The sequence below is a fragment of the Sycon ciliatum genome, chromosome 2 (genome assembly GCF_964019385.1).
Source record: "Sycon ciliatum chromosome 2, ocSycCili1.1, whole genome shotgun sequence".
NCBI lineage: Eukaryota > Metazoa > Porifera > Calcarea > Leucosolenida > Sycettidae > Sycon > Sycon ciliatum.
In genome coordinates this window covers 4,433,066-4,505,154 of record NC_088644.1, presented here as the reverse complement: position 1 = coordinate 4,505,154, position 72,089 = coordinate 4,433,066, and the positions used below count along the sequence as shown (strand labels likewise).

The 72,089-nt window shown below is 48.2% G+C and overlaps 3 long non-coding RNA genes across 3 annotated transcripts; 1 reads left to right on the top strand and 2 right to left on the bottom strand.

Moving 5' to 3' along the window:
- Positions 1–42,502: 42,502 nt before the first annotated feature.
- On the bottom strand, positions 42,503–45,300 carry LOC135810712 (uncharacterized). The gene is made up of 2 exons (XR_010552339.1): positions 45,010–45,300; positions 42,503–43,200 (listed from the first exon to the last, which is right to left on the bottom strand). It is a non-coding gene; the product is annotated as an uncharacterized LOC135810712 (long non-coding RNA).
- An 18,050-nt stretch (positions 45,301–63,350) lies between these two features.
- LOC135808338 (uncharacterized) lies at positions 63,351–66,179 on the bottom strand. The gene is made up of 2 exons (XR_010552076.1): positions 65,032–66,179; positions 63,351–64,341 (listed from the first exon to the last, which is right to left on the bottom strand). It is a non-coding gene; the product is annotated as an uncharacterized LOC135808338 (long non-coding RNA).
- Positions 66,180–68,806: 2,627 nt separating this feature from the next.
- LOC135808337 (uncharacterized) lies at positions 68,807–71,557 on the top strand. The gene is made up of 2 exons (XR_010552075.1): positions 68,807–69,135; positions 70,854–71,557. It is a non-coding gene; the product is annotated as an uncharacterized LOC135808337 (long non-coding RNA).
- Positions 71,558–72,089: the final 532 nt, after the last annotated feature.

Sequence of the window (72,089 nt, the reverse complement as noted above, 5' to 3'; positions counted from 1 at the left end):
TGGCTGGATTACGACGGTGTGTCGGACACCTGTGCTGTACCTGCTGGGTGGGTGAAGAAGGAATTAGCCCAAATCCGCAAAATGAAGGGTCCTAAAGGTGATCCAGGATTTGGTTGGTATAGCGGAGCAGACCCTCCGTCGCCACCCATCGGCAGACAGGGTGACTTCTATTTGGATGCTACCACCCTCGTTGTATATAAAAAACTCATTGCGGGTTGGACTGCATTCGGATCACTTAAAGGACATCGAGGAAGACCAGGGGTTCCTGGACCACAAGGAAGTCTTGGGCCGACTGGGGAATCTGGATTGCAAGGTTTAAGGGGCCACACAGGACTGCAAGGACCCCAAGGGCCATCAGGACACATAGGTGCTACAGGGCCGCAAGGACCCCCAGGAAACATAGGACCCCAAGGACCTGAAGGATCGCCAGGCCCTCAGGGTGACGTGGGACCGCCGGGGCCCAGAGGTCCTCGGGGCCACAGTGCAAAGAGTCTTCCGATACTTCTTCCATAATACGAAAACCAGAGTGAGATTATAGAAATGTTTCCTTTCTTTTCAATTCAACGAATTCATGCAATGGATGGTTTGATTACGGTTGAAATTGACTGTATGATTCATAAAGAACAATATTCTCCAAGCAAGTGATGACACGTGCACCTTAAATCAGTTTAGAATGCCTGCACAATGGTGGATAGTATATAGATCAATGCATCTGGATAGCCATCATAAGCCAGTGAGGCAGCAAGTGGTAGCTTCGGTTCAACTCCATAATGTTGGATGAGTTCAATCATTAGCTGTTCTTCTTGCTCTGTCATATCCACCGTCCTCTCAATAAACCGTTCAAAGTGAGCCTTGCGTAGTTTCTTTGGGGTTATGACCTTCATCCACATTTTGAAGAACACTGGGGAAGTCTTGAATAGGGAAGCATTTCTCATCCATGCATCTTTGCTTCTGGGGAGATGAGGACTGAGTATCTGCACCATCTCTTCATCTTCATAGTAAATGCATGACAGGGCGATGGCATAATTCAGAGCTCTATACTCACTGCCCTTCTTCATAGCGTAGAGGAGTTGCCGAGTTTCAAAAAGCGATGGGTATAGCGGCTTACACACTCCCACCTTCTCGATAAAAGCCCCCAGACTTTTATCCACTGATTCCAGTCGCTGCACATCTGTGTAAGGCTTACTGGGCAGCATTACACGCTCTGCTACATTTGCCTCTGGCGCAAACAAAGAGCCCAAGACTAGACCACATTTTATGCAAACGACAGCTTCTTCCGTTTCTATTTCTTCATGGTTACACCCATCACAAAATTCAACTTCCTCCTGAAACTCCATGGTGCCAAATGCAACTGTAATGATCCTGACACATTACTTTATCCCTTCCACTAATTGTTATCGACCAATCAGCATACTCTCACCACCTCACATCCAATCAGCATACTCCACGTTACACTAACGTTACATACACTTGTGTCATATAATTATGCGAAAAAATGGTACTGGATCATAGCAAAATCCTCCTGGATAATGAACAAAATAACGACAACAACCGACAACAACACCCAACAACAACCGACAACAACCGACAACAACAACCAACAACAACCAACAACAGCCAACAACAACCAACAACAACCAACAACAACCAACAACAACCAACAACAACCAACAACCAACAACAACAACAGCAGCATATAATGCATGGATAGTGCATGCAGGGTCAGGGACTGAAAGTCGCACCCTATGTATGGGCAACTTGTCAATCACTGCACATCTACGATGTCCGAATAAAACGAATGCAAGGAACGTGAACTTGTTGCTGCACATCTACGAAGTGCAAATCAGGGAGTAGTATAATGACACGTGTACTAGTCCACCTTGTGTTGCACTGCGTCTTTTCCGCAGGGCCACTGAAGGTCGCACGCTCCGCGTACTTATGCGCGCATGCGCAATATGTCACTGCACATCTACGATGTGCAAATCAGGGAGTAGTACGTATTTTACTACTCCCCAGTGCGAATGCACCGAACGTGCACAAGTGCACGTTCGCCACGGAAAAGAACATGATGACATTTATGGCATGACAGGGTAAAAGGTCAAACCCTGGGGGAGTCACGGGGCCAGACCAAACGCGCCCGATACAGTGTGCCTTATTTAACCCAAAGGTCAAAGGTCAAACCCTGGGGGAGTCCCGGGGCCAGACCCAGCACGACCGACACAGTGTGCCTTATTTGGCCCAAAGGTCAAAGGTCAAAAAGTGTGCCAGAACCTGCCCCGCACTTACTACTCCTGGCATCCAGGAATGCTGGGTGGAACTGGGCAATCTGACCGTTCCTCTTACTCCAATGATGGTATGGATGGGGAGTTCTTGAACGTCCTCAGTCTTGTTAGAGTGAACTGTGCAAATCAGCAATCGATGCCAACATTTCACACTCACTTTGCGCACTTTCTCTCGCATCCATAACTATGTTACTAGTACATACACAAATAGGAGATCCCCCAGATAGGCGTTAGCCTTTGGGTAATCCTGAAATAAAGATTATTATGATAGCAGAGGACCAATGCCGATGGCGATGCTCCTTCCTTTTTCTCTGTCACAGACTGCGTTATTTCTGCATTCCAAGAAGGACGGCACAATGGTGAGTGGAACTTCGTGGGTGTGCAGCCTTGCTAGTTGAGTTGTAAATCAACCATTCTTCCCGTCTCTGACTTCTTCAATGCCCTCCTCAGTGTCGGACTGTCCGCGTCGCATTGAGCTGGTCCGATGAGGCTGCTATTGCACACACAGTGAGGGAACTCCCATACGGAAACTCGGAAGTACTGCTACAGTACAGGTAAGGTGGCCGTTGCTTATGTGCGTGCGCCGTTGGTGTCAACTTTTAAGCCAGATGTACTCCGACCTACATGGAGTCTGAAAGTAGTCAGCTGGCGAACTACAATTAAAGTTTAGACGTTAGATGCGCTTGGTCAGTTTCACAATGCATTGCACCAAGAGTACATAACCCCGGGGGTTATGTACTCTTGATTGCACTCAGCACCGCTTCTCGGAATATCTTGTCAGGATAGCTGTGGAACGCATCCTCCCCAGTGGAGGAACGGCAAATGTGCTGTTCATTTTAGGCTTGCTTTTATGGTACGTACAAATCCCCATTGAAAAGACATAGTGGAGACGAGAAACTGCATAATGTTGGGAACCGCGAAGACCACCCTTGCCAAGTTCCCTGAGGGTGTGGAGGGGGGGGGGGGGGGGGGGGGAGAGTGGAGGAGGGACATTTAAAGCAGGATTCACAGGAGCATTTTCAGAAATTGCTTGTACATTTGTACCAGTTGTAACCGACAAACGCATTCTCATTGAGATTTGACTTGGAGGCATGTCAGCAAGGCGCTGTTGCATCGCTTACGTCTTGTCGTGATTCTGTGAATGGTATTTTGTGCGAGTTTGCATCGCACGCAGAATCGCAGGTCATGCCGCATTGCGCAGCACACTGCCAAATTGCTTCTGTGACTCCCACGTGAATGGGAATTCCAATGGGAATGTAATCCATTGCCAACAGGTGTATTCCCGAGCTGCGCATCATACTGCAAAATTGCTCCTGTGTGTGTGTGTGTGTGTGTGTACACCAGCCCTGAACATACATGTAGGTGACCCATTTGTGGTGTCTCATAGCCTACCTCACGACCTTATGCTTTCTTTCTGCATCACTTATATCTTGCAGGTATATCATCCCGTGACGACCACATCGAAGTCTGAATTTGAAGTGTGAAGATGCTTCAGCAACCCCTTCATTTTTTCCATTGCTTTTATTGTGCTGCTACTGTGCATGTGTGTAACTTGTGGGGTATGCATGTGATGACAATGTATGCCGGTGACACGGTCAGATTTTGTCCATGCGTGTAACGTACACCTGCATGCTATCGTTGAAAAGGATCTGCCACTTACGATCTTCGGACGAGTATCAGGTCAGCTTATTATTATTATATTATTATTTATTCTTCTTTTACTAGGGAATTCCCAACAGGCGTCAGCGCCTTTTTACAGGGAACCCTAGGTATAATTTGATGGATGAGCGAAATTCAGCTGGTGAACTAGACATGCGGCAAGCCGGTGGAAGTGTATTCCACCTGGCAGCGCCCGAATAAGAAATTGCACTAAAGCCATATCGGGTGTTAGCGGGGGGGGGGGGGGGGGGGGGGGGGGCAGAACAAGAGCAGCAGAGACTTGGCCACGGGTGGTGGCTGCAGTGCGAGCACCATGGGCGCGCAAGGTAAAGCGGTCTCGCAGAAGAGGACTAGCAAGTCCATTCAGGCAGCGGTAAACAAATACATAGGTTTTGAAGTTGAGGCGTTTCTCAAGGGCGTACAAGTTAGTATGACTGTATAGAAGAGTGGTGGGAGTCATTCTATCCAACGAAAATATTCTCTTTAAGGGGGCAGCCTACCCATAAATTTCATATGGCATTCAATTGACCGTAACTTTGGTGTTTCTCAATGGATTTGAGTGAAATTTTGACCACACACTCCAGCCACTATGCTGGCCCTCAGGACATGATTTACAAGTTCTTGCGCCTCACTGACAGGCTTTCCAGGCCGGAAAAACTCAATTTTCCGGCATAGTGCCACGGTGTGCGAGCCACCCAGGAGCCAAACAAATGCATTTACAATTTTTTCACATTTTCGTGCTCATTCTGTTCGTGCGCGGGACTCAAACCTAGAACAAGTCCAGAAGCAGCCATGGGTGATGGGGTAGGGCCCCTCAACGAGGCCCTGGAATCTGTCACAACGGAACGAGTGGGCGTTCTCTCACACACTCCCACAGACCCAAGTTAATTTTTGAATTTTTTTAGGTTTTAGCACGTGCTACGAGGTCGTACCTTTGATACAACATCCAGTGCTGGGACCTCCACAGCAAGCCATTTCCACAGCGCTGCACACCAAATCCAGGATACCCTCAGAAACCGGCAAAGACTACCACTCACGTTTCACTACTGCCTAGTACTGAATCCTACCGGTATACCTGACTTCTTGACACGTTCATCATATTGTGAGAGCCGTGGGCCAACAGCCCCGGTGAGAAGGCAGTCTTGCCTGTTCATATGGTGAAGTAAAATAAAGAAACAACAACAACAACACGACTCAAACTACTTGCCAAAGTCACTAAAATCAACGTCAACTACAATAATCAAGCCACATATCTGCAACGTCACGAGGGTGCTGGCAAAATAGTCCGTGAGCCAAAACTCAAAATCACAAGTGCCGTTGCACTCTCGGATGGACAAATCGCCGCTTACAGTGTTGGTCAAGGACATCACAAAGGATACGTTTTCGCTTGTTGGACGTTCCAGAACCGATCCAGAGACCTTCGCGAGGGCTTCTTTTCTCGACCAAATTCCACCGTGAGAACAAATATTTTTACGCGAGTGGTGAGGTGTGCGTCGTATGAGCAAGCGCAAAACACGAGTTCGCGTGGAGTGAGGAAAAATAATTTATTTTTTAGAAGATGACGACGTTGACGACAATATCGACTTGGGATATTGTGATCACTTTATTGAAGTTTATTCCTTTCGTGTACATTGATGTTGTTTTGACAACAATGGAAGAAGAGGAAGACGTTTCTAGTGGCAGCGAGGTGCTGGATGAGGCAGCTGACGGCAACGAAGTGGCAAATGACAGCCCAGCGGAGTAATATTGCTGGAATTTTGTGTCTGTGTCACAGCGCCCAATTTAGTAAAAACGAGAAGCCTGCAGTGAGTAATATCGAGACTACAAGTTGGTGTCGCATCGTCAGCGCTGCTGGAGAGAAGGACGACCATATCTGGGCTTTTCTCTGCCAGCACAAGAGCTCAGGGAGGAGTAAATGGTGTGGCTGGTATCATGGAAAGTGCTACACCAATTGCACCCATGTGATAGCAATTGCAAACCTGGAGAAGACCAGTGCCTCTGATTTTGCTTTGTCTATACTTGCTGACAGTGATGTGCATGTAGTAGTGAACCCAGAGCCACATCCTAAGGCCAGTAAGGGGCCACCTACCAGGAGCTTAGTGGTTGATACGAACAACGAATGCCATACCGGTAATTATGAAAGCAGAGCACGGTGTAAACACAACACGGAGAACTGGTCCACCCAGAGTTTCCGGAAGGGAATGTTTTGTTGCAGGCAGCACTGGAGAGGGCAAGACGACAAGTAGCGAGGGCGAAACCAGCGCTGCTGGAGGTCCAAGCCAGAGCACCTGGCTGCTTTGCGGGCAACATACTACTGTATACCATTAGCTGTGTATGTGTGTGTGCGCACGTGTGTGTGTGTGCACATTTCTGGGTGTGCGTGTGTGTGTGTGCGTGCGCGTGTTTGTGTGTGCGCGCGCGCGCGCGTGCATGTGTGCGAGCGTGCATGTGTGTGTGGGCGCGTTCATGTGTGTGTGCGCGCGTGTGCATGTGCGTGCTAGGCGTTTTCCTTTGTTGGTGACACCACCCCAGGCTACTACTGGTGTTGGGACACGGTATTGCCACAGCCACTGCGGCCAGTGTGATCCGTGTTTCAGGTCGTTGGTGGGTTTTAGATTCCGCAATTGTCGACAAGGTGTGCGCCGTGTGTGTGTGTGTGTGTGTGTGTGAAACCCGACAGCATTGGTGTGATGTTGTCCGAAGAGACATCCATCACTTACATCTTGAAGGACATTGGTTCGACACTGCACAGCAGCGAGGAGAGTGGCGCACAGCATTCAGAATTGCTTCACCACCACAGCCGGCCTCCCGTGATCGGATTCAGTGTAGTATTTGTAACATTTCCTTTTCGAAGAGCGGCCTGCCATGCCACAAGTGTACTCAAGAGCGTCGCAAACCTGTAGCAGACCAGTCTGGCAGCAGCCAATGCACCGTATGTCTTTGCTGGTTTCGCAGTCATGGCAGACTGACATAGTCGGATTCGGCAGCTGGTTCATGTGTGTGTGTGTGTGCGCACACGCGCGCGCGCGTGCCTGGGAGACTGCATAGTCGCATTCGGCAGCTGGTTCATGTGTGTGTGTGCGCACACGCGCGCGCATAAGCATGTTTGTGCGCGCGTGCCTGGGAGACTGCATAGTCGGATTCGGCAGCTGGTTCATGTGTGTGTGTGTGTGTGTGTGTGCGCACGCGCGCCCGTGTTTGTGTGGATTCGGCAGCTGGTTCATGTGTGTGTGCGTGCGAGCGTGCATGCCTGGGAGACTGTATAGTTGGATTCGGCAGCTGGTTTGTGTGTGTGCGCGTGCCTGGGAGACTGCATAGTCGGATTCTTCAGCTGCTTCATGTGTGTGTGTGTGTGTGTGTGTGTGTGTGTGTGCGCATGCGTGTGGGTGCGCGCATGCATGTATGTATGTATGTGACATCATCTTATATCGGTAGTTATCTGTGGATTACTATGTTCTGCGGTGGACTGCGACAGCACACATTATGTGCCAAGATGTGCACCTGGTGATTTGCAACTGTGTTATGTTGAGTTGAAAACTGATGAGCAATGACAGGTGGCTTTTGGTGCTGCATGAGTGTGTTAGGAAATCAATAGCCAATTCCAACCTCTTGCATTGGCCGTCAGGTTGGATAGGATCAGCGCGTGCATTTACAACAGTGGTGACGTACTTCATATTGTACTACTGTAATGTCACATTAGCTTCAGTGTTCATATCATTATAATACTGGAGTATTCTACGTATTCACTACTATTCAGTAATCGACTGGTTATTACTTTTGAAATATACTTCACTCACCAATTCATTGCTCGCTATTATCTACAAGTTCCAGTCCAGTATGATGAAGTCAAGAGGCGATTTATCCAGCCAAGTAGAGGAACTTGGGATACGAAATCCAAGAGAAATCATGAGGGTTTTCTCAGTTCGGCCATTCACGAATGTAATTGTTATTCTTCAACGCAAACTGAGTACGATATTTGACCTTGAACAGGATGAAAAGAAGTTCATGCTCGGGGCAGTCGTCATTTGCTCCAGAAGGTTACTCACTACAGGCTACTACGCCTATTGAGTATTGGCCTAGGAAGTGGTGAACAAATATGTCGAGAGATATTTAGGACATTCTTGGAAGTCAGTTCTGAACGATTGCATTGTGACTACAAACAGTAGTGACTTTGCTGTATGCAGTTTGCATCCCGATTCATAATTCTCAGCGGCAAAAAAATTCGAATCTAGTTTTGTGCACTGGTTTCCGCGTTATGTGCACTCGTGGTATCTGCTCATGGCTTCAAAAAATGAGAATCCGTGAACAAGCGCAAAAACATCAAGCGAAGAAGGCGAAAATGGCCGCTGCTGTCAGTGAGCAAAGTTGGATGTTTGGCGTCTTCTGTGACCTCCCTGGATCAGTTTCGAACTGTCCAACAAGTGGAAATCGCTTCAGGATACCATCGTGAAGCGGTGTGCTAAAGGACGATTTGTCCCTCTCTGGGTGCAACGGTCGATGCTAAAACGGCCGATTCTGAGATTTGGCTCACGGACTATCTCACCGCGGCACTGACAAGGGATTTTCCCTATTTTCCCAGCGCGCATGCAGCCTGAGCACTTTTTTACTGCCGGTAAAAGTCGCGCAGCAGCCGCGGCAGTAATATAAAACTTTCCCACCGGTAACGTGCCAGTAACGTCACGTGATCAAATCACCTTGGCGACTTTCCCAATCGGTCACTTTTTATCGGTAGTCTGAACGCGCCCTTACGGGAAGGAGTATTTGCAAGATGGAACCTGGGAACTGGAAGACGACGAAGAAGAAGCGTGGGAATCCGGCAGCAATGGCTGGGATGTAAGTCCAACATTGCTGGTGCTAGAGTTGCCACTGCTTGCTTATAAGGGAATCATGTGTGTTGCCCTTTTTTGCCTTTTCCGACGTCCTCCTCCGACTGTACTCCCAGGACTGAACTTACGGGAAGGAGTGCTTCCAAGATGGGAGACGAAGAAGAAGAAGCCGCTGAATCCGGCGGCAATGGCTGGGATGTAAGTCCAACAATAAACATTGCTGGTGCTAGAATTGCCACTGCTTGTTTATAAGGGATTCATGTGTGTTGCCCTTTTTTGCCTTCTCCCATGTTCTCTTCCGACTGTACTGGTGAACGCTGTCACATATGTTGCCCTTTCCAGGCACTACAAATGTAGAAGGGAGGGGCGGAGGGCAGCACATCTATCCTGGCAGTAGTAAGTGCGGGGCGGGTTCTGGTGCACTTTTTGACCTTTGACCTTTGGGCCAAATAAGGCACACTGTGTCGGGCTCGTTTGGTCTGGCTCGGGGACTCCCCCAGGGTTTGTTCGACCTTTGGCCCTGCCATGCCATAAATGTCATCATGTTCTTTTCCGTGGCGACCGTGCACTTGTGCACGTTCGTTGTATTCGCACCAGGGAGTAGTAAAATACGTACTACTCCCTGATTTGCACATCGTAGATGTGCAGTGAATGACATATTGCGCATGCGCGCATGAGCACGCGGAGCGTGCGACCTTCAGTGGCCCTGCGGAAAAGACGTATACACAAGGTGGACTAGTACACGTGTCATTGTAGGGTGATAGCCGACCTCATATACGCTGTACGGGGAGATTATTTCCTCAGTATGTTGTGGGCAGTGCTGGAGGTGACGTGACGATGGCGGAGCCAAGTGCAAAACGATCTACTAGTAGGCAGCCCAGATTGCCCACCTCGAGTGCCGTGCGTGGTTTTTTGAAAAAGTTTTCTTTGCCAGGTTCAGGCACTGATCCTCTCGTCTTTTTCAGCAGCCATCATGACGAGCTCCGACAGGTTCTGCTCGAGGAGCTTCAGTCTCACCCGTTCAAGGTGGTTTTAGTTTTGAGGCAGGAGATGACACGAGAGTCGGCCACGGGTAGTACGTCTGCCGTCCCGTTTTTTAGAAGTAGACCGGCTCGGATCCTCAGCGAAGGGGATATTGATAGTGCAGTCAAGATCATGGTGGCGAGGATCACTGGTCTTATTGATACGTGGGTGCAGAACGGATCCAACTGGACCGTTTCTCGAGTGAGACAGCTGGATGTATCGACAGCAAAGTACACTCCTCTTCGAGGTGAGTTTCTGTTCATCCGGCAGTGTTTGTTCGAAGCCTGTCGAATTTCTTGTGGAAAGTTTAGGGTTCACGGATTGGCATGCTAGCGTCGCCAGCTACATCATGCACGTGACAGGCGCGTGCATATACTGTCCCACACAATCGGTCAGTGCTCAAATCGCATTTTCCCATCAATATCACTCACTTTCAACTCTACGGGATTCATTACGGTTGGCTCAAACTGCCTGAATTTTTGAATCCACACGCACGAAAGACGTTCCAAGACTTCCACCGTTCGTATTTTTTCAAACGAGTTCCGGGTTTTCCAGTAACTTTGGCCAAAGTTCGGCTAAAAAAACAGGGGGAGCCGTTGCGTTTCCGTAAAATACTGAACGGTAGAAGGATAGCCAAGGTCGAGAGCAAAACAACAAGCCATTATTTGTCAAAATCGAACAAGAAACGGCTCAGCGCATCTATTTTCCGTGCACGCGCGCGCGTACTTTGGCCGACAAGGTGTGGAGAATTTCTGAAGAAGAAGAATAACAAGAGCAGCAGCGCTCGGAACAGCCGTGCTGGATACTTCCAATCCCGACGATGGAGCGTGTTGGCTGTCGTGAGCTGCTGAAACGACCATGACATTTCTTTTTCTTTGTATACCCTACATATCTTGACGTGCCCTAGCTCAGTTTCGGCCTCTTTACAGGAAGAATATTTTCTTCCATGGCATCAGCGGCCAAACAGCAACAGATCGAGATTTGCAGGGCAAACAAAGGATGCGTGCAGCTACATCTAGTCAGGTTCGATGCAGCTGCGCTTTGCCAGAACCTCAGCAGATAAGAAAAGACGACAGAGTGTCTCAGATGGAACTGGATCTTTCGCCAAGACCGCCACCGCCGCCATCATCAAGTCCAGGTCAGTCAGAAAAATGCAAAGCCCGAGTGAAGTGAAGCCACTGAACATGAAGCCAAGGAAAAATTCAAAAAGTACGCTCTCCGGCTAGACTTCGAGTCGATATTTTTTTACTTCGATAGGCGCTGTCGCGGCCTGTAGCGCGCGTCCATAATCCAAAATGGAGGCGCACGAGACGGGTGCCTTTAGTGGCAAGCCGTGAACCCTAAAGTTGTAGATGTTTTGTACTAGATGTACAGTTTTTCGTGATTGTCGAGAGGGTGTAGTTGTGATGTGGTGTTACTCTGAGCAAAGCCTTCGTTGTATTTTTGTGGTGTTCTGTAGGTGGTGCAGCTGATATCCCGCCCAAATTAGAAAAAAAGAAGGCCATCATTAACGTAAAGAACAACGATGACAGGTGTTTGATGTGGGCGTTGTTGTCAGCGCTGCACCCCGTCGAACAGAATGCTGAGCGTGCATCCAAGTACACCCAGTATGTGGAGGAGCTGCGGTTCGACGGTGTAATGTTCCCTGCAACGCTCCGTGATGTATCCAAAGTGGAGATACAGAATGGTCTTGCAATCAATGTGTTTGGGTACGAGGGGAATCTGTACCCACTCTATCTCAGCGAGCGACAGGAGACTCCCATCAACCTCCTTCTACATGACAACCACTTCACATGGATAAAAAACTTCAGTCGTGCATGTGAGAATAAGAACAAGCGGGCAACACACTACTGCTTGCGATGCCTCTCCGCACACAAAACAGCAGACTCCCTGCAGCATCACAGCGAGAAATGTCAGGTGATGAAGCCCGTGCCAGTAGTCATGCCCACAGCAAAGGACAGCATCCTCAAATATACAAATTTGAAGCACAGGATGGTGGCTCCGTATATCATTTACGCTGATACGGAAGCCATCATTGAGCCGATGGAGGAACAGCATGGCAGCAGCACTGTACGCACAGCACGTCATGTACCATGCAGCATCAGGTATGTTTTGTTGTTGGTGTTGTTTTTGACTAATGTTTGCTGTACTCATGCCTGCACAGTGCTTCCTGTTATTCTTTCTTGTCTTGTTCTCCCCTAATTGTGTTCGTGTTGTAGTATGTGCATTTTTTGTGATTCCTTTTTTCAAAATCACTCATTCTTACTTTCCTTCTTCTTTTATGCTCTTGTAGATATGTACTTCCTTTTGTACTACAGTAATGTCACATTAGCTTCAGTGTTCATATCATTATCTGGAGTATTCTACGTATTCACTACTATTCAGTAATCGAGTGGTTATTACTTTTGAAATATACTTCACTCACCAATTCATTGCTCGCTATTATCTACAAGTTCCAGTCCAGTATGATGAAATCAAGAGGCGATTTATCCAGCCAAGTAGAGGATCTTAGGGATACGAAATCCAAGAGAAATCATGAGGGTTTTCTCAGTTCGGCCATTCACGAATGTAATTGTTATTCTTCAACGCAAACTGAGTAATATTTGACCTTGAACAGGATGAAAAGAAGTTCATGCTCGGGGCAGTCGTCATTTGCTCCAGAAGGTTACTCACTACAGTCTACTACGCCCATTGGCCTAGGAAGTGGTGAACAAATATGTCGAGAGATATTTAGGACATTCTTGGAAGTCAGTTCTGAACGATTGCATTGTAACTACAAACAGTAGTGACTTAGTCTTTGCTGCATGCAGTTTGCATGCATGATCCCGATTCATAATTCTCAGCGGCAAAAAAATTCGAATCTAGTTTTGTGCACTGGTTTCTGCGTTATGTGCACTCGTGGTATCTGCTCATGGCTTCAAAAAATGAGAATCCGTGAACAAGCGCAAAAAAATCAAGCGAAGAAGGCGAAAATGGCCGCTGCTGTCAGTGAGCAAACTTGGATGTTTGGCGTCTTCTGTGACCTCCCTGGATCAGTTTCGAACTGTCCAACAAGTGGAAATCGCTTCAGGATACCATCGTGAAGCGGTGTGCTGAAGGACGATTTGTCCATCTCTGGGTGCAACGGTCGATGCTAAAACGGCCGATTCTGAGATTTGGCTCACGGACTAAAAGTCCTGCTGCAGCCCAATACGTGGCTCAAAAACCTGATTTTTTGGACAAATACAGTGCTGCCAACAAATGACAGCGTGCAACAAAAAAATCTTTCCTTGCAAGGGCACATTTTCGGCCATAACTCTTGAACGGCCGGTCAGATCGGGACACAATTTTCAGAGAATTTGCAGCTATTCATGCTCTTTCAACTGACGTAGCACTCCATATGAATTCGATTTTTCAGCGAATTTTTGGGTAGTCTGCCACCTTAATGCTACGCGGCTGGCAGTAAGAAGCTTGTCATATAGGGTTTGTGATAAGCAATGAATATATGCAGTGCTGCCAAACTCAAATGTGGACTGAATGATCGATAAATAGAAAAGTCGTTTGCCAAAAATGCTGATATTCTGCTTTGCATGGACAAATGCTCCGACCTTCCTATTGACAGTTGCACATACTGCATCCACTTGGGTTGAGAAAGACAGATGTTCGTCAACCAGTATTCCTAAGTACTGAGCGTAAGCAGATGGGGCTATGGCCCGGAAGTGCCCCGGCAGTTGACTGCGGTGCCAGGTGGCAGCTCCTTGCCAGGTCGCCTGAGCAGGACAAACTGAGTCTTGGACGGGTTTAACACCAGTCCCTTCTGATCTAGGTAGCGATCCAGAGCGGCAAGGTCAGCACTCAGCTGGGTTGTGATGATCTGGATGGACTTGTGCCTGATATAGAGTGTGATATCATCGGCATAAAGTTGATTCAATGCATGTTGGAAGCACTGTGGTGCATCACGGGTGTAAATGCAAAATAGCAGTGGGCCGAGCACGGAGCCTTGTGGGACGCCTCTTGTGCAAGGGCGGGCCCCACCTAGCTCTTGTCCTACTCTTACTCGCTGGACGCGTCTGGTCAGGTAGTTTGCAAACCAAGCAAGTGCAGTGTCAGCAATGCCAAGCATCTTCAACTCGTCAATGAGCTCTTGATGCTTAACTCGGTCAAAAGCTTTGCTCATATCTGCAAACACTATGCCGCAGTACTCGTTGTTATCAAGGGCTTGGAGCCATTCGTCGACCACTAGCGCTAGGCAGTCCTCACACGAGCTGTTGGTACGGTAGGCAAATTGATTGTCAGGCACGTACATGATGTTGTGTAACTTAATCACTTCTCTATTCTATCTGTTGGATATGTGACTTTCTGCAAGTTTCTGGTGTATGGTGGCCACTTCCTTGCTTGTCTTTGTATGACATTACAATCATTCTGCACTCACTGCTTCCATGGTGTGGTCTGCAAACTGCAATCCTTAGGCAAATATCATCACGGTTTGCAATGTTGTGCTTTGGCTGCCAGCTTACCTTTATTTTGCTTCACAACTGACTTCCTGGTTTGGAGGTGGGTGTAGTGTGGGTGATTGTGGTTCTGAACATTGACATTGAAATCACCGATGACTATCGTGTGCGATTTTGCTGCTGTGGATCCTGAGATGTTGTCCACTGTATCAGTCAGTTTCTGCCAGAATATGACAGGCGTGGACGGCGACCTGTATGCAGCAATAATGTTTAGTGTGATTTCTTGAAGACGTACATGTATCGACACTGCTTCTATATCATTCGTGATCTGTATTCTATTGTGCTGCAGTCCATCGCGGACATAAATGCATACACCTCCCCCAGTCTTGTCTTGCCGGTCTCGCCGGTAAATGCTATATCTACGGAGGTGTACAGAGTTGTTAGGCACAGTGTTGGTCAACCAAGTCTCCGTTATGGCTGATATGTCTACAGTTAGCAAGAAGACATTTATTATAAAACAAATCTGAAGAGAAGGAAAACACAACTGAAGAGGCAAAACACATGAAGCACGGAAGTATCTCCCAAGCCAAGCAAGCATGCCGTTATGGTGCGAGGTCATACAACTGTGGTACAGATATCTAGATCTACAGTTGTGGCAAGTGAAATCCGACACTTGGCATAAGGGACTGCACCACGCAGTCTGCAGCCCCTGCAGCCCTGCGTACATACAGTACATGTGTTACATACAACTTTATCTGTCTGATGACAAAACTCGTACTCATCACAGTCAAGGTTCAAAAGGTGCTGGCAAAAATGAATGGGGATTGCATACCAATACTCCTTATGTGTACTATGTTTGTGAACTGTGTGTATCTACGCTGTGACCTTTCGATCTGTTTGGGATGCATACGGCTCTATAGTACAAATTTGGTGCAGTGCATTACATCATTGATGTCCATTTGTGGCGCTGTCCCCTATAGAGGCAAGTGTACGAACGCTGTTCTACCAGATCTAGTAGTTTACACGATGCGTACGTGAAATGTTTCTTTTTTTTATGGAGTTGTGTACAAATCCTTGATCTTGCTGGAAATCCCGTAGCTCTACCAACTTCTACCGGATTCTACCAACTTTTTCCCGGTAGAGCCGGTAGAGGAAAGTAGAATCTACTGTAAATATACAAATTTTCGGCAGCTATTTAATTTCGGCTATATTCGGCACCGACCCAAAACGCCTAAATTAAAACACCGATGAAATTTTTCACAGCATCTGTCGCACTATACCATGCCCTCTACCCCACGCCGAAAATAAATCGCCGCCGAAATGTCAAAAATCGTGAAGTGCCGAAATTTTGCAGCGCCGAAATTTTGTATATTTACAGTACCCTTTTGAGTAGAATTTTTTTTCAAAAAACGAACACCTCTACCGAAAGAAGTAGTTTCTACCCAAACCTGTAGATCAAAAACGAACGCCCCCTTAGAAAAGCGATCCTGTCAGCTTTTCTATTATTGTGTTCACATGGCAAGAAAAACGACACCGCTATGCTACGTAAGTTTCTACGTAAGGTGCTCGGTATTTCACTTAGGCTACGTAAGTCTCTACGTAAGGTGCTCGGTATTAGATCTACCAACGGGTATCGGGTACGGGTGGTAGCCGCGTGCTGTGCACGTGCACGGCAGACATTGTGTTGCATGCAGTGCATGTCCGTGTTCGGATTTGCATGCGCGAGGAACTTCCTCCTTTGGAACTGCTTCTTGTATGAGCTGTTTCGGATATTTCGTCTCCTGGCCTGGCTTATTTCGTTTCGGCGCTGCTGAGACCTCCTTTCGCGGAATATTACTCAATGACAGGTGAGTTGACCAGTTCCCTTTGATTCATTTGCTTGTGTTGACTCTTTCATTTACGAAAAGTGTGCTGATTTTGGGCGGAATGCAATAAATAATGGAAAAGCTGACAGGATCTCTTTTCTAAATTTAGCTTTTTCCGCTGCCGAGGTCACCTTTTACGGAATACTCGATGACAGGTGATCTCTGAGTGAACCGATTTCCTTCGATTCATTAATTTTGCTTATGCTCACCCTTTCATTTACGGAAACGTGTGCTGATTTTATTCGGATTTAGATCCATTTTTATCTCTTTGCCCTTGTAATTGTCTACAGTGTGCGAAGAACGCGAGTTCACCTTCTTGATGGTAAGGCTTATGTTAGATGTGTTGTCGAAATACTCACATTCATTGTACATGTACATTGGTATGTTACAAGTAAGGCACTGGTCAGTGGCATACTATCGTTGGCAGTTCCCGATCTGGAGGGAAAGGTTCAAGGACCCATTGACCGAGTTTGCAAAATAAATTCGCATATCAGGGGAAATCTCCATTGTGGAGAGGTTCAGTAAACTTGTTTGTTTCATACGAAACAAGCCAATGGGTGCAGTCTCATCTCGTGAAGATATCGTACTGGTATGACTAAAAGGAAGGATGAAATTCTTCTCATTGATGAGGCAGATAGGAGTAGGATGCAAATTTTCTAGCTCCAACTTTGGCTGATTTTTTCTTGTTTTATACGGGTTCGCCATGCCCATGTCAACCAGGTCTAAAGAAAGCGGAGAAGATAGCTCTAGTACGACCCCGATTGCCCAAAGTGGTTCTCCGAGCACTGGTATGGACGGTTCTGTTGACGTCACGCCTTTATTTGGCGAAAACGACTCTTCTGGATTCCAAATTGATGTGGCCTCGTCTAACTTGCCTGCTAACCGTAAGTGCTCATGCATGTGTCATGACCATAGATGTTGCGGTGGCGAATCTTTCATGGGGATCATGAGTAGTTTGATCAAGGAATTGGCTGCCATGAAAGAAGCTGTTGTTGACAACAATTCCCTGAGAATCGAAGTGGCGGCACTCAGGGAGGAAGTTCAGAAATTGCGTACGAGTACATGTACCCCAACAGGCCAGTCCACGTCCTCCACGGCCACATCAGTGATCAACCCACGCACATCTGACTCAGGGCCGCCTGCTACTCACAATTCGTATTCAAATGCTTGCACCTCAGGGGTTACAACTGACACAAGTACACCACGCGAACCAACATGTGATCCCGTATCGGTCGAACCTGAGTGGGAGGACGTTGAACGGAGAAAACCGCGAAACCCTGCACGCACGTTGGCAAATAAGACTACCACTGCCAGCCGTGAAGTAGCACACAAGCCAGGCCAGTCCACTGTCACCTCGTATTATCAGCACAAACCTAAAGCTCCTGCAAGTTTTCGTGGAGCCCCTCGGATAAAATGCCGCGCAATTCACCTTGGCAATGTCCACATGGGATGTAGTGCTGATTCCATAGTAGGCTGGTGCGAGAAAAAAGACCTGCCAGTCATGAAGTGCAGTGTGTCAGAATCCCGGTACTTCGGACTGGCGTACGCACATGTCGTGATCCCAGCAGATCAAATCGACAAAGCCCTGCAGGAAGACTTCTGGCCAGCAGAGGTGCGTGCACGAGAGTGGAGATTCGCCTTGGACAAGATAGCTTCAGCTTCAGCCACATCATGAATGCCGACACCCCACTAAACCCTAATGCAATCCCATTCCATCCTAGACCACACACCCCTAATTTAGCCCCTTTATCAAACAGCAACAACGGCCTTAGTCTTAATCTTAGAGTAGGGTTCCTCAATGTGTGCCACCTTCTTAATAAAAAGCATGAAGTTGAGGATTTCATACGATCTCAAAACATTGACATCATGATACTGGCGGAAACCTTTCTATCTAGCTCTACCGCAGACAGCTTGCTCAGCATACCTAACCATGCACTTTTCCGGAGGGATCGTCCCAGTCATGGAGGTGGCCTAGCAGCCTATGTCCACAATCGCTTTCAAGCACAAGTGGTGGGAGACCACACCAACATAGAGCTTTTGCTACTGGAGATCAGAAGTCATCGAAACCGGATTCTCCTAGGAGGAGTGTATCGACCTCCAGGCACGCCAGTACAATTTTGGCAGGACTTGTCCAACGCAGTTGACACAGCAGCGGCGTCAATGCCATCGTCCCCGCTGATTTTAACGGGCGACTTCAATGTCGACGTAAGCCGGCGCCAAGCCCCTCAGCTCGACAATTTACATCGCTTCTGCGACCAGTTCAATATCAGCAACAAGGTGCAGGACACTACCCGCATTGCCCCCCACGGCAGCAGAACAACACTGGATCTCGCCCTAGCTGTGGATGGAGCGATAACCTCCTGCACGGTTCTCCCTTGTACCATAAGCGACCACTTTGCGGTCGTGATTGACCTACCTTTCAAGTGCACTGTGGAACCTCCTGCTGTCAAGTGCGGTCGTAACCTAGCAAGGATCGATATGAACCGATTCGCTCATGACTTGCATCATTGTGACCTGGAGAATTTTTCAACCGCTCAGACTGTGGATGCCATGTGGTGTTCTTGGACTGACAAGATTGTTTCCGTTTTGGACGAGCACGCTCCTGTCCGAACGTATCGGCCTAAATCTTCCTCCTGCACGCCCTGTCCTTGGAAATTACCTGCCCTCCACGACGCTATTCTACTTCGCAACGCAGCACATCGTCGCTGGCGAGCCTCGCCGACTGACATGGATCTGCGAACTGTATTCACATCAGCACGAGCCGAGGCTAAGCGAATGTCCCGACGCCTCAGGGCCCAGTATTACAAGAATCTTCTCACACGGAGTCAGGCAAATGCGCGCCTCACTTGGAAGACAATAAACGAGCTCAGCGGCCGGACCAAAACTTCCACTCCACCCTCTGTCAGTATAGCAGCACTCAGCGAGCAATTCAGTGGAGTAGTCTCCGATCCAAGTAGACCTGTGCAGCTATCTTTACCTTGTGGTCCGTCACCACGGGAACCTTTGCGGGAATTCCAGGCCACTAGTGTTGAGGAGGTATTCACCTTTCTCGTGAGACTCGATGCTCGTAAAGCTGAGGGCAGCGACAGTATTCCGGCATTCATCCTGAAGCATTGTGCAGCAGCCCTCGCCCCGTCGCTATCCATATTAATTAATGCATCCCTTTCGTCTGGCATTGTGCCCGTCTCCCTGAAGATTGCAAATATTCGACCCCTATTTAAGTCTGGTGACAAGAACGCATCTTGCAATTACCGTCCCATATCTTTGCTGCCAATAGCATCGAAGATCTTGGAGAAGATAGTCCACAAACGCCTGTGTGACTTCTTACAAACCCATTCACTTTTGCCCGCCAATTAGTTTGCGTACCGGCCACAACACTCCACGGAAGATGCCTTGACCTTGGCCATGGACCGCTATCTGTCGTCAGCAGACCACCAGCTACATACTGGCGCAGTACTAGTGGACATGAGCAAGGCATTCGATAAAGTACGGCACCAGCTCATGATCCAAGATTTGTTTGCTTTGGGTGTATCTTCGACTGTTTTGCGTTGGTTTGCGAGCTACTTCACGGACCGTCGACAGAGAGTAGTTCTGGCGAGTGGAGAGTGCTCGGGCCTAACTGCATGCGAGTGTGGAGTCCCTCAGGGTAGTGTACTGGGTCCTTTGCTGTTTTCACTATATACCATGGACGTCCATAGCGTCACCAGCCCAGCACACTCCCAGCTGTTTGCGGATGACATCCTTCTCGACACCGCAAGCAGATCCGTAGCAACCCTAAATCAAGTCTTATCAGTTGCTGTGTCAAACTTGGCTGACTACCTACACGGGAAAGGCCTGGTTTTAAACCCTGACAAGACGCAGGTCTTAGCCATTGAGGCATCACGCCGTAGTACCCTGGAACTCAACGTTAACTGCAACGGGACGCCTCTCATCCAGACCACCACTGCTCGCTTTCTGGGCCTACAGATCGATTCCTGTCTTCGGTGGGACGCGCAGGTCTCCAGCATAGTACGTAAAACTTCCCAGAAGCTAACCACCCTGAGAACCATCCGCCCGTCGCTATCTGAACGCCAGTCGCTCCTCTTCTATTCTGCCCTTATACTTCCTGACATGCTTTATGGATCAAACGCGTTCTTCTCTGCCCTCACGGCTCAGCAGCGGCACCAGCTCACTGTCCTCGACAAGCGATGTGTTCGCTGCGTAGCCAATCTGCCCTTCCCGTCCCATACCACTCCTATATACACTCGCCTTTCCCTGACCCCTGTAATTGAACGTGCCAAATGCAAACTCCGTTTCCTTATGCACCGTGTCCACACCAGCAGCATCAGCCTTCTTCTGAAAGATAGAGTAGCCCTCCAACCTCCCAGTAACAGCCATGGCAATGACAATTGCAAATACGTTGTTCCGCTAACTCGGCGAACATCTGGCGACAGCCGACCATTGGTTTCCGCCGTGAAGCTTTGGAACACCCTGCCACAGGAACTCACGTCCGCTCGTCGTCCAACACCGTTTAAAAGATTGCTGAAAGTGTTTTTCTACGGTTAATATGGCCGAATAGCACCTCCCTCTGGCATAGGTCCTCATCTTCCTATTTCTCCCTGATTGTTACTTTGTTCGAACTTGACTTGTAATTACCGGTACAAATACTTCCTTTTGACTGTTTTCTCATTTTCGCAAGTGAAGCTTTATCGAGCCACACTTTTTATTCTATCGCCATCATAATATTGGGCATCAATGCCCGTTTGGTTTGCGATGTAAAATAAAACTTCAAACAAACAAAAAACTGGATTTGTTTACTCGAGTCTGGGCTGTTTGATTTATTATTTGTGAGTACCGCCGAGATTGCACTGCCCAAAATAAAGTTTCGTGCCGCCAAAAGCAAGAATTACGCCTCTGCAATCTGTTTGTAGTGCCTGGAAGAATGTGCTGTACATGTATCGTACTTTCTCTGTTGCTGTTTCAGTTGCCGTCATGTTGCTAAAGAAAGGTTCAGTAGAGAGGTTCTGCAAAACGAAACTTCGAACGAAGTTTCGCGACAGTCCTTGCGAAAGTGTGTACGAATTTTTGCACAAACTTTGCGTTCTGCACATTTTCGTGGTTTGCGCGGGCCAAGTGCACGTACGCCATGACCCGATCTCACGAAAATGTGTACAACAGTTCATTTCGCGTTCTCTGCAAGTTTCGCGTCCAAAGTTGCGAAAGTTCATGCGAAGTTTCGCACTTCATGACGTAGAACGAAAGTTTGTACGCATTTTCGTTTTGCAAAACTCTCTACAGTCCATTCAGAAAAAAATGAACTTCTAGCTTTTGGCCATAAATGGGTCAAACGTTGAGTTTTTTTAGAATTATTTTCTGCAATCACATATGGAATCCTCTTCCAATTATGTTTCAGAAGTTTTTTTGTCCAAAAAGCAAGCCATAGCAAGAATAGGATTTCGGCCAGGTTTTGCCCCAAAAGCACTGAATTGGGAAAAACCATCAAAATCCAGGCCGTTTGACCCCGCCTGCAACAGTGCATTCTGCGGTTCGAACCCCAGTTCAGGCACCCTTTTTGGACCCTTTTTCAAATTTCAAAGTTCGCAGCACTGCACTGTGTACGATGAAATCACGAAAAATCGCCAAATACGGGAGCTCGCCAGAGCCAGGACCCATCTTTTTATGAATGGACTGTAGTGACTCATTTGTTTCATACGAGACGAGTCAATGAGTTGTTGTGGCTTAAAATCTTTCGCTGTAGAAGAAATCTATTCGTATGTCTATTGGAGAAATAATTGTATTCGCTGGTTATAAAATAGGTTAAGACAAACTCACAGAATAAATACCATCGGTCCCTTGGTGTTCGTCCTAAAGAGGTTCGACTGGATATCATTCATACTCGCCAAAAGATGTGTAAGATTTTATTATTATGTAGTGCCTTGTTATTTCTCAGTACCTCCAACCATAGCCTTGCCCCTTTTATCCTCAGGATCAGTGTAGTTGGAATGAGGTGTCGGACTCAACAATGTATTTGTTTACATTTTAATACATGTTTATTGTTCCTCCTTTGCTGTGTTGTTTTAGAAAATCGTGGACTAACAGTTTGAAGTCATTGAACTACTTCCAAAAGTTGTATCGACATCAACAGGATTACGATTTCAGTGCAATATGATGCAGGATGACCTTTTCACGATAACCCATTATTATAAACCATTATACACACAGAATCAACAAAAACATCTGCGACACGCACCTTGTTACATTTCTCAAATTAATCTGATCGAGGGTGGGGAAATCTTAAATATATGAAATTCTGCTACAGCAACATGCAGTCACGCACAGAATGACCTCCGCATAAAAAAAAGTATAACCACGGTCCACCACTATTCACATGTTTCCTCGCAGCAGAACATGCTAGTGCCATTTTCTACAAGAAAAGGCTTGCACATCACTGCGTATAATACGGCATTGATATGATGTGAAGGCCATCATTTACATATTGATATTATTATTTGAAACTCGGATGTTGAGCCATAAATAAATGTAAAAGAGAAAAGGACATATGGATACGAGTTAAGAGTAACTCTCCATCACTGTAACATATACAGTCAGAAAGTGCAATAACTAGGCACAAAACTGACAGATATTATTATTATTATTAAATTTCGAATAGATATAGGCAAGAGTACATAACCCCCTCTTGATATAGGGCATTCCATTGATTGGTGACACTGACAGAAAAAACAAAAGAAATTATAGCAATAAAAACTGCTTTATGGCAGTTTTCTAAAAAACGTTATTGTGTTCTAGTCCATGGCCCCCGTCCAAAAAGTAAGAAATTAACGAAATGTGATAGCCGAAAATTAAAATTTCACACAAAACCTCACAATAATCACACACAGAATGAAAAGCTACATGTAGAAGACCTTTTCCCCTCGTGATCCTCTTTCCTATGCATGCATGACTGCATGTTGCCAATTGTTGGTGCAGTACAAGTTTAGTGTTTAGTGTTGAAAGCAGCATTTCAAGTGTTGTGATTATTGTGAGGTTTTGTGTGAAATTTTAATTTTCGGCTATCACATTTCGTTAATTTCTTACTTTTTGGACGGGGGCCATGGACTAGATCTAGAACACAATAACGTTTTTTAGAAAACTGCCATAAAGCAGTTTTTATTGCTATAATTATAAGTATGCGCGCACGTTTGGCACGTGGACACGTACAATCATGTAGGTCTACACATGATACACACGGATCAGACTCGCGGTCGTGCTACTGCTAGGCGACTGCGGAGCAGCAGATACGAGAGAAGTCGGAAGCAAGAGTCCGACTGGACAGAAAAAGTGATTCTCCGATGCTCAGTTGGACATTACTCTCTTTTTGTGTTGAATAGTATTGCATTGAGTATTCACAGAGCACAGATTTTATTACTACAGGCGATACAAGACACTTGGAGAACAAATATCAGAACCACTTGCACGGCTCTTCTCGTCCTCTCTCTCCACTGGTGAGTTCCCCGAATGTTACAAATTTGCGCATGTACGTCCCATTTACAAGAGAGGTGACAAGTCCATTGCTACCAACTACAGGCCGATATCACTGTTGCTCCAGATGGCTAAGCTTATGGAGACACTGGCACATGAACAACTCATGGATCACATCTACACTGCTCCGACTGAGACACCACTACTCCCTCCGGAGCAATTTGCGTACCGCAAGCACCACTCCTGTGAAGACCTACTGGCGTGTGTAGTGAACGACTGGCACACATCCCTTGATCAAGGACATTTTGTTGTTGCTGCATTCCTGGACATGTCCAAGGCATTTGACTCGGTAAACCATAGCATGCTCCTACAAGAATTGACAGACATTGGCGTGGGAGGTACAGCTTTGCAATGGTTCCTTACGTACCTACAGAATCGGGAACAGCGTGTCGTCACGAAGACAGCTCAGGGAGACACATACGCAGGAAACAGAGGTGTGCCGCAAGGCTCTGTCCTTGGGCCCTCTTTATTCAATATATCAGTTCGTAATCTTCCCTCTGCAACGAAGCACTGCAAGGCACGGCAATACGCAGACGATGTTTCCCTCTACAAAGCTGGCAAGGACCTAAACCAACTCACACTCGATCTCGCTGAGGATATTACCATTGTTCGTGATTTCCTGGCTGCACGAGGTCTCTGCCTCAATCCGGACAAGACTCAGTTCATAATCTTCAGGTCGAAGTCCACACCTTTGACCCCTGACGTCAGCCTTCAACTGAACAACACCTCAATTGCCCCTTTGCCTGAAGTGAAGTATCTTGGAATCGTTTTGGATGAACACCTTACTTTTGGTGCCCGCATCGCCCACCTTGAGCGCAAGATTGGAAACAAGATCGCTGTGTTCAGGAAGATACGACACCAACTCACGGAGCACGCCAAGAAAACATTCTACATATCGTCCATCCAATCAGTTCTCGAGTATGGGTCGAATGCGTTTGCTCACTGCCTTCGTGAGGGTCAATATGAGCGCCTGGTTCGCTTGAGTAGACGTGCCTTGCGCACGGTGTTCAACCTCACTCGCTTCAACAGCATCAGTGCACTACAAAAACGCAACCATTTACTCCCACTGGCCGCTCGGTATCAGCTCAGACTTTTTGTTCATATTTTTCGTTCACTAAATGATCTAGCAAGCCCCCTACTCTCTAGTTGTTTTTCGTTGCGCAGTGCATCGTCACACACAAACTCCCGCACACGCTCTCAAGTTTCTAAAGCCCTTACTCTTCCCGCTGCTTTAAATCGGTATGGTCTTTTTTCTCTTAGTTTTCTAGGCTCAGATCGTTGGAACTCTCTACCTGCTGACATTCGCCTTTGCACATCTGTTTCTCGCTTCCGTTACCTTGTATTGGCACATTTAGGGTACCCTGTAAGAAGGCCTTAGGCCTGTGGGGATTGCCCTATCAAAAATTTAATAATAATAATAAGAAGAAGAAAAGGGTTTGCTCCCCACACCGGAGCTCGCGCTATTCCGCCGACTTTACTTGACACTTGAGCAAACCCTTTTCTTACAAATCATCGCCGAGGTCGCAACCACTACTTCGTAATAATAATAATAATAATAATAATACTGGTGTGAGTTGCCAGTATGATGCAAGCCAGATGTTGATTGATCGAAGAAGGATAGATTTGCCATCACTGTGGATAAGAGTCATACTGTAGCTCAGTTGGTTAGAGCATTGCTCGCGAATAGCAAGGTCCCTGGTTCGAGTCCCGGTGGTGTGACTGATGATTTTTTCTTTCTTCCATATCTGGCTTGCAAGTGTTGAGTTTCGGAGAGAAAAGAGCATAACGTGGCATGTGGCCTCAAATTTCCTAATAATACACTTTGCACTAATCTGGCATATTTTGCTACACAAAATCCATTCTTAGGGCCGATATATTCTACTATGCGATAATACTGCTTGTAAGAATAAATATACACATAAAATATGTGTTATGATTATGAAAAAATGAGTGTTCATTCTTGTAGGCAGTATATTCTTGTATACGACCACACTATAACCGATACGCACTGTACAAGGCGAGCCGGTCTCACGCCACGCGCCAGGGTGCTGGCCTGGCTGTAGTACTGGCTGTAGCACTTGTGCTAGCTGTGTTGACAGTGTCACGGCGCGGTTGCTGGCCTAGGCAGGTAGCAGACTTGATCTCACTCAGCGCTATGTTTGGCGCGAGGCTTCCAATTATGGCCGGGAGGTTCTCCGAGCTGCTCTCTGTCAGGCCGTGAACCCTGCTGCACTTGTCGGTAGCCTCCGCCACAAGGTCACGGAGTGTCGCTTCTGGTGTGCTTTGTATGGGCGTGTCCACCAGATTTTGGCAGGTGGCTGTGGCGACAGGATGGCGGGCATGGGCAGTGATGGTGGCGAACGTCTCCTTTACCTCTGCAATGGCGGTCTTGGCGCCGTTCTCCACTTTCAATACATCCTCGGAACATTTGTCGACAGCTGTCCTGAGCCGACGATTCTCCGCTGACAGGCGGTTGATGTCAAGGCGCTGCTCGCTGACTGTCGTGTGAAGGTCATCAAATTTCTTCAGTAGACCGGCCAAAGTGTCTTTTACAAGAGACTTCAGCTCGGTCCGGAGCTGCGCCTGGAAACTGTCCATCAAATTTCTTCAGTAGACCGGCCAAAGTGTCTTTTACAAGAGACTTCAGCTCGGTCCGGAGCTGCGCCTGGAAACTGTCCATCAAATGTCTTCAGTAGACCGGCCAAAGTGTCTTTTACAAGAGACTTCAGCTCGGTCCGGAGCTGCGCCTGGAAACTGTCCAGCATTACCTTCATTTGGCTCACGACTACTTGGCTGTCACTAGCACTGGGACTGTCGCTTTTGGTCCAGTGTAGCGCCCGACTTGCAGGCTGCCTTGCGTGTCCCTGACACGGGCCGGTCAATGCTCTCAGTGCTTGGGCACAAGCTCTCGCTTGGGCTCTCAGGCTTTCGTTTGGTGGGCTTCGCCCTCGGCGTCGAGTCAGATGGTTCCCCAGAAACATCACTACTACATGAGCTGCGTGAAGAGCCACCCTTTTCACGGCCAGCGTTACTGGGGGTGGTTATCTTCCGGACTGTCGTGACTCGCGACATCATAAAGATCCCGACTCAACGGACATGAAAGACATTTACGTTTCTTGATTTGGAAAGTTTGTTTCTTTGTTTCTTTCTCAAACAAGATCAAATTTCAACGGAAAAAGGCAGCTGCATTCACAGGCAGCTGCGCACAAAGAACATGCATAAAAATGGCGACCACGACCTTCAGTTACGTGGCATGGTAACGAAAGGAACTAGTGCAGCGACAAAACAGAAATGGAGAAGAAGTGAACAGCAAGGACCTAATCGCTAAAATGCACTAGCCTACTGTCTGTACAAACTTTTTCATTGCACACTCAATTGCCAAAAATCGGATCGCACACTTGTTTTTAGAATACATGTACTTTTCAGTGCAATATGATGCAGGATGACCTTATCACGATAACCCATGATTATAAACAATGATAAACACAGAATCAACAAAAACATCTGCGACACGCACCTGGCTACATTTCTCAAGAAAATCTGATCGAGGTTGGGGAAATGTGAAATATCTGAAAGGCAAGACCATTTTATGACAGTCATGAAATTCTGCAACAGCAACATGCACAGAATGACCTGCGTATAAAAAAAGTATCACCACCACTAACCACATGTTTCTCCCGCAGAATAACATACATATTATGTACATGTACATTATGCTGCATATCGCATGTAGACTTGTAGTGCCATTTTCTGCAAGAAAAGGCTTGCACATCAATGCGTATAATACGTTATCGCCTTCTTAGTACAGTATTTGACCCCACTAATTTCCCTAATACCTAAGCGGTCAAATATATCGCGTATTTGACTGCTTAGTCAAATATATCGTGTATCTGACTACTTATATTTGACTCCTTAGAACTTCTTTAGAAATTTTCTCTCCAACTTAGAAAATGAAATTTTTGAAGAAAGCAGAAATACACAAGATGGGATTATTATTATTATTATTATTATTAAAAAGCTTCCGTGGAGATAAAAATGTAATCAACGCAATAAATAGAGTAAGCTGCGCACTCAGTACAAACACCATAAGTAAAACTTGTTTTCATGTATAATAAATAAGCTTGTTCCTAAACGTTTTCGTCGCCATCTCATCAGAGGATTACTGGCAAATCAACAAAAGCTCTTAACTCAATATATATACGCACAATGCAAGTAATAATTTAGACCCTAACTAGCGCGATAAAATGAGAGCTGAAAGAAACATTACACCATTCAACGATATCAGGTGACAACAAATGCGATAAATTCACCACTAGAAAGTTACCAAGCAACCACAAACGAGAACTACTGATCTAAATTCACAAACAATTTCAACGTAAACAAATTCTTTTTCTGCCTACACAAAATCGGCCTGGTGGTAAAAATGTAAATAGACTCCAATACACGCAAATACCTTTGACTACGTGAACGAGACCAAACAGAAAAGCAATCATCAGCATAACTAGAACGACAATCACTATTCTGAACAAGATGGTTGGCGATAGAAGATTCATACACCCTAACAACGCTACTAGAACCAGTACATACTTTGGAATTACGTGACAATGAAACCGACCTGACATTCCTTGCCGCTACTGCCAATCCAGACGAGGCCGATGTAGATGTCCGTACCAAAGGCACGTCCGTTGCTGGCACTGCCTGCTGCGATGATGCTCCCTTTGACGTTCCAATGGCTGTTGATGTTGATGAAGAGGAGGAGGGAGATGAGGAAGACGCTGACGACGACGATGACGACAACGACGGAGACCGTAAAGACTCTGCTAACCTCGCCCTAGAGCGAGTCACTGGTCCCGCAGACACACCATCCGGTGGTTTCTTCGGTGGCCGGCCACGCTTTTTGCCACCGGAAGTGGACACACCGGATGACGGTACAGAGGAAGTCAAAGAAGACGAAACCGCAGATACCAACGATGATGACGGGATAGAAGGAAGAGACGGTAAAGACGAAGGCAATGACGAACAAGCCGATGCCGACGAAGAAGACAACGACACCCCAGTTGGTTCCATCCCCAGCGAGGGTGCACCTCCAGTCGCAGTACCAATCTTTGGGGGACGACCTCGTCTAGGCCTTGACGACCGTGCCTCAACAGGCATAACGTGAAGAGGAGGATTTTGTGTAGGCAGAAAAAGAATTTGTTTACGTTGAAATTGTTTGTGAATTTAGATCAGTAGTTCTCGTTTGTGGTTGCTTGGTAATTTTCTAGTGGTGAATTTATCGCATTTGTTGTCACCTGATATCGTTGAATGGTGTAATGTTTCTTTCAGCTCTCATTTTATCGCGCTAGTTAGGGTCTAAATTATTACTTGCATTGTGCGTATATATATTGAGTTAAGAGCTTTTGTTGATTTGCCAGTAATCCTCTGATGAGATGGCGACGAAAACGTTTAGGAACAAGCTTATTTATTATACATGAAAACAAGTTTTACTTATGGTGTTTGTACTGAGTGCGCAGCTTACTCTATTTATTGCGTTGATTATTATTATTATTATTATTATTAAGCTCAACTGATGAGGGGTGAATTCCCCGAAACACTGTGTATTGAGCAGGGAGTGGTGCTTTCTTCCAGGTTTGCCGAGTCGAAGGTTCGATGGACTTCTCGTGTGCTCTGGATGGCAGTCGTGAGTCAGTCAAGTGTCAAGTAAAGTCGGCGGAATAGCGCGAGCTCCGGTGTGGGGAGCAAACCTTTCTTACAAAATCATCGCCAAAGTCGCAACCACTACTTCGTATTATTATTATTGTGCAATAAAACCACTAGAGGAAACGCAAAAAAGGTAACAAGATTACATAACCAAAGGCGAGAAGACACTGAACGAAGTGTCAACCTACGAATACAACTTCAGTGCAACAATGTGCTCTTTCTGCTTACACAAAACAGGCTTATGAATACGTATACAAACTGCCTCTAGGACTTTCAACTGTTGGACATAACGCGCACGACACAGTACAGAAAAATGAGAGTCATCATACACACCAAGACAGTCAGGACGAGATAACAAGTGTAGATACACAGCCGACTTCTTACGATCAACACATTCATCCGCCTCATCTCGCTCCTTCCCACCCGACTCCTCCTCGTCCATCTCATCGTCATCTTCCTCGTTCCGCTCGTCATCCTCACGATCATCATCACCACCATCATCTGCCTCGTCCTCTGTCTCCTTACCAACCGTTTCGTCATCCAATTCCTCTTCCATCCTCTGATCATCCGTCCCATCCTCCGTTTCAGTACAGACCACTTGTCTCCCATTTGCTAGCTGCTCGTCCCTTGAGCGGAGTTGTTCCTCCAGATCCGCTTCACTCACTGATTCATGATACTGCTCGACCCTCCTCCTGTTGGTACTGTCCACAACGCGCGGTCCCTGGCCGTTTCTGGCATAGATCTCTGTGGAGTAGTTTGCTGTTGCCCTCCGAGGTCTCTGGATTAATGTGGGCGGCGTGGCAATTCGTGTGAGAGTTGGTGATGCCAGCGCGAGTGTAGGTGGGTCCACCCCAGCCCCCGCCACAAGAAGAGCCACCACCGTCGCCCTTGCCACCACCAGAACCGCCACCGGCTCTTCTTGTGGCGGGGGCAGGGGTGGACCCACCTACACTCGCGCTGGCATCACCAACTCTCACACGAATTGCCACGCCGCCCACATTAATCCAGAGACCTCGGAGGGCAACAGCAAACTACTCCACAGAGATCTATGCCAGAAACGGCCAGGGACCGCGCGTTGTGGACAGTACCAACAGGAGGAGGGTCGAGCAGTATCATGAGTCAGTGAGTGAAGCGGATCTGGAGGAACAACTCCGCTCAAGGGACGAGCAGCTAGCAAATGGGAGACAAGTGGTCTGTACTGAAACGGAGGATGGGACGGATGATCAGAGGATGGAAGAGGAATTGGATGACGAAACGGTTGGTAAGGAGACAGAGGACGAGGCAGATGATGGTGGTGATGATGATCGTGAGGATGACGAGCGGAACGAGGAAGATGACGATGAGATGGACGAGGAGGAGTCGGGTGGGAAGGAGCGAGATGAGGCGGATGAATGTGTTGATCGTAAGAAGTCGGCTGTGTATCTACACTTGTTATCTCGTCCTGACTGTCTTGGTGTGTATGATGACTCTCATTTTTCTGTACTGTGTCGTGCGCGTTATGTCCAACAGTTGAAAGTCCTAGAGGCAGTTTGTATACGTATTCATAAGCCTGTTTTGTGTAAGCAGAAAGAGCACATTGTTGCACTGAAGTTGTATTCGTAGGTTGACACTTCGTTCAGTGCCTTCTCGCCTTTGGTTATGTAATCTTGTTACCTTTTTTGCGTTTCCTCTACATTATAGTGGTTTTATTGCACTTGTATCTTGATGTTATTTCTAACACCTTTCTGTTATTATTATTTTTAACCAGTCAATATTATTATTATTATTATTATTTAAGAAAACATTGAACGGCCTCTGCTTGGATGACGACTACACCATAGCTCAGTGGTTAGAGCATCGCTGGCTACAAGCGAGGGTCCCTGGTTCGAGTCCTGGTGGTGACAGTCAATTTTTTCTTCAGACTTTTCCCGTTTGTCTCTTTCCCTCAAAACCAGTTAATATTATTATTATTAATATTAACTGGTTTGAGGGAAAGAGACAAACGGGAAAAGTCTGAAGAAAAAATTGACTGTCACCACCAGGACTCGAACCAGGGACCCTCGCTTGTAGCCAGCGATGCTCTAACCACTGAGCTATGGTGTAGTCGTCATCCCAGCAGAGGCCGTTCAACATTTTCTTCAGACTTCGTAACTCACACTTCCTGTGAATCCACACAGGCGGGTGGGACGCAGCCCTCACTGTAACCCACACACTTCACGTACAAACTAGCACGCGGGAAGCCCCAAGTCTTAAAATATGAACTGGTTTGAGGGAAAGAGACAAACGGGAAAAGTCTGAAGAAAAAATTGACTGTCACCACCAGGACTCGAACCAGGGACCCTCGCTTGTAGCCAGCGATGCTCTAACCACTGAGCTATGGTGTAGTCGTCATCCCAGCAGAGGCCGTTCAACATTTTCTTCAGACTTCGTAACTCACACTTCCTGTGAATCCACACAGGCGGGTGGGACGCAGCCCTCACTGTAACCCACACACTTCACGTACAAACTAGCACGCGGGAAGCCCCAAGTCTTAAAATATGAACTGGTTTGAGGGAAAGAGACAAACGGGAAAAGTCTGAAGAAAAAATTGACTGTCACCACCAGGACTCGAACCAGGGACCCTCGCTTGTAGCCAGCGATGCTCTAACCACTGAGCTATGGTGTAGTCGTCATCCCAGCAGAGGCCGTTCAACATTTTCTTCAGACTTCGTAACTCACACTTCCTGTGAATCCACACAGGCGGGTGGGACGCAGCCCTCATTGTAACCCACACACTTCACGTACAAACTAGCACGCGGGAAGCCCCAAGTCTTAAAATATGAACTGGTTTGAGGGAAAGAGACAAACGGGAAAAGTCTGAAGAAAAAATTGACTGTCACCACCAGGACTCGAACCAGGGACCCTCGCATATATTATTATTATTTAAATTTTGAATAGGGCAATCCCCACAGTAGGGATGTCAGCGAAGGCACTGCGCAGGCCTCTGCGCATGCGTTGCGTCATCGATTTTTTGAACGTGATCGCGGCCGACAGAGAAAACATGGCCGCGGTCTGTTTGCACCGCTGGGAGTCGTAAAATTACTGTTCTTTTGTCCCCGCGACCATTCAAATCATACGCGATACTCGAGGACCCACGAACTCACCACGTTCTCCCCGGTCGATTTCTCTGAAAGTTTGCACATCGTGAAACACCAGAGGGTTTTTTTTGGGAGTATCGCCGACAGTACAGTTCGCGTTTTTTTCGCTCCTTCCTGAACCCGTCTTGCGACTATGTTTGCACGGTAGACGTTCGGACTTTCGCATCACTATGCTCCAAGGGAGCAGCTCCGCAACTGGTGGGAGCCAGTGTTGCCAGTGTAGTGGCAACTCCAAGTGTGGAGCTAATAATTATTGTAAATGCCGAGAATCCAACAGAGCTTGTGAAAACTGCACGCCGGGGAGGAAGGAAAGGTGTCGAAATTCGCCAACGGTCACCAGGACCGGTACAACTGAACATCCCGTAGAGGTTCAAACCGTTCGGCACGTGCTTGCTTCAGAATGCTCGCCCACAGAGGACACAGCCTGTAGAACTACCCCGGTATCACAGTCGACAACGCCAACGATTCTGTGTCGGAGTCTCAGCAGTTGGCGTGGGACGTTCTGGACCAGCAACTCATTGGGAACGCGCAGGTTCCGGGCTCAACCAGTCCGTCTACACGCACCGCAACTGACATGCCACCGTCCAGTACCATTGGTAGGTCCACGTCTAGTCAGCTGCTGGCGTACCTCGATCAAAGTCAGGATGACCTACCAGTACCAGGCCCACATGAACCCGACTGCCCACAACCAGCAGGGCCGGAGGAAGGAGTTCGGGTGTGGTCCGGCCAACCTTTGAGGGGGGGGGGGGGTCCGGGGGACCTCCCCCGGGAGAAATATTTAAAATTTACGTGAAATAGAGCGAATTTGGGCATCTCTAAGGCTCCAGAAAATGCAGAAAATTATAGTAAAAGAACACAAACATAACTTTTTTTATCCATATCAGCCATACAGTGCCGGTCACGGAGTCCTAAGCTACTTCGAAGCACATCACACGTCAGCAGTACAGTCGAGTCATGTACCTCTGGATTTTTTTTACACCGGTTTCGCACGAATCACATGGACCATCCAGCTGGGAAAGTGGTCCGGCCATGGCCGGACCAGCCTGACCGGTTCCGCCGGCCCTGACCAGGGAGGCCTGCGACATTTGACTTGCCTGTGTACACCGAGACAGCACGGATCAACTTTGTTCTGGGCACCATGACTGCAGAAGAATGTGCCAATGCCATCAACAGAACATACGACGAAGCTGTGCATTTTCGGCCGAATGCCTTCGATGTCCCCAGTGGCGGTGTGGGCAAAGATTTTGTGAACCAGCTCAGCCAGTATCTGCTGGTATTTGGCAATGCCGGTCCCTTTGAAGGCCAGGCTCGGAAAGTTGCCATGGTGTTCCAGCTGCTACTCCTCCAGAAGCCGTTTCAAGCTGCCACCTCTTCGCATGCCAAGCGTCTGAAGCGTCGTCTGGAGCTGTGGAGAGCAGGGGCGCTTTCAGACCTCCTGCATGAATGTCGCACCATACATAACCAGCTGGAAAAGCAACAGGCGCAACGGGACAGGATCACCACCGACAATGCCAGACGGTTTGCTTCGCTTGTGACCGACGGCAAACTGGGTGCAGCACTGCAATATCTGGATGATGACACCTCGGGAGGCATACTTGACCTGGATGACAGGATTGGCGACAGGCCAGTCAGAGATATCCTAGTGGAAAAGCACCCCCTTGCTGAACCAACCCAACCGGCCGCCGTGCTTCCCGGCACACCTCCAGCACCACCACACCCTGTACGGTTCGAAGCACTCACTCGAGATGTTGTTCGCCGGGCTGCACTCAGCACCCATGGCGCAGCAGGCCCCTCTGGAGTGGATACCGACACATGGAGACGAATGTGCACCGGATTTGGTGTTGCGTCAGACGACCTTTGTGATGCGGTGGCCTCATGTGCAAGGCGCTTGGCGACATCCATGGCAGACCCCTGGTCACTGGAAGCCTACACGTCATGTCGCCTAATCCCATTGGACAAAAAACCGGGAGTCAGGCCCATCGGCATAGGGGAGGTTTTAAGGCGGATTGTGGGCAAAGCCATCCTCAGCCTTCTGCGAGACGACATCCTGGAAGCAGCCGGCAGCCTACAGCTTTGTGCCGGTCACGAGTGTGGAGTAGAAGCCGCTATTCATGCCATGAGAGAAGTTTTCGCAGATGACGAAACGGAAGGCCTCCTTCTAGCAGACGCCTCAAACGCGTTCAATTGCTTGAATCGTGCTGTATATCTGCAGAACATCCAGCATCTTTGTCCAGCCATGTCACCAGTTGTCATCAACACTTACAGGCAACCCGCACAGCTCTTTGTCGGTGGAGAAGTCATCCTCTCTTCCGAAGGTACCACGCAGGGGGACCCGATTGCAATGCCTCTCTATGCTCTCGGTGTTCTTCCTTTGCTGCAGTCAGTCTCTACTGCAAATACTGTGCAAGCCTGGTTTGCTGATGACTCAGGAGCAGGTGGCAAGCTGATGCCTTTGCGTGCATGGTGGCATAGCCTAACAGAGCAAGGTCCTGCCTACGGCTATCATTTCAACCTGTCCAAGTCGGTTCTCCTGGTTAAACCGGAGCATTATAATCGAGCAGTGGAGATGTTCGCCGACACTGGAGTTGACATCCGCGTCGATGGTTGCCGGTACCTGGGTTCGGCTATTGGTACGCCTGCGTTCCTGGATAGCTTTGTTGAGCAGAAGGCAACAAGATGGCTCAACCTCGTGGAGAAGTTGTCCTCGTATGCGGAAACGTAACCACAAGCTGCATACGCTGCACTCACCCAAGGCCTGCAGAATAAGTGGTCTTTCCTCTGCCGCACCACACCAACAGCTGCAGCTGCTCTGACGCCTGTGGAGAAGCTGCTAATGGAGAGGCTCATCCCCGCTCTTACCGGCCATATTGTCAACTCGGAGGAAAGGTCAATTCTTGCGCTTCCATGTCGTCACGGAGGGCTCGGGCTGGGCAATCCCGTGGATCTCGCATCCCAGTATGATGCATCGCGAAGGGTGACTGAGTCCTTGCAGACCAACATCAAGCTGCAGACTATGGCGCTCGGCTCTGCAACCAGTCTCGTTCGTACTGCCAAGGCGGAGGTGAGGATAACAGCACGGAATGCTGTCAAAGCCCAAGCCCTGCTGCTCCGCTCCAGTGTGCCGGAGGCCAAGCAGCGTGTAATCGACCTGGCTGCGGAGAAGGGCTCTTCCAGTTGGCTGACCTGCAGGCCCTTGAAGCGCCATGGATTTGCCCTCTCCAAAGCGGAGTTTCGCGATGGAGTGCACCTAAGGTACAACTGGCAACCACAGCGCATGCCATCAGGGTGCGTTTGTGGAAGCCAGTTTACTGTGGCCCATGCCCTCTCGTGCCCCACCGGCGGTTACCCTACCATCAGGCATAACGAGATCCGCGATGTGACCGCTGGTTTCTTGAAGCGCGTTGCCACCAACGTATCTGTAGAGCCTCATCTGGAGCCCCTGAGTGGGGAGCAGCTGCGCTATCGCACCGCCATCCGCGACGACCAGGCTCGCTTGGACGTAGCAGCAAATGGAGTGTGGGGAGGGCGGTTCGAACGCACCTTCTTCGACGTCCGGGTGTTCAACCCTTTTGCGTCTTCGAACCAGTCCTCCTCCATTTCTGCCACCTACGTTCGCCAGGAGAAAGCGAAGAAGAGATCGTATGAAGAGAGGCTGCGGGAGATCGAGCATGCTTCATTTGTCCCGTTGGTCTTCTCGACAACCGGTGGCATGGGCAAGCAATCTGCCTCGCTTTACAAGCGAATTGCATCTCTCATTGCTGAGAAAAGCGGCGAACCGTATTCGGTTGTTATGTCATTCATCCGCTGCCGCCTTAGCTTTGCGTTGCTCAGAGCGAGTGTCATGTGCCTGCGTGGTAGCCGCTCTGTTTTCGCTGTACATGCACCTGTCTCTTCTTCTGCCTCCCTAGTTGCTGCCGAAGCTGGCACTTCCCGTCATTAATTTTATAGTCTTTAGTTCGTTAATATTATTATTTGCCATGGCGACCCCCGTAAGCCCAAATAGCTGGCAGGGCAGGGTTGGGCCTTTTTTTCTTTTACTTCACAGGTGTAGCATTTTATCAGTCATTACGTATGATTTATACAGTGGCAGTACCAGGCGTGGGCCATCCCCTGGATTATCAAAATGGGTGCCTTATCATTTTTTTCTGTTGTTTTTACACTATCTGTATCATGTACATATGTAACACAGTGCATATTCATATTTGCATCCAAGCACTTCAGAACTGCCTACGCACGGGTGACCGTCGAGGCAGCTGATGAGAACACAGTCGGTGACAAAGGGTTCTGGCCGGATGCTCTTTCGCACACGGTTAGGCCCTGGCGTTTTGCCGCGGACAGTTTTGACACCAGCAATGCCAACCAGGCAAACAACGTCCTCTCCTCAGGCTCAGCATGATGGCGCGACCACAGCTGAATCCACTGGCTCGGCCCTACTTCCCCCCTTGCCAGGGTAAACTGACCTTGCTTTCCGTAAATTGCCGCTCAATCGTTAACAAATCTGCCGAACTGTCTGTCATTGCTGATTTCAACAAACCTGATGTCATCTGTCTAAATGAAACATGGCTAAATCCAAGCATAGCGCTCACCATCTCCGGTTATACCACATTTCGTCGCGACCGACCACCTCATGATAACAAATCCGGTACGGCAACCAGAGGATATGGTGGAGTTGCGATTCTTGTCCGGCAAAATCGCTTCGGAAGAGTCCAAGTTCGCGACGACCTTGCTCGTCCGACCTGTGAATCCGTATGGGTTGAGCTTCACCCAATCTTAGGCTCCCCGACACCCATCCTCGTCTGCTGTACCTACCGTCCGCCCTCAGTCAAAACCACGGAAATAGACCACTTCTGTGATATGCTAGCTAGTGCTTTGGTAACCGTTCCCATGTCATCGTACCATGTCATAATGGCTGGGGACTTCAACAGTAAGCACAAACGGTGGTGCCCATCGGATTTAACGTGTCCTGCTGGGGGGGCACTTTTTCGCACCCTTACCTGCTTCGGTTTGGATCAGCTGGTGCAGAGTCCAACGCACACAACATCTTCCGGAACACAGTCATGTCTAGACCTTGTCTTCACAAACCAACCCCTGCTGGCGACGGACGTTCACACAGCTTGCGCTCTTGGCTCCTCGGACCATCTCATGGTTTCATGCCAGTTCGCCGTCTCATTGCCCTCGGATCCAGACCTGCCACTTCCTTCTCGCAAACCGTTCCCATATCGCTTCCGTCGAGTTCCCTCTCAGTGCTGGGACTCTATGAACGCTGATTTCTCCTGCCACGACTGGTCGTTTCTGCAACCAGAAGGCTCTCCAACTGTTGACGCCGCGGTAGATCACTTTGCAGCCGTCCTTGAACGAGGGTTCCAACAGCACCTCTCTAACTTTGCTATCGGCTACAACAACCGGAAACATTCCAACCCAACATCCTCGACATCTAGTCCCCCATGGGTGACACGGTCCCTCGTATCTGAAGTGAAGCGCAAGCGTGATCTTTTCAGCATCTACAAGAAATTCCCAACGCCGGTTAACCGGGAGGCTTACCGAGTTCAACGCAACTTCGTCAAGCACCTTTCTCGTACCTCACACCGCTCCTTTCTAAACTCTCTTTCTGCAACACTCTCCTCCCCCGATCGCCCATCACTCCACCAATTCATTCGCAACCAGTGCCGCGGGACCTCCCGCGCGCCAATCCAGTACCTGACGGACTCCAATGGCAACCGCCAGCACGATGTGAAGGCGATTGCAGACACACTGAACAAGCAGTTTGTTTCATCCGGCATTCCGGAAGATCCGAATTGGGTCATTCCATTGCTGTCCCCAGCCCCTGAACTTAGCGCACCACTCACACGCGTCGTTACCACGACTGCTACCGTCTGTAAGCACCTCAAACTCCTGAAGAATTGTAAGTCCCCTGGCAAAGATGGCATACCCAATGAGGTTCTCAAATGGCTTGCGCCATCTCTGTCCTATCCCTTGTGCCTGCTCTTTAACATGTCATATCGTACAGGAGTATTTCCGTCCGTCTGGAAATCTGCTGTTATCGTCCCGATCTATAAGAAAGGCCAACGCTCTCAGGCTGGCAACTACAGACCAATCTCTCTCCTTCCCGCTGTGTCCAAGGTCTGTGAATGTATTTTCTTTGAGTCTCTGTACTGCCACGTCACCCCAGCGCTTTCACCATCTCAATCCGGTTTCTGCCGTGGAGACTCCACAACTTTCCAACTAACACGTCTAGTACAAGACATCTACACCCAGCGGAACCTCAGGCGGCATGTTGGCATCGTGTTCTTTGACCTAGCGAAAGCTTTCGACACCGTCTGGCATCGTGGTCTGCTTGCAAAGTTAGAGTCCGTCTTCTTGGTACATGGTCCAGCCCTGCAATGGCTCTCATCCTATCTTTCCTGCCGCCACCAGACTGTCAGAGTATCTACCTCCCTATCAGACCCATTACTAGTCGTGTCTGGGGTACCCCAGGGGTCCATACTTGGGCCGCTCCTATTTCTACTGTACGTTAATGACTTGCCAGCCCTTGTACCAAATGTAAGTCTTTTTGCTGACGACACTGCTCTGATGTGCTCCGACAGCTCGGCAGACAACCTCACGGCCTCCATGCAGTCCGGGGTCAACGCTACAGTAACATGGATGGAAACCTGGAAACTGAAGCCTAACCTCGCCAAAACCGAGGCCATGTTCTTCTCTCCCTCGCCCCCCACTCAACTTCTGTATTTTCCTGGTCTAAATAGTACACCTATTAAAGTTGTTAACGAGCACAAGCACCTGGGCGTTATTCTCGACCGCCAACTCTCCTGGTCTCCACAAGTCCAGTCTGTGTGCAAGCGTGCGAGTGCGTCCTTAGGTATGCTACAACCCCACTGCCAACACTTGAATGATAACTGCAGAGAATTGTTCTTTAAGTCGTACATTTTGCCTATATTTGACTATTGCGATATAGCTTGGTGCGGGTTGTCTCAGACTTTACTCCACAGACTGGAGGTACATCAACGCTTGCTTCTGAAAATTCTGTTTCGAAAAGACCAAACATTTGCCTCCCTTTGTCTTTATAAACTTGCTTCCACGCACCCTCTTCTTGCCCGACATCAGCAGCATCTTTGTATCCTTGTGCAAAAAATCTTCCTAGCCCAAGTCCCGAAACATATTGCCAAGTACAACTGGTTTGTTACCACTAGACCAACACGCAATGCCTTATCACTGCCCCGAGCTAGTTCCTCTCTGTTTTTGAAATCCCCTTTCTTCTCAGCATACTCCCTTTGGTCTAACCTGCCTACTAGCATTAAGACATGCCAGGATATCAGGAAATTCACAGTCCAGCTTTCCACACTGTCTCATCCGAAGTGATCCCATGTATTATTAATGTGCCTCCCTTTCTTTTTCTCTCCCTATCTCCTTTCCCTCTCTGACAGCATCTTTCTTTTTTTCCCTTTTAGCTTGCCGTGGTTGGCTATCACCTGACCTCTCATGTTTATTGGCAGTCTTCGGACGGGCCAGGAGATGTTGAATAAATAAATAAATAAATAAATAAATAGTTGATAAATATGGTGGTAAAGACACACCTGGCAATATGGCGGTAAACACACGCCTGCCCACACACGCTCTCTAGGCTGCAAAGTTCTGGCACAGAGCTCTCCTTCTCACCACCACCACCACCATCAGTTCGCGCCTGGCGCCTGGTCGATGCATGGTTGGCGGTATCCGGCATAGCAGCATCAACCATAAGTACAGCTGCAGTGGTGTCTTCAAATTCATTCTCCCGAGTCAAGCTCCGTGTGAAGACATCCAAGAAGAAGATTGCCTGATGAGTCCAGCGGGGACGAAACGTACGTCGCAATCGAGCTATGTCGTTGCTGTGTCATCTGCTATGTGCCATGCACTACTTGATGTACCAGCCTGCTATGCCGGATACCGCCAACCATGCATCGACCAGGCGCCAGGCGCGAACTGATGGTGGTGGTGGTGAGAAGGAGAGCTCTGTGCCAGAACTTTGCAGCCTAGAGAGCGTGTGTGGGCAGGCGTGTGTTTACCGCCATATTGCCAGGTGTGTCTTTACCACCATATTTATCAACCATAAGTACAGCTGCAGTGGTGTCTTCAAATTCATTCTCCCGAATAAATAAATAAATAAAATAAATATTGCATATTTGGGCATGCCTCATTCATTGTACCTTGTATGGAGGGATGCCAGTGGTTTGGGAACAGTAGATCGTGTAGTTTAGGTTCGAGCCACCTTGTTGTAAAGCTTTAATCTTTTTTCTTGTTTTCATACTTTTTTAGCAGGCATCTGTTACTTGACATCATGCATGACTCACTGCATTCCTAGTTGGTGCAGTTGCACCACACCTGTAGTCATGGTAGTCACATGCATAGCTCCTGATTGGACAGAGAGCACTCTGGCCAGGTATAAGTAGGGCTGTCACACTTCAGTTCATCCTCTTCCAATTCAGTCTGATTCTGAGTCTACATCTGATCTACAACTGAACCGTGACCTACTTGTGAGTTTGATCTGATGATTCTCCTTGTCTGCTGCCTGGCCCACTGAGGCCAGGCTACACATAATAATTATAGTCCAGCGGCCCAAACTTTTTAGACGGGGGCCATGGACTAGAACACAATAACTTTTTTTAGAAAACTGCCATAAAGCAGTTTTTATTGCTATAATGTACTCTTGGTTCTACCTAAAAAATAAAAAAAAGTATGAGAGGTGTTCAGGCCAATTTTCAAGGAATTTCCCTGGTTGGATCGTTCCAAAATCGGACTTCCATTTCTCGTTCGCGGCCATTGCTTGCGCGATGGAAGCGCCCTGCCCTGGTGAGTAACCAGCATCGCGCTTGGTAGAGAGTTGCTGCAATCAGCTCCCTGATGTCTTCGCTGCCATTGTCAGAAGCGATGGACCATGAATTTGTTTGAGAGTCTCTGGATGCTACTATTCCTCAGCCTAGTTTTCAGCCATTCCGTGCATCTTCTTCGCACGATTTATTTTGCAAAAAAATAAAAGTGTTCATGAGTTTTCTTGTCGGCCGCGCGTAGATATAGGCCAGGCTGACCTGCGCAGATGGGCTGCGCAGTGCGTTCGCTGATATCCCTTTTATCAAGAGTCCATAACCTGGGTTATGGACTCTTGCTTTTATGTTTATGTATCTATGTCATTCGGATCTTCCCAAGTTGTACAATGTACTGTTGAGATACCGAATTCAAATAAATCAATACCATACCATATCCCTACCCACAGGCCTAAGGCCTTTTTACAGGGTACCCTATGTGGTCACGTATAGACCTTATTCGATAACGTGACTTTTGGACTCGCCTCCAGGGATTTGTCAAAAGCTAGGGCACGCGTACGAGAAACGAGTGGCAAGAAAGGCCCAGTTTGTACAAAAGAGTAGTAAAATACCGGTATTTATCTACTCCTATGTTCGCACACAGAGTCCACTGTGCACAGTCCGTGCGCCAAATTCAAAAAAGTCGTCTAGAACTAGTAGAAGTTAGTTGCACTTTTATTTGCAACCGCGGGAAATTTGAGAGGTCTGGAGAAGAAAATTCTCAATGGGACTCAAAATTGACAAACAAGACGACGACCAGCGCTCGAGCATAGTACCTTTTCGCCATTCCTTCGTGCATGATTCCTATTCTAATTGATAAACACTACCCTCATGTTTTGTTTTATGCGCAACGGACGAAGCGAAGTGTCTTTTTTCGTCCACGAAAGAAAGGTAAGGAAATTGTCGTCTTCGCGACACCCTTCGGATTATTTAGTGGGGCATTGTGGGCCAAGGGTATTTTTTCTTTTTCTTTACAACTGTCCCCAGGTACTGAGACGGCGCTGATATCCTAGGAGTTCTGTTGGTGCAAAATGCCAGGTTACTGACTTATGGCGAGGTTTGTCCACCCAAAAATATGGGAGATTTCTTGGATAACATACACACATAATACAGTGAATGGTATTGCAGTGGGCATCCAAAACGGTTGAACCAAACAAATATGGTATGATACCTAGAGGCTAGGCACACAAAAATCACTCCGGAATTGGACGCAAGTCCCGGGGCCTTGGTGCGTCATTACACCCGGACATTGAATGTTTGCCGGCGCACGGCTTTTGCTTCACCACTTCATACAAGTTTACGCACTCACTCAATTCGAAAGACTGGAACGAGACCAAACCGAATGTGACAACTAAGAGCGAGTTGTGCATTTGTTGGAACAACGTTCGGGCATTGCGAGAAGGATATCAGCAGGGTCCAACAATGGCAGCAACAGCACCAGGTGATGATGGAGTACCAAGGAGCTTGTATCATGCACATTACAGTGAGCAACAAGAGAAACCGTACTGTGGTACGTGAAATCAGAGCCTGGGCAGGATGATCGACACTGTGCTACAGCGCCTCAATTGTGCGAGAGAAAACAAACAGACCAGCAAGCACAGATCATGAACTGGGACACAACATTGACAAAGCACAAACCGCACAGCAAAGTTACAGGGCATAGCCGAGCGTTTTGTTGCCAATGAATTGCTTGAGAAGGGAGCAGTATTCCTTGTAACATTGCATGGAGTATACGAGAACGCAGAGTCAGAACCAGGCGTAACAAGGCAAGACGGCTACTGTACAGGGGACAGGCTTGACGGTCACTTGCATACTCGCAATTTTGGTGCAACCAGGAAATTAGGCATCACGTCATACCGAATTGGCTTCGACACGCTACATTGCATTCATAGCTGTACGGTGAACCTGTTACACGAGCTTCTGTGAAACAGACAGCATGCCAATGACCTGCAAGCACCAACAAACGCAGCCAGTAAAACAAACGCTACATAACTGCCCAACATAAACTTGTACATGCTGATGAGAAGCAAGAATGTGCTTGATGTTGGAAGTTATGCTCGCATAATTATTCAAAAACATGCATGCAAAAACATCAATGACATTTTTCACAAATACAACAGATACATCATACAGGGAGAGTAAGTAATCCTTCCTCCGTTTTGTATACGCGCACGTGGTAGATAAATCCGTTTGGCATGACTTTCGATCGAGGTTGCGTTCACCGTAGAGATAGGTGAACTCGAAGCCAACACCTCTCACTTTCGCTCTACTGCCCCTTTGGGGCCGATGCGATCCTTGTGCCAAGTTGTGGTAGTAGCTCAACAGGACAGGTGTGTGTGTGTGTGTGTGCGCGCGCATGTGTGTGTGTGTGTGTGTGCGTGTGTGTATGTGTAAGTGTGGTTTCTGAACTTTTCTCACAATCGTATAAGTTTCATTTTTTCGTGAAAACCCAGCTACAATGTGACCGGTACAATCGCATGTCGTTTGCTAGTATCTGGCGGTCAGTCACATGGCATGTCGGGTATCCAACAGCACCGCACTGACAGCTTATAGACCTTACATTTAGTATTTATAGTCCTACTTCAAGTAAATGTAGACAGTCAGCATCATGAAAGTTGCCATTACGTAGAGTTAAATACAAGCCAGTCTCTAGAGATGAGCACGACTGTCTCAGGGTAATACTAGTGATAAATACAGGTACTTCGAAGTACTGTCTTTTTGATCTGTTAACACAAGATGGCTTTGTAGCTTCAGTCGTCCAGAATATTCATTTTATTCCGCGGTTGCCACATAATTGACACGCAACTGTACTTGTGCAAGTCTCCAAACGCTATGTAATTGGCCGACATTTACTTGTCCACGGTGATGAGAAGCATGGCTCCTAATTTTTAAATCATGAAAGGATTACATACGCAGGTACATCCACACAATGTGCACTATCCTGAAGTCGTGCGCAAATATTCAAAATCATTCACCGAACACAGAGAGGTGCACATACCGTGAAGTACCGCGAGAGCGCCCCACCTTGATTTTGCCGCGGCAGATTTTACAGCCAGGGAAAGGAAAATCGTATGGCAGAGTGCAACGAAGTTCGTACAGTGTGAGCAACTTGGTGTACTAAGGTCACACTAAGCAGGTTTTTGTGTGAAGCTCGTGTCCGCTCCAAGGTACGGATTGTCTGCAGAACGTGCAATATGTGTACAAAATTCGTGTCGTATAACCTACAGACAGGAGACCACCTCCATAATACGACCCCGAAAGGACGAGATGGTGGGGCGCTCTGGCGGTACTTTACGGTACATGTAAATACGAAGGAACCACATGCGCAGCAAGGAGATTAGTCATTACTTTACTTATGAGTTGATGGATAGAAGTTTCCTTTCAGCTGACCATTACCACTCATGAAAGCAATAGTGAGTGCTGCTATTCTGATTCACAGGTGTATATTCGGCCCTTAGCACAATGTGTTTTCGAAGCTAGGCACACGATTTACATGAGGAAATCATGCAAAGATGTGGCATAAGGCCCTACAAACATGACCTAGGTAAAGGGATGCCATTATTTGCATTTGCAGTACTTTGGCATAGGATAATTCGTGGATGATTGTGTTGATCAATTTCACATAATTTCACGACAGGTCATAGTTTATTTAGTGGGGTGTTGTGGGCCAAGGATCTACGACCATCTCTTTTGCATTTCGAACAAGTAGACACTTTCAACAATTCATACAAAAAATGCCTTCAGTGCAAAACATACCGTTCGGACACACCAGGCAGTCCTTTCCAGCCTTGATTTTCAAGTGCAGACGTATCCACGATGACCTTCGAGTGAACTGAGGCTTGGAACACTTTGAATATGAACCACACACTCAAACTAACTAGACCACCGCATAGCTGTAGTGTATTCACGGAGCCAAAGAAGTCTCCTTCTGCCCCCACAGGGTCTTGGTTAGTTCTCTAGAAGGGACGAGAGCCATACCTAAATTCAATAAATTCTCCAATTCCAAAAGCCTCAAATGAAGGCGTCTTGGTGACTTCGTTTCCCGCGGTTGCAAATAAAATCAGCCCTTGAGTAGATCTACCCCTTGGCGCACGGACTGTGCACTGAGCGCAGATCTCTTGCCACTCCCTGGTTCCCGGGACCCCGGTTCACGTGATTGTGACGTTTATCGAATAAGGAGGTCTATAGATTTGCGGAATAGTGAAAGCGAGGAGCAAGAGCGAATGTCAGCTGGAAGAGAATTCCAGCGGTCAGAAGCCAGAAAGCTCAAAGATTTGAACCCACAACCTTGTGAATCTCAGTCACTCTTCCTTACCACCCAGCCACTGTGCTACCGATGCTGAACCTAGTCTAAACAATGATCTTGGCTTTCAATGCCGTACAATGCGGTATAGGCAAGAGTACATGTACTCTTGGTATAGGCTATAGTATAATACTAGAATTACAAGGATATGTCGTATATGAAGAGAAACTATTGCGTGGAGAACACGATAAATAGATTATAGATCTCATAGTTGGTCTACAAGAAGTATACCCTAAAATCAAATTTTCACCAGTTGTAGTCTTCGGGGTGCTGAGTCGAATGGTCTTGGTACGAGGAAGCTGAGACGCTCCCTTCCTCCTTTATTCCCAATCGAACTCGCGCACTTCCACCGAAACTGGGTGACTGCGCCCTACTAGATGGGGATTTGTATGCAAAATGTCACTAAAAGCGCCATTTCGTTCTTATAAAAGCACGGATGACCGCGATTGGCCCATATGTTGTAGTCTTTTGGACGCTGAGTCGACTGGGTTTGGTCCGAAAAGGCTGCGATGCAGCGTTCCTCCTTTATTCCCAATCGAACATGGTTGAACAAGCGGTTGTAGTGCATATTCACGAACATTCTACAGTCCATGCACACGTGACATTACGCAATGATTGCATAGGCAAATTCTAGTTACTTCCCTTTTGATTACGTAGTGATTACATCACTTACACATTACCCATTTGCCACATCGAGCGTATGACGTTTTTCCATGTTCTTTCTCTCTTGCATGTCATGATGCAATACTGATTGCACCTACATGATGCAATACTGATTGCACCTACATGATGCAATACTGATTGCACCTACATGATGCAATACTGCTTTGTACTTACATCAGCAATTGCAATTCTCATGACCACATCCGTTTCCTTCTTGCACTTTCTACCGCAACGCACAATTGCTAACGCTTCTCTCTCTACCCTATATAAGCTGCATTCGCTTGCATATTATTCAGATGAATCGTAATCTTTTCCATTCCGACTCAACTTGAATTAGTGCTTTCTTAGTTGTAATAAAATGTTGTGTTCCACGACCCGTTGCACGGCTGAGTTGAATCTAGCGAAGCACTAAATTGGTGACCCCGACGTGATCGATTTCCGACCTGATTCAACGTTCTGTGCAATTTTTAGAAATGTCCGACAACGAGCAACCCGCTCCCGCTCTCGAGGCTAATGCCGCTCCAGACCAAGCTGCAAACCCCGCTGGAAACGCTGGTCCACCAGACGCTCCGGCCCAAGACGGCCCTGCCGCAAGGACCATCGCGCCAGTCAACTTCAAACTGCCGCCGTTCTGGCCAGGTGACCCGCAGTTATGGTTTGCGCAGGCTGAAGCTCACTTCTCCAACCACCGGATTAACACCTCCCGAGCACGGTACAATGTGATCGTGTCATCGCTAGCTCCGGAGTTTGCAACAGAGATCCGTGACCTGTTGATCGCTCCACCGGAAGACGAACCCTACGCCAAGCTGAGGGCTGCACTCACAACACGGACGCAAAAGTCGGAGCAAATCCGTCTTCGAGAGCTGTTGTCAACCGCCGACGTCGGTGACAGCAAACCCAGCAAGGTCCTACGCAGAATGCAGCAGCTACTGGGAGGAAAATCGCTTGACCCTTCTATCTTGCGGGAACTCTTCGTGCAACGTCTACCCCCAGCTGTCCGTCAGATTCTAGCAGCTACACCTACGACTCTGTCTCTGGAGGAGTTAGCGGCCCTCGCTGACAAAGTGGCCGAGTCTACAGTCCCATCAGCGAACACTCAAGTACACGCAGTTTCGGAAAAGGCCACTACAAGCTGACTGTCGATCTTGCAACGGGACAACTGCAGGACTCCTCGACCAATCTACGCATCAACGGAGTGGCCGCCGATGTCACGGATTCTGCAGCCAACCTCCTCGCAACCGATCAACCGAACCGATATTCGTCTCTCCTAGCCGAGTTTCCAGACCTTGTTCGACCTGCTACTGGTGAGTCGCCATCCAAGCACAATGTTACCCATCGCATAGTCACTAATGGCCATCCCGTGCATGCTAGACCCCGCCGCTTAGCTCCTGATCGCCTTGCCACTGCTAAAGCTGAATTTCAGCACATGCTCACACTGGGCATTGTTCGCCCGTCTGCAAGCTGTTGGTCTTCCCCGCTGCATATGGTCCCGAAACCCTCTGGTGACTGGCGCCCTTGCGGCGACTACCGAGCCTTGAATAACTGTACAGTCCCCGATCGCTACCCCATTCCTCATCTGCAAGACTTCACTTCCCATTTGCATGGCACGACCATCTTCTCCAAGATAGATTTAGTCCGAGCATATCACCAAATCCCAGTCCATCCTGATGATATCCCCAAGACTGCCATTACCACACCTTTTGGCCTATTTGAGTTTGTCCGAATGCCCTTTGGTTTACGCAACGCTGCCCAAATCTTTCAACGCTTCATTGACCAGATCACTGCCGACCTTCCATTTTGCTTTGCATACATTGATGATCTCTTAGTCGCTAGTGCTAGCCCCGCTGAACATGAACGCCACCTCCGCTGCCTGTTCCAACGCCTAGTTGATCACGGTATCATCATCAACGTACAGAAGTCCCGGTTTGGCGTATCCGAACTAGACTTTCTGGGCCACCACGTTGATGCCACCGGTATTCAACCCCTAACGACCCGAGTCCAAGCTATCAAGGAGTTTCCGCTACCGACCAGTGTCCGTAAGCTACGAGAATTCCTAGGCCTGGTCAACTTCTACCACCGGTTCCAGCGCAACCTCGCAACCCGCCTTGCACCACTCAACGCCATGTTACAAGGCCGGCCGAAGAGCAAGGGCCCGCTTGAGTGGACGGATGAGGCACGCGAGGCCTTTGATTCGACCCGCAGCGCCTTAGTCCACGAAGTCACCCTCTACCACCCTAGCCCTGACGCTGCCTACAGCATGATGGTTGATGCATCCAATGTCGCCGTCGGCGCTGTTCTACAACAACACATCAACGGTGAGTCCCTGCCTGTCTCGTTCTTCTCACGCAAGCTAAAGCCGGCCGAGACCCGCTATAGTACGTTCTGCCGAGAATTACTAGCCATATACCTCGCCATCAAACACTTCCGTCATTTCCTGGAAGGCCGTCCGTTCCACGTCTGCACCGACCATAAGCCACTGATCCACGCTATCCGAAGCCACTCGCAACAACACAGTCCTCGCCAGCAACGACACCTCAGCTACATTGCCGAGTTTACCACTGATCTTCGATACGTCCCTGGTAAGGAAAACGCTGCAGCTGACGCACTCTCGCGTTGTGACCTACCCGATGACGCCATCGCAACCATTGCCAGCCTGGACTTCGGCAGCCTCGCCCTCGCTCAACGGGCCGACAAGGAACTCTCCAAGCTCCGTCACACTGTCCCTCCGTCAACATCACTCGTCTTCAAAGACATCCAGTTTCCCATGGTTAACACACCGATGACGTGTGATATCTCCACTGGCTCCGCTCGTCCATTCGTCCCAAGCCAGTTCAGACGAGGTATCTTCGACTCACTCCACAACCTCTCTCACCCCGGACACCGGACCACCCGGCAGCTCATCACGAGCCGCTACGTTTGGCCGTCAATGAACAAAGACATCGCTGCGTGGTGCCGCTCCTGTATCGCTTGCCAACAAACCAAAGTCCACCGACACACGACCACTCCACTCGCCAAGTTCCGAAAACCAGATGCCCGATTCTCGCACGTCCACATCGATATTGTGGGACCGCTTCCACCGTCTAACGAGTTCTCGTACCTCCTAACAATGGTCGACCGTTTCACTCGTTGGCCCGAGGCCATTCCCATACCCGACATCACCGCCGAGACCGTCGCTCGCCACTTCGTGAGTTCCTGGGTTTCCCGCTATGGTGTACCGACTCTTCTAACTACCGACCGTGGTTCCCAGTTCGAATCGTCCCTGTGGTCCTCGCTGATGTCTCTCCTGGGTACGTCCCGCATCCGTACAACCGCCTACCATCCTGCCGCTAACGGGTTGGTTGAACGCTTTCACCGACAGCTGAAAGCCGCCATACGTTCTTCAGACAACTCCCGCCGCTGGACCGAACATCTACCGCTGATTCTACTGGGAATTCGTTCTTCCCTCAAGGCTGATCTAAACTGTTCGGTTGCTGAACTAGTCTACGGTTGTCAACTCCGTCTACCCAGCGATCTGTTCATCGAGACACATGAGCAGTTTCCAGATCCCACATCCTATGTTAGTCGGCTGAAGCAAGCCATGGCTGAACTCCGCCCTACACAGCCCCGCCACCCATCTGGCCGATCCGTATTTGTTCCTGCCGACCTCGCCACCGGCAGCCATGTGTTCCTTCGCCAGGACTCCGTTCGCACACCGCTACAACGTCCATATTCTGGCCCCCACAAGGTTCTCCGTCGTACGGACAAACACTTCACCATCGACCTCAACGGCCGCACAGACGCTGTCTCTATTGACCGTCTGAAGCCAGCCTACATCGATGGTGAAGAAGATGCATCGGCTCGTCCTGCCCCGACGCCGTCTCTCGCTCATGATGTCCTCCCACCACGACAGACCCGCTCCGGTCGTCAAGTGCGCTTTCCCTCATACTATTGAGCCACTCTCGTGATACATTCCATTCAGATATTGTAGGTTACATTACCTTGACTTGAACCATTGCGCATGTCATTTTCATATCGTGCATTTCCCCCGGAAATCCACTAGGTGGGGAGCTCTGTAGTGCATATTCACGAACATTCTACAGTCCATGCACACGTGACATTACGCAATGATTGCATAGGCAAATTCTAGTTACTTCCCTTTTGATTACGTAGTGATTACATCACTTACACATTACCCATTTGCCACATCGAGCGTATGACGTTTTTCCATGTTCTTTCTCTCTTGCATGTCATGATGCAATACTGATTGCACCTACATGATGCAATACTGATTGCACCTACATGATGCAATACTGATTGCACCTACATGATGCAATACTGCTTTGTACTTACATCAGCAATTGCAATTCTCATGACCACATCCGTTTCCTTCTTGCACTTTCTACCGCAACGCACAATTGCTAGCGCTTCTCTCTCTACCCTATATAAGCTGCATTCGCTTGCATATTATTCAGATCAATCGTAATCTTTTCCATTCCGACTCAACTTGAATTAGTGCTTTCTTAGTTGTAATAAAATGTTGTGGTCCACGACCCGTTGCACGGCTGAGTTGAATCTAGCGAAGCACTAAACGGTCACGTGCTCCTGCGTACACCAGTCACTTGGTCACCGTGCCTGCAGGGTACAACTTACTAGCCTGTTTGACCTTTTTTGGGTGCAGTCCTGTCACTCGAGTTGAACTCGAGTTGAACCTTGGTGTGAAAGTTGTCGCCTGCATGCTGGCGCGGTGACCAGGTGATTTGGGCACCCAGGAGCACGTGACCGCTTGTTCAACCATGTTCGATTGGGAATAAAGGAGGAACGCTGCATACGAAATGGCGCAGTTTAGTGACATTTTGCATACAAATCCCCATCTAGTAGGGCGCAGTCACCCAGTTTCGGTGGAAGTGCGCGAGTTCGATTGGGATTCAAGTAGGAAGGGAGCGTCGCAGCTTCCTCGGACCAAGACCATTCGACTCAGCACCCAGAAGACTACAACTGGTGAAAATTTGATTTTAGTGATATTGTGATATTGTAGCACCTTTCCCTGCATGGGTCTTGGCACTCAGGCTGCTAGTGCTACTGTTCGCACCCTAGGCCCTGCACTGCTGTACCTCTGGCGCCTTGCACATAACACATTCACATGTCACCTTTCAAGCCGCCTTTGCAGCCAGCTTCCCTTTAAAAGCCATTGCGTTTTACTGATGATTCATTCTCATCTTTCGAAGAAGAGTTGGTCTGCCTTGAGCAGGACACAACATGGCGCAGCGAAAGACACGAACCTCTGTCAAGGCCAAGGCTGAGGAAGCAGCAGCAATCAACGACGGGTTGACAGAGCGGATGCAGCCAGGAACTCAAGAAGAAGGAAGCCTGCTGCAGTCTATCGTCCAATCCCTCAGCCAGCAGCAGCAGATTCTGCTTAGGCTCACAATGGCGCAGTCAAGCCAGCCTGCCGGCAGCGGCCCGCCACCATCCACCTCAAGACAGCCAGAGGTAGGGCCGTGGGCCCGGAGAGCGGAAATACCCCACCTGCCCAGTCCAGACTCGATAGACCTAGCTGGTTTCCTCGAGTGGAAAGTCAAGTGGTCTGACTACGTGTCGTTGACTGGGCTATGCAGAGACGCAGGTACAGTTACACAGCAAGCAGTTCTCCGTACAGCTCTCAATGATGGTTGGGTGCGGCTGTGGCAGGCGGGCGTAGTTCCCATAGCCGACGGCGATGATGAGCGGGTTGCCATCCAGAAGCTGGAAGCTTTCCTGAGAAAGCGAAGAAACCCGTTACTGGACCGCAAGGCCTTCCATGGCAGGAGCCAGAGACAAGGTGAGAGTATCAGCCAGTACTTCTCGGGTCTGTCTCAGCTGCATGATGCGTGCAGCTACCCAGATAGTCTGCAGTGCGGCAGATGTGGGTCACTGTGCGGCCATGAGGCCCAACTTCGGGAAACCCGGCTCCGCGACAGGCTCGTCTGTGGCCTAAGGGATCGAGCGATGCAACGGCGGGTGCTCGAAGAAGAGTATGCCAGTGAGTTATCGCTCGATCGGGTCATGCAGATATGCTCTGCATACGAATCCTCTACCGATACGGAATCTGGCCTCGGTGAGCAGCTGCCCGACCTGGCGTTGGCGGCGGCAACGAAGTCCACTTACAAGCGTCAGCAGGCGCAGGCAAAGACGCTGAAGTCGGACGTAGGCACGTGCAGGTTTTGTGGGGAGACTCACCCCAAGGGCCAATGCAAGGCCTATAACCAGACATGCCGCTTGTGCCTCAAGGTGGGTCACTTTGCTAGGGTTTGTCGACAGCGGACCTCGCCCTCACCAGGAACGACGTCTGTCGACTCGCTGTTTGTCAACCAGGCTGGTCCTTCTAGGAACAAGCTGGTGACGGTTGGCGTCGCGATCCAGGGAGGATCGTCATGCGCTATCGGGTGGCTGCCGGACACGGGCGCGGATGTGGACGCCATCAGTCTTACCGACCTGGATGGTATCGACCCAAGCCTCAGGATGAATCTAGTGCCGGACACAGCTGATGTCAAGGCAGCTAACGGTACAGCTTTGGATTCCATGGGCAAGCTCGAGGCTCAGTTGTCTTTGAGCGACACTACCGCCGTGTCGACCCTGCACGTATTCCGGCAGCTGAGGACACCTCTGCTCAGCAAGGACACGTGCATGAAGTTGCGGCTTCTCGAGGATGGATGGCCTCACTCCCGTCTAAGGGTACAAAGCGTGGCGAACATCTCCATCCCTCGGAAGCAAGCATCCGAAGTCGCAGACACGTCAGTAGGTACTGCGTCGACGGCGGCTGAGGAAATCCGACGTACCTTGCTGGAAGAGTTTCCAGAAGTGTTCTGTGATACCCCGCTCAAGCCCATGAGCGGTGAGCCGATGCGCATCGAGCTCATCAATGGCGCGTCGCCATGCCGCCTGTATCGCGCTCGCTCCATCCCATTCAGGTGGCGGGACGCTGTGCAGAACCAGCTGCCCGGCATGGTGGGCAAGGGCGTCATTGAGAAGGTGCCTGTCGGCGAAGCATACACTTGGTGCCACCCACTGGTGGTGGTCCCTAAGAAGAATTCCAGTGAGCCGCGCATCACGGTGGACCTGACGGGTCTAAATAAATGGGTCAAGAGGCCGGCATACCCAACCCGAGTACCTCGGGAAGTCGTCGCGTCGATCCCAATGGGGATGCAGTACTTCACCACCCTAGATTCTCGCCATGGCTACTGGCAGGTACCCCTCGACGACGATAGCACCAGGCTCACAACGTTCATGACGCCATGGGGTGCCTACCGTTTCAAGCGGAACGTCATGGGCTTGGTGTCGGCAGGTGACGAACACAACCGGAGAGGAGACGAAGTGTTCGCCGGGTTTTCGAATCTTCAGAAAGTGGTAGAGGATGTCATCGTGTACGACACTGAGCTTGAGGCGCACACCCAGAGGGTTCGCAATGTGCTCAAGCTTTGCTCGGAGAACCAAATCACACTGAGCCGCCGCAAATTCGTCTTTGCGGCACCCAGAGCATCGTACTGCGGATTCGTGGTGACGCCGGACGGCTACAGTCCTGATCGAAGCTTGGTGGAGGATCTACACAACTTTCCAATCCCTACCAACCGCACTGATATCCGATCCTTCTGTGGACTCGTGCAGCAGTTCGACGCGTTCACGCCGCGACTAGCGGAGCTTCTATCCCCGATCCGCTCTCTGCTCTCTCCAAAGAATGAGTTTATCTGGGAGGATCCGCAGCAGCAGGCATTTACAGCTATACTAGAGGAGCTGGTAAGCCCTCGAGTGTTGGCTACCTTCGACCCTGCACAGCCGCTTCGTCTCGAGACAGACGCCTCGCAGTCAAACGGTCTCGGCATGGCACTGTGGCAGCAGCAAGTGGACGGGCGGTGGCGTCTAGTGCAATGTGCTTCACGGCACGTCACTGAGACCGAGGCCAGGTACTCTGCAACGGAGATTGAACTGCTGGCGGTAGTCTGGGAAGTCCACAAGGCTAGACTGTTCCTGGCCGGTGCTGATTTCGAGCTGCTAGTCGATCACAAGCCGCTCATTCCTATCCTGAATGCTAAGACGCTGGATGAGTTGACGTCTCCACGAATCGTGCGACTACGGGAGAAGCTGACGCCTTTTCGGTTCGTGGCTCAGTGGAGACCGGGTGCCGATCACAAGGTCGCAGATTGCCTGTCGAGACACCCAGTAAGTGCACCAGACCCTGACGATGAAGCTGGTGAGGAAGAAATCGAGCACTGCTACTGTGTTCTCCGTCAGCTGTCGCAAGAGGACGAGGAAACAGGCCATACAGTCCTCCCCGACCTTGGCATTACGAAGGTGCGGGCGGAGGGCTCGACGGACCCGGAATACCTCAAGCTGCTGAACGCCGTAAAGAACGGCTTTCCGGTGGACAAGGCTGCTCTGGACCTCGATCTGCACCCGTACTGGCAGGTTCGGCATGACCTGTCGGTCGAGGACGGCATAGTGTTGTTGGGCCACCGTATTGTCGTTCCCAGAAGGTTACGCCAGACCACGCTGGAGCAACTTCACGCTTCTCATCAGGGACAGACCCGCACACTCCGCAGGGCCAGGCAAGCAGTGTACTGGCCCCAGATCTCCAATGACGTTAAGAACGTCGTCCAGACTTGCAGATCCTGCATCACGCTGCTCCCCTCCCAACCTTCTGAGCCGCTCCTCTCTGACAGTCGTCCGTCCAGACCGTTCGAAGATGCAGCGGCGGACCTCTTCTCCCTAGGCGGCTTTGAGTACCTGGTTCTCACCGACAAGTTTTCCGGCTGGCCATTTGTTGGGCGTTGTGGGAGGTCGGCTACTACGTCTGACGTCACCAAACATCTCGTTCAGTGGATGTCGGACGTTGGCGTTCCTACGCGCCTCACGACGGATGGTGGGCCGCAATTCAGATCTTCAGCGTTCGCTTCGTTCTGCTCAGAGTGGAACATTTGCCACGACCCCAGCAGCCAGTACAATCCTCAGTCAAATGGCGCGGCTGAGGCGGCGGTCAAGGCCATGAAGCACTTATTAATGAAAATTGGCAAAGGTGACGCCTATAACAGCAGTGCCTTCAGAGAAGGGTTGCTGGAGTGGCGTAACACGCCTGGTGCAGGAGGAGCAAGCCCGGCCCAGCTGCTGTTTGGAAGGCCAACGAGGACCAAGGTTCCCACACTTCCTGCAAATCTGCAGCAGTACGCTGCCCACAGCCGCAGTGCTCCCCAGCAGGTCTCATCCCAGCTTGGCAAACCTCTGCCCCCTCTGCACGTAGGCGATAAGGTATGGATCCAGAACCAGTCTTCAAAACGCTGGGATATGGAAGGAACGGTCACAAAATGCACGAGAAGAGGACGGAGCTACACAGTGCAGACAGTGACGGGGTCCAGCTTCTGGCGGAACAGACGGTTCCTCCGGCCACGTGCATAGATTGACTGGGCATGCTTCTCTTGCTTTGTCCTTGTTGCTTGTGCGCTACGCTGTGATTTTCGAATTTCAGTTTCAGGATTTTCTTTGTGTTAGTGCTCCCAAGTCGCACTTAAGCCGAGGGGGCATGTGGTGATATTGTAGCACCTTTCCCTGCACTTGGCACTCAGGCTGCTAGTGCTACTGTTCGCACCCTAGGCCCTGCACTGCTGTACCTCTGGCGCCTTGCACATAACACATTCACATGTCACCTTTCAAGCCGCCTTTGCAGCCAGCTTCCCTTTAAAAGCCATTGCGTTTTACTGATGATTCATTCTCATCTTTCGAAGAAGAGTTGGTCTGCCTTGAGCAGGACACAACAGGTATACTTCCCCTTTAATTAAGCGGGATTCACAGAAGCTTTTTTGCGATGCGACACGCGATGCGACGCGATCTGCGATGGATGCGTGCGATGCGAACTCGCGAAATACCATTCACAGAAGAAGTCAGCGATGCGACAAAGTTTTGCTGATTTGGGTACGTCACCAATATATTCGCGCGGTTTGACACAACTTGTAAAAATTTATAGGCAACTCTTGCACCTTTGTACAACTTTGCTGTAGAAAAGGTCAAAATCGTACACCAAATCGCTTGTCGCATCGCATCGCAAAAGTTGAGCCAAGCTCAACTATTTAGAAAAGCGATCCTGTCAGCTTTTCTATTATTGTGTTCACATGGCAGAAAAAACGACACCGCTATGCTACGTAAGTTTCTACGTAAGGTGCTCGGTATTAGATCTACCAACGGGTGGTAGCCGCGTGCTGTGCACGTGCACGGCAGACATTGTGTTGCATGCCGTGCATGCAGTCCGTTTTCGGATGTGCATGCGCGAGGAACTTCCTTCTTTGGAACTGCTTCTTGCATGAGCTGTTTCGGATATTTCGTGTCCTGGCTTATTTCGCTTCGGCTCTGCTGAGACCTCTTTTCACGGAATATTACTCAATGACAGGTGAGTTGACCAGTTCCCTTTGATTCATTTGCTTGTGTTGACTCTTTCATTTACGAAAAGTGTGCTGATTTTAGGTGGAATACAATAAAATAATAATGGAAAAGCTGACAGGATCTCTTTTCTAAATTTAGCTTTTCTGCTGTCGAGGCCTCCTTTTACGGAATACTCAATGACAGGTGATCTCTGAGTTGACCAGTTTCCTTCAAATCATTTGCTTATGCTCACCCTTTCATTTACGGAAACGTGTGCTGATTTTATTCGGATTTAATAGATCCATTCGTATCTCTTTGCACTTGCCAACAGTGTGCGAAGAACGCGAGTTCACCTTCTTGACGGTAAGGCTTAGATGTGTTGTCGAAATACATGTACTCATGTTCATTGTACATTGGTACGTTACAAGTAAGGCACTGGTCATGATTGCTTCCGGGATTCCGTGCTCCGATCATGGGGTAGAATCTGAATTTTGCAGTGGCATAGCACCGTTGGCAGTTCCCAATCTGGAGGCGAAGGTTCAAGGACGCATTGGCCGAGTACTAACGTTTATAATAGTATGCAAAATAAATTCGCATATCAGGGAAAATCTCCATTATGGAGAGGTTCATGCATTCAGTGACTTGTTTGCTTCATACGAAACAAGCCAATGGGTGCAGTCGTGAAAATCTCGTACGATTGGATTTGTTTACTCGAGTCTGGGCTGTTTGATTTGTGAGTACCGCCGAGATTGCACTGCCCCAAATAAAGTTGCGTGCCGGTAGAGCAAGAATTACGATCTGCAATCTGTTTGTTGTACCTGCAAGAATGTGCTGTACATGTATCGTATTTTCTCTGTTGTTGTTTCAGTTGCCGTCATGTTGCTAAAGAAAGGTTCAGTGACTCATTTGTTTCATAAAAGACGAGTCAATGGTTTGGTCTGGCTTAGAATCTTTCGCTGTAGAAGAAATCTATTCGTGTCGCTATTGCAGTATTGGAGAAATAATTGTATTCACTCGTTATAAAAATAGGGTTAAGACAAACTCACAGAGCAAATGCCATCGGTCCCTTGATGTTCGTCCTAAAGAGGTTTGACTGGATATCATTCATACTCCCCCAAAGTCGTGTAACATGTTATTATTATGGAGTGCCTTGTTTATCTCTCAGTACCTCCAACCATATATCCTTGCCCCTTATATCCTCAGGATCAGTGTAGTTGTTGGAACGAGGTGTCGGACTCAGCAATGTATTTGTTTACATTTTAATACATGTTTATTGTTCCTACTTTGCTGTGTTGTTTTAGATAATCGTGGACTTGTAACACTTTGAAGTCATTGAACTGCTTCCAAAAGTTTTACCGACATCAACAGGATTACGATTTCACTACAATATGATGCCGGATGACCTTATCACGACAACCCATGACTACAATTATAAACACAGAATCAACAAAAACATCTGCGGCACGCACCTGGTTACAATTCTCATGCAAATGTGATTTAGGGTGTGGACATCTGAATTTTCTGAAACACAAGACAATTTTATGACAGAGTCATGGAATTCTGCAACATCCACAGAATGACCTGCGTATAAAAAAAAGTATCACCGCCACTACTCATATGATTCCCCTGCAGAAGAACATGAATACATGTATGCAAGACTAGTTCCATTTTCTGCAAGAAAAGGCTTGCACATCAATGCAAATTGATATGATACACGTACATGTACATAGCCATAGGGGCTCCCGTAAGAAGACCATAGGTCTGTGCGAAACACCCTAGTAAAATAAAATAATAATAATAATAACATGTAGAGTCGCTACATTTAGGCCATCATTTAGGGCATTCCATTGGTGACACAATTATAGGTTCTGATCGGTGGAATATGCTGCCTTCCACTGTTCGCTCTTGTACAGATTATCGCCCATTTGTTCGTTCATGCTTAACCTTTCTAGGGGCTCCCGTAAGAAGACCATAGGTCTGTGGGAAACACCCTAGTAAAATAAATAAAATAAAAATAATACCGGTAATATCCTTTAGCCAAAAAACAAAAGAAATTATAGCAATAAAAACTGCTTTATGGCAGTTTTCTAAAAAAGGTTATTGTGTTCTAGTCCATGGACCCCGTCTAAAAAGTAAGAAATTAACGAAATGTGATAGCCGAAAATTAAAATTTCACACAAAACCTCACAATAATCACACACAGGATGCGAGACGACCTTTTCCCCTCGTGGTCCTCTTTCACATGCAAGCATGTTGGCGCAGTACATGTACTTGTACAAGTACAAGTGTCGGAATAAACAAGTGTTGAAAGCCGTACTATTAGATCTTCAAGTGTCGTGATTATTGTGAGGTTTTGTGTGAAATTTTAATTTTCGGCTATCACATTTCGTTAATTTCTTACTTTTTAGACGGGGTCCATGGACTAGAACACAATAACCTTTTTTAGAAAACTGCCATAAAGCAGTTTTTATTGCTATAATTACTTCTGCGATGGCCTGCGATGGCCCAGTTGCGGCAGTTGCGTGGGGTGCGACATGGCTGCGATTTGGGGTTTTCCCGGTTTCGCGTCTGTCGCATCGCGTGTCGCATCGCAAAAAAGCTTCTGTGAATCCCGCTTTACACAGGATATATAGACCTCGTAAAAGACCTTGGGGAGCTCGGTCTTTTACTCGGTCTATAATTATATCCTGTATAGACTAACCGGTCTATAATCTATACGTATTGATATGATTAAGAGTACATAACCCGTGGGGTTATTTAGAAAAGCGATCCTGTCAGCTTTTCTATTATTGTGTTCACTTGGCAAGAAAAACGACACCGCTATGCTACGTAAGTTTCTAAGTAAGGTGCTCGGTATTTCACTTAGGCTACGTAAGTCTCTACGTAAGGTGCTCGGTATTAGATCTACCAACGGGTGGTAGCCGCATGCGGTGCACGTGCACGGCAGACATTGTGGTGCAGTGCAGTCCAGTCCTAGGATCCTAGTCCTAGTCCGTGCGCCAGACCCTGTTTTGGCCCGATTTTTATTTTCTGCGCGGGAACCATACATGCAGACGTTATGTTATGCAGGGAAAGATGACGACGCCGGTCAGTAAATTGTTGCCGATTTGTTGCCTACCTCGAGGCCAGTCGGTGAAATGAGGGCTTCCTTCTTCAAGAAATATGTTGCCAGTCGTTAGTCGGATGCCACTCGTCTTCTAAACATCGTACTTGATGCAACCAGCGCAGTTGGATGGACGGGAGGCGAGGAATTTATCGTTTTCGATTTTCACCCTATTCTGGGTTGCCATTACATTGCAGCTGGCAGCACCACGAGGGAATTTTTTGCACAAGGGAGACTAGGTGAATTCAACTCCTCAGAGATATCGCCATGACAGGGTAAGGTTATTTTAGCCCTGAAATTGTGTACAAACCAACGGCACGAAATTATGGAAATATTTATTTTTTCGCAATAATTGCATGTTTGTTGAAAAAATATAGCCATCTCACGGCTGTCAAGAAGCGGCAACTTAGAAAGATGGCGTCGGTTCGAGATGGCATGGTAACCGCGCACGTGCGGTGGTCCGTGACTTGCTCATGTATGCACGCAAATGCAAGTCACAAACTCACAAAGATCGTCTTTGCATTTGGAGAAAATATCTTCGACTCGGGCTCTTTGGAGGTTGGCGAGGTTTGCCTAATCTTTACTTGATTGCGATGCCGGTATGTCCTCTCAATAATTAGAACAAAGAGAGCCGATGATCGCTTCATTGCTGAGCAGAAGTAACAATCAACTCACCTCATGTCCTCAGTGCCAAAGGCAGACGATTGCGATTCCACAACGGTCATTTCACGATGATGGAAACAATAATCGTGTACTAGTACACACTTGGACCATTTGGTCATTCCTATTCTAGCCGCTAGTCCGTCCAGCAAGCAGATATTGACTATTACGATAAGTACAACTGCGTGAACGAGGGCTCACCCAGCAAATTCAATTCAAGACGTGACTCCAGTCAAGAATTAGAGTCCTTACTCGAGAACTTCACAAATACAGGTCAAGGCACCCCACAAAACTGATAGATGGCACGAACGAAAGACAAATAGGCTAGACAAAGTGTCCCAAGTGATTGAAAACAGCAGATCTACCAAATAAGACAGCTACATGTGCCTAAACAACGATTCCCATACAGTAGAGAGTAGTATCAGGCAGAATGAAAGCCTTGGAAGTGCACAAATACAGCCACGACCGCCACAAAAATTGGACGACCGCCACAAAAAAATTCTCATTGCTCTACCTCCTTGAAGGGTGAAAGTTACCAGTTATCCTATAGCGATGTCAGTTTATGCCTGTTGGAACCCCCCACAGCCCGCACGAAATACCTTTCAAATAATTCCAGGATGCAATTGCAGCTCCAGACAGGAGGAAGAAGAACACCGTCAAAAATAACGGCAACGATTCCCAAACTCTCGGGAAACGGCCGAAGTCTTCCTGAAGATGTTAACATTGAATAGCCATCGATTACCAGCGTGGTTTGGTGACTTTAGAACTGTTTTGAGACTTAGAACGAAGCGATATCTCAAATTTGATGGAATTGTTACCTGTCAAATGCGTGGGCGAGCAGGCCAGCTGACTGGTTATGCATGAGCATGCATTGATTTTTCACGGTTCACGTGCAGAAAACTAAGTTGCCGCGATCCAAGTGCAGCTAACAGCCGTGATATTTGTATTGTGGCATCCTGGCGGTGTATTTCGTAACTATACTGCATGACAATATTATTTATGAGAAATGGCAGCGATTGCAGTGATTGTGAACAATGTACAATCAACAGCATTGGCAAAAATGATGCAGAGCTGTGTGGAACTTTGGTACAATTTGCCTGTATTTTGGTATTTGAACACAATGCATGAAGCAGAAGAGCATAATAATGTTGACTTGTCAATTTATAGTTAAGACGTGAATATGAAACCCATGACCAATGCCAATAGCCCAATGATGAAGGGTCTGCGCAATGCTGAAGGGTCTGTGCAATTACATTGTGTGTGACATTGTATACAAAAATTCCCTGTGGCATAATCATGTACTCCATGCATACACATGCTTGAGCGGTGATATTTGCTACTGTACATGGTAAACATCTAGTGGCGCCATGCTCCTTGGTGTGTGTGTGTGCGTGTGTGTGTGTGTGTGCGTGTGTGTGTGTGTGCGTGTGTGAGCGCGCGCGCGCGCGCGCGTGTGTGTGTGTGTGTGTGTGCAGCGATTTCCAATCGAGAGGTTGCGGGTTCGATTCCCGACGATTATGGTCACACACGTCTTTCTTCTCTTTCTCAGACTCCTGCTGACTTTTCTTTCATACTCCTGGGTGGTTACCAACAGCCAGTGCATGCCGGAGTATGTGGTGTGATGTGTGTGCGGGGAAAAAAAAATGAAAAAAAGACCTAAAAGTAGGGATTCACTGGCCAGAAAAAGCCACTTCATAGCTGTGTGGTGTAGACCAGGCTGAATAGTGGCGGTCAATTCTTCAGCCTTGCAAGCTGTTGAATGGTGTAATCCCAGCACAAGCTGCTATGGCTTCTGCTGTAGCATCGCTATCATCTCCTCTGGCAATGGGCGTCCAATGGTCCAATGGTGTGTGTGTACACTGCACTCTCTGTGTATTGATGCCTATGTAGATATCACCATGGTCAACAAGGTCAAACGATTCCAGCTGCCAACAGTGGGTTACCTCATTTCTCCCACTGGGGATGGTCCTAGCTTGAAGTGATGTATGATATTTGCTTACATTTGAAAGCCATCTGCTGGAAGGCAGTCAAATGGGTTTTTCGTCAAACACAACCCTACCAATGAAATGAAGGCAACAAGGCAGGAGAGCAGAGACAACGAATGGTAGAGTCACGAGGTGGCTGTGCCTTGGGGAACATCCAGCTCAACAAGGTGTTCTTGCATGTTTGATCAGTACACCACCCTCGTCCGTATCCTCAATATCAGTGAATCTTACAGATTGTTGGCTGCTACCATGACTCGTGATGCCTACGATTGGATACATTGGATACATTGGATACAAGCTGCTCGAAGTATGTTTCTAATAAGAGTACAATCATGCACATGTATCTTGGACTTAGCATGAGAGGCATCCACGTCGTTGATAACAGCAGAACTTTTGCATGACTGTCATAACACTCTCCTTATTGCAATATTTAGCCAATACTCCAGTTGTTGTAGCAGCTACCACCACTCCACTACAAGTATGCATTCATTTCCTGGCTGGCTTGTGTAAACTTATAGTCCTGCGGCCCAAATCTAAAAGACGTTGTTTTGCAAGTCCCGTTTCAGTCTCAAGCAGACAACCTGAGCTTTGCATGGGTGGAAAGACCATGTCCTAGGGATGTCGAAACGGCTTGTTGTCATGTCCAGAACTAGGGCATAAGCTGGGGAGAACCAATTTTAGGTTTCGTTACGGAAGTCGTTATTTTACGTTATTTTACGACTCCTTGATTGAAATTGGCAGCATGTGATACCATATTTTATTGAAAATTAGTGCAGTCGATGTGAATTTGTTCTTGTATTTGGATGATTCGTAGATCATGGTTGCCCTTTGCCGAGCGTTCATTCCCTATTGATGGTGATTAGAGATGGCACAGATTGATTTGTTGTAAAATTTGACCAAAATCACCCCCAAACATGGATCTTTCGTATGAGAGGATTTCATTTATTGGGACACTATCTCGACAACACCAGCGGAAGAGAGCTAGCACGAGCGAAGCAAAGGACACCGGAAAACGGCAGAGTGATAGCGATCATAAGCTGATCTTAGCGAACGAGCGATATGGAAGATGTTGTAAATAATAGCGCAGTAGTGTATTTGTCATTTGCTGCAGAGTTGAAAAGTACAATTCAAATTCAAATCAATTCAAAAACTTCAATAGTGCGGTCCACTAGCCTTAGCTTTCAGACTCACTGTCCGATTCACAGTCGGACTTACAGTCCAATCCACTATCGAAACTGCCTTCACCCTCATCATGGCATTGTGTGCATGCGCGCGCGCGCACACACACACACACACGTACACACACCGCACAACACATGACATTGTGCGCGCGTGCGCTCGCACACACACATACACAAACCCCACACGCACACACACACACCGCACAACACATGGCATTGTGTGTGCGCGTCCGCGCGCGCACACACTCACACACCACATAGCACGCTAGAGATCAGCAAGAACCTGCTGCGACCGTGGTTGAGATGGCGCTGTAGAAGACACCGCAGCCGCCACTGGTTGCCTCGCACCCGAGGTTGTAGTCAAAGCCGTACTAGCCGACACATCTGTATTGGAGGCTGATGTAGTACCCAGAGATGAAACGGATCCACTGGTGTTCACCTGACGCGGCGGAGTAGCGGATCCTTTGAAGCCGAAATGAGTGGGCAACACGACATTGGCGGGGACAAGCCCAGCGGATATCGCAGCGGGCCTATCGTAACTCCTGGCAGTGAGCCTATCGTAATTCCTGGCAGTGGGCCCGTCGTAACTCCTGGCATAGGGCCCGTTCTCTTGCCGGACACTGGGGTGCGCAGTGGACGTGGATGCGGGCAGGAAATCTGCGGCGACCGGCTGGACTGGGATGGTTGGAGCCGGGCCAGGTGCGTACTAGTATGACTGTTCGGCAATGACTGGGTATTACCGGCCATCGGACCGTTTGCAGACGACACAGACAAGTGGTTGCTCCGTGAAGAGTGCGCCTGTATACCCATGCCACTTACCATACATGTCAATTGCTGAAGGAAACACACAGTTCAAACACAAAACGCAAATGAAACACGCCAATGAAATTCGATCCTTAAACAAGTCAAGTTCGCATGTCCGCGTTATCACGGGCTATACAATTGTGTTTAGAAAACAACCAGTTTATAATTCTGTCTCTTCTTGCATAAAGTCAGCCTAGAATACTGACGTCAGCTTTGGACATTACTCTGACTCGGACCACAAGCCCTGATTTATTCTGACCTACATGTGTACCGTGTGAAGTAGCGCGAGAGCCAAGCTGGTCGTAATAATACGTGTAACAGCCACGAACGTAGTTCAACCAAAGAAGACTACCACATTACATGAGCATGAACACTTGCATTCCATTTAATACATTCCTATGTTGTAGATGTCAGGCACTGTAGTGTTCACGTCTACATACACATTGTGGCATTCCTTGGCCAACCAGACATTCATGATAGTAGCGCATCGTGGTACGTTATGCATGCAGCATGTGCCGTTTCCCGAGCGCGCGTGTGAAATGAACTTAGCGGCTTTTAGTTGCTGTGCATGAGTTGAGTCTGGACTCATGATCTGGTGTGTACATGCAATCATGTGATCTTGTAGTTGAGCGTATGTGTTATTTGGATTTCCTTGGTCATGACCAAACAATAAAACATGATCAAATTATTTCTACACATTCAACAATGCCAAGAACTCACCTGGTCCCCAAGTAGCTCATTATCTTCTTTTTCAGCATGAAAGTTGGACACTAAGGCGGAGTGTGATGGTCGGCCAAGCTGGTGCCGTTTGCAGTTATTGTACTTATCCGTGAGAAGCTTCATGGGCAAGGCCCTTGCAGACTTCAACTCGGACTGTATATACAGCACCAGGCTGTCAAATGTTTCGTAGGCCGACGGCTGGTCACTCCCTTTGCCACTTCGTTGCCGGTGCATAGTGGCCAGGTGGGTGAAGGCACTGTAGCATGCTCCGACGTTGATAGTGGATTTCCGCTGCAACGCAATCTGGGCCATTCTGGAGCGAAAGCCAAAATTCTTGCGTTGTTCTCCAACTCTGCTAGATGCACATGTCATGAGGCACAAGTCTGCAGATGTGGATTCAATCATTGTACATCTCTCCTTGTTCTACGCTTTGCTGGTACATGGTGTCCCATCATCACATACATGTATCTCCTCCAATTCAGAATGGCTTGAAAAGTCATGGCCACGTCCAAGTGGCAGCCGACCCAGCAACGTTTTGTTAGTGTATGTACTGTAGCACTTGCGGTGGTACCATCCGCGGACGCTCTCCTCGGTGCAGTGGCTCTCGCACAAGAAGGTATAGCTCGTCCTGCCTGCATTTAGCAGCTTCAAACAAAGTTTCCCAACTCTGCAAAGTAAATCGGGTTTGCTTTTCCTGCGATGCATTGAACGCAATGGCACAAGCAAAATTCCCGCGATACAACGCCATTCCCAGGACGAGGCCTAAGAAGCTCCACGGCCTCTTCCTCCATCATGTCAAAAGGTGTCTACCATGCTGTGAGCGGTGGGCAGGAGGCACTCAAACAGCGCGAAACGCAAACTACTATGCAACTACCAAACGAAAATGCAATTCTACATTTCAAAGAGTATCCTGTCGGTGTCGTCGTCATCTTCAAAAATTTGAAAAAGGCGCTCCTTTCCGTGAACTGTGCACCCCCAGATGGTGCGCAGTATCGCCGACGAGAGCGGAGAAATTGGCTTCTCCTGAGCTTCTGCCCTAACTCTGAAGATGACAACAAGCGGAATCCAGGTCAGGTATACATACTTTAGGCCGTGGTGAAGAACCCAGGTTGTCTGCTTGAGACTGAAACGGAATTTTTTTTTCAAGTTTGGGCCGCTGGACTATTAATATGAATGCAATCATGTGACGCTTCGTGTACATATGCTCCCATACTTTAGTGCATGTGCGTGCGTGTGGTCAGGTATTAGGGAGGTTTAGTTCCCACGTAACGGAAACGCGTACGTGGGTGATCCACGTAAAGTGGATGAAGGGCGCGGGCATCCACGTTGCAATGTTGTGTTTAGTCCCACGGAACAAACAAAAGCATGAAGCAAAAGGCCCAAACCTGGTCAAAGACGAAGCTACCCGGGCCTAAGAAGCTCATCAAATATTGTGATTTCGTGCTTCGGAAACTTCTTCAGCTGAGCACCCTCGCAGCTCGCAAAATGCGCTCCATTCTGATTTTCACCCACGTTCTGGCGGAACGTGGGTCCGGGTGAGCCTCCATACACGGTATCAAGAGTACATAAACCTTTATGTACTCTTGACGGTATGTCGTGAATCAGAAAACGTCTGTACGTGGGTCACTGAGTATCACGTGGTACACACACGTAAAGTACCCACGGATTACGTGGGACTAAACCTCCCTATTATAATCATGATAATGGGTGTGTATGTTCGTGCACGTACATGTACAGTGTTGGCCAGAAGTTTGGGCCTACCTATAAATTTTTGGGGTTTGGCACAATACAGTGGTGCTGCCAGGTTGTGTATCTTCAAACCTGCTGCAAGCCCGATGAAAACGCGTGAGATAAGTTTTCTACAGCGCACGTGCGCTTCAAAACAAATTTTCAGGTGAAAATCATGAAAAAGCTAGGCCCAAATTTTTGGCCAAAATATTTGAATTTGTACGGTACCGTACGGTACAAAAATGTGTGATGCAAAACCAGCGGGAAATCAACTGCACAACACGTGGTGGTCCTCACGACACGAACAACAAATTTTAGTTGCTGTTTTTGACATTTTTCCTTCCCCATGGGTCGATCCAAGCACCTTTGGCTCTGATGTGAGGGAGTTGACAGTGAAGATGAATAATGATGGCCTCTCTTCGAATGATATCGCCAATTTGACCCGCGTTTGTGCGCGCACGGTGAGAAAACTGTCACCAGGTTCGCAGTGATGCAAAGCTGCAAGAATTAGCCTCGTTCTGGTCATCCAAGGCTGACGTCTGCTCGTGACGACAGGTACCTCAAGGTGATAACTCTGGCTAGCAGAAGGACTTTGTCGTGGGAGCTCAAGACAGACTGGTGCAAAACCGTGGCAAACATGTCCCGAGCCGTACGGAACGTCCCAGACTGCTGAAAGCTGGCCTGAGAGGCTGCAGGATCACAAAAACCCGTATATCAACCAGAAAATTGAAGAAACAACTGGTCTTTGCCAGGGCCCACCAAGGATGTACTGTGGACCAGTGGAGCAACGTACTGTGGCCCCACGAGTTTAAATTTAATATGAGAGCATCAGATGGTGTGGTGTATTTCAGTTGTTGACCAGGTGTACAACTTGTGCCAGAGTGCACTGTTGGCACAGTCAAGCACAGTGGTGGCTGCATCATGATACGGGACCGCGTCGCCGGCAACGGGGTCGGGCGGCTCTACAACGTTAACGGAGCGATGAAAGCAGACCAATACCAAGGAATACTGCAGAACAGTATGCAGCCGTCCATGGTCGATGTGTTGCGCGGTCTGGATGATGTATTTGCGCGCGCACACGCGATTAAGGCGTAATTGGCGGACCGCCCATATCGCGCACTGGGGCGGCCGACGCAGTCGCCGGACCTATATCCTACTGTGGATTTGTGGGAAATGCTGAATTGTCTCTGCCATGATGTTCCCCAAGTCCCATCAACAGAAACACAGCCTGGGGAAGTGTGCAAGACAGCGTGGCGGAAGATCAGCAGGGACAAGTACGCGAAACCCGTCTCGACCATCCCTGCGCGCATGGAGGCTGTCGTCAAGGCAAAGGGAGGACCTACTAAGTGGTAAAATTGGGCAAACAGTTCACTGATAGGTTCTTAGCATGGAAACAAATCATTTGGATTAGATTTAGTTGATATCTATTAGCTAGTCACCTGGATTTTGCTGTTTTTTAATTTTGGCCGTAAGTTTGGGCCTACGCTTTTTCAATTAAATTGACTTTATTTTATTTTACAACTATCTAGCCTTCGAAAGATGGATCAGAGTATGATCTCTTCGGTAGATAGCCAACTTCAGTAGTTTTGTTCGTGCACTATACAAAGATTTTCTCTGGAAACCTGTTTTCTCTTGGGTAGGCCCAAACATTTGGCCAACACTGTACATGTATGTGTGCGTTTACATGTACGATCAGTCATGCAGACGTGTGTGGGTCTGTTTAAAACCGCATGAACACATGTCAATTCCTGTGTGCATGTATGTACGGGTGTGTGGGTAAGCATAAGGGAGGTTCTGCTATACGTGAAACGTAGAGAAATCACGTAGAGAGCAGGTGTCTGGGTTAGAGTCTACGGCTTCGCGTGTTTTGGCTCCAGATTTCTACGCGGAGATGGGGTTCTCTACGTTGTGGCACACGCAGAGAAAATGCGTACGGATTTGCTGGGTATCGATCAACTGCATGAAACTGCCAAATATGGAAGGGAAAATTCCCAGTACACATTCCACGTGACTTCTCTAGGTGAAACGTAGAGCAGAACAGCAGTCCGTGCGCCAAGGGGTACTCAAGGGCTGATTTTATTTGCAACCGCGGGAAACGAAGTCACCAAGACGCCTTCATTTGAGGCTTTTGGAATTGGAGAATTTATTGAATTTAGGTATGGCTCTCGTCCCTTCTAGAGAACTAACCAAGACCCTGTGGGGGCAGAAGGAGACTTCTTTGGCTCCGTGAATACACTAGCTATGCGGTGGTCTAGTTAGTTTGAGTGTGTGGTTCGTATTCAAAGTGTTCCAAGCCGCAGTTCACTCGAAGGTCATCGTGGATACGTCTGCACTTGAAAATCAAGGCTGGAAAGGACTGCCTGGTGTGTCCGAACGGTATGTTTTGCACTGAAGGCATTTTTTGTATGAATTGTTGAAAGTGTCTACTTGTTCGAAATGCAAAAGAGATGGTCGTAGATCCTTGGCCCACAACACCCCACTAAATAAACTATGACCTGTCGTGAAATTATGTGAAATTGATCAACACAATCATCCACAAATTATCCTATGCCAAAGTACTGCAAATGCAAATAATGGCATCCCTTTACCTAGGTCATGTTTGTAGGGCCTTATGCCACATCTTTGCATGATTTCCCCTTGCAAATCGTGTGCCTAGCTTCGAAAACACATTGCGCTAAGGGCCGAATATATACCTGTGAATCAGAACAACAGCACTCACTATTGCTTTCATGAGTGGTAATGGTCAGCTGAAAGGAAACTTCTATCCATCAACTCATAAGTAAAGTAATGACTAATCTCCTTGCAGCGCATGTGGTTCCTTCGTATTTACATGTACCGTAAAGTACCGCCAGAGCGCCCCACCATCTCGTCCTTTCGGGGTCGTATTGTGGAGGTGGTCTCCTGTCTGTAGGTTATACGGCACGAACTTTGTACTTCAGTACACATTTTGCACGTTCTGCAGACAATCCGTACCTTGGAGCGGACACGAGCTTCACACAAAAACCTGCTTAGTGTGACCTTAGTACACTAAGTTGCTCATGCCGTACGAACTTCGTTGCACTCTGCCATACGATTTTCCTTTCCCTGGCTGTAAAATCTGTCGCGGCAAAATCAAGGTGGGGCGCTCTCGCGGTACTTTACAGTATGTGCGCCTCTCTGTGTCCGGTGAATGATTTTGAATATTTGCGCACGACTTCAGGATAGTGCACATTGTGCGGATGTACATGCGTATGTAATCCTTTCATGATTTAAAATTAGGAGTCGTGCTTCTCATCACCGTGGACAAGTAAATGTCGGCCAATTACGTAGCGTTTGGAGACTTGCACAAGTACAGTTGCGTGTCAATTTTGCGGCAACCGCGGAATAAAATGAATATTCTGGACGACTGAAGCTACAAAGCCATCTTGTGTTAAAAGATCAAAAAGACAGTACTTCGAAGTACTTGTATTTATCACTAGTATTACCCTGAGACAGTCGTGCTCATCTCTAGAGACTGGCTTGTATTTAACTCTACATAATGGTAACTTTCATGATGCTGACTGTCTACATTTACTTGAAGTAGGACTATAAAAAATAAATATAAGGTCTATAAGCTGTCGCTGTCGCATCGGCCCCAAAGGGGCAGTAGAGCGAAAGTGAGAGGTGTTGGCTTCGAGTTCACCTGTGTTGGCACACACACACATACACACACACACACACACACACATCTGTCCTGTTCTGTTGAGCCACTACCACAACTTGGCACAAGGATCGCATCGGCCCCAAAGGGGCAGTAGAGCGAAAGTGAGAGGTGTTGGCTTCGAGTTCACCTATCTCTACGGTGAACGCAACCTCAATCGAAAGTCATGCCAAACGGATTTATCTACCACGCGCGTGCGCGTATACAAAATGGAGGAAGGATTACTTACTCTCCCTGTATGATGTATCTGTTGTATTCGTGAACAATGTCATTGATGTTTTCCATGCATGTTTTTGAATATGCGAGCACAACTTCCAACATCAAGCACATTCTTGCTTCTCATCAGCATGTACAAGTTTATGTTGGGCAGTTATGTAGCGTTTGTTTTACCGGCTGCGTTTGTTGGTGCTTGCAGGTCATTGGCATGCTGTCTGTTTCACAGAAGCTCGCGTAACAGGTTCACCGTACAGCTATGAATGCAATGTAGCGTGTCGAAGCCACTTCGGTATGACGTGATGCCTAATTTATTTGTTTTTCCAAAATTGAGAGTATGGAAGTGATCGTCAAGCCTGTCCCCTGTACAGTAGCCGTCTTGCCTTGTTACGCCTGGTTCTGACTCTGCGTTCTCGTATACTCCTGGTCCATGCAGTGTTACAAGGAATACTGCTCCCTTCTCAAGCAATTCATTGGCAACAAAACGCTCGGCTATGCCCTGTAACTTTGCTGTGCGGTTTGTGCTTTGTCAATGGTGTGTACCAGTTCATGATCTCTGCTTGCTGGTCTGTTTGTTTTGTCTCGCACAATTGAGGCGCTGTAGCACAGTGTCGATCATCCTGCCCAGGCTCTGATTTCACGTACCACAGTACGGTTTCTCTTGTTGCTCACTGTAATGTGCATGATACAAGCTCCTTGGTACTCCATCATCACCTGGTGCTGTTGCTGCCATTATTGGACCCTGCTGATATCCTTCTCGCAATGCCCGAACGTTATTCCAACAAATGCACAACTCGCTCTTAGTTGTCACATTCGGTTTGGTCTCGTTCCAGTCTTTCGAATTGAGTGAGTGCGTAAACTTGTATGAAGTGGTGAAGCAAAAGCCGTGCGCCGGCAAACATTCAATGCCCGGGTGTAATGACGCACCAAGGCCCCGGGACTTGCGTCCAATTCCTGAGTGATTTTTGTGTGCCTAGCCTCTAGGTATCATACCATATTTGCTTGGTTCAACCGTTTTGGATGCCCACTGCATGCAATACCATCATTCACTGTATTATGTGTGTATGTTATCCAAGAAATCTCCCATATTTTTGGGTGGACAAACCTCGCCATAAGTCAGTAACCTGGCATTTTGCACCAACAGAACTCCTAGGATATCAGCGCCGTCTCAGTACCTGGGGACAGTTGTAAAGAAAAAGAAAAAATACCCTTGGCCCACAATGCCCCACTAAATAATCCGAAGGGTGTCGCGAAGACGACAATTTCCTTACCTTTCTTTCGTGGTCGAAAAAAGACACTTCGCTTCGTCCGTTGCGCATGAAACGAAACATGAGGGTAGTGTTTATCAATTAGAATAGGTATCATGCACGAAGGAATGGCGAAAAGGTACTATGCTCGAGCGCTGGTCGTCGTCTTGTTTGTCAATTTTGAGTCCCAT